This window comes from Castanea sativa, chromosome 6, assembly GCF_040712315.1.
Source record: "Castanea sativa cultivar Marrone di Chiusa Pesio chromosome 6, ASM4071231v1".
NCBI classification, from domain to species: Eukaryota; Viridiplantae; Streptophyta; class Magnoliopsida; order Fagales; family Fagaceae; genus Castanea; species Castanea sativa.
The window spans coordinates 7,435,878-7,507,966 of NC_134018.1; the positions used below are offsets into that span (position 1 = coordinate 7,435,878).

Below are 72,089 nucleotides of genomic sequence, written 5' to 3' on the forward strand. Positions count from 1 at the left end.
CCAACGTTACACAAAAAATCTTATTCTCACTGCCCCACATAGATAGCAATTTATAGACTTTTTCAAACAAAGACACACTATTATGTGGCGGTGGCATAAAGCAAAAGTTCAACACTCTTTTCTATAAGACCCAATTAGCATCAATAAAATGAGTTGTAACACACATATAACCATCAGTTGCTATAGAAGTCCACAAATCAAATGTCAAACAAACTCTACCAGGAATAGATGCCAACACAGATTTCATCCTTTCTTTTTCCCTCTTATACATCCTAACCATATCATTCTTAGCAGTATTTCTAGAGATATTAGGGACATCAACACACAAGTAAGAAAATACTGCCCGTATACCAACATACTCAACAAACTTGAAAGGCAATTCATGCATTGTAATTGCAGCACATAACAACTCCCTAAATTTTGCAGGATCAAATTTAGGTGAACTTACAGACATTGCATTTTGGCCAAGTATAAGCTGCCCAACATCCGTTGTGTCTTTTCTTGGGCATACCTTCAAATGCCTCTTCAAATTTCCAGTACCATATGCTCCGGCAGCAATATATTCCTTTCCACACTTCTTGCATTTGCATGTAGGCTTTTCTTCATCTTTTGTGGGAAGCATCTGAAAGAAACGCCAAACGGTTGAAGTCCTCCTCCTTTTCTTGTCTTCGTTGTTTGTCTTATTCTTAGACTTAGTCTTAGCCTTCTTTGGTGGAGGAAGTTCAGCCACTTCATCAAGTTCATCTTCCAAGTCAAGGTCTTCTCTTTCATACTCAATGTCAATAGGAATCAGCTCATCACTTTCCATCTAGACCAATTTAAAGAAAAATTATTGATCAGAAATTTAGTAATTCTAAGATGACAGAAACAAATAAACTTGAAAAGAAATCATAAAGAACAACAAATAAATTTAACATCAACAAAACAAACAAACAAATCTACTATAACATTACAGTGATTAACACAAAAAACAAATGGATCTTCAATTATTTTATTTTAAGATGATAGAAACAGAAAACACTTGAAATTAAATCATAGAGCAAGACAAATTATTTTAAATCAACAAAAAAATAAACATATCTACTTTTTCTTTTATATCAGTAAAAAAAAATCTCCTATTATGCACTAAAAATCAACAATATAGTAATTACTAGTATACTAAACAGTGAACAAGAGTGACAAATATTTTTCTGTACAGTGGTGTTTTCTGCACAGTGGTGTTTTCTGCACATTATTATTTTTCTACGGTGTAGTTTTTCTGTACATTGGTGTTTTTCTGCACAATGTTATTTTTCTGCAGTGTTTTTCTGCACACTGCACAGTATTATTTTTCTGCTGTGTTTGTTTTCTGCTGTATTTATTTTTCTGCAAAATAAATCTGGTTTTCCCCTATTTTTATGTTACATGTACTGTTTATCATATAGTATCTAATAAAATTTCTATCTTTTATCTAAAAAAAATAACAAAACAATCAACATGATAGTGATTAACAAAATAAATGAGAGGATCTACAATTATTTTATTTTAAGATGATAGATACAAAGAAACTCGAAAAGAAATCATAGAGCAAGACCTAGTTATTTTAAAATCAACAAAAAGAATACAAACAAGTCTACTATTGGTACTAAACAATCAACGTATTAAAATCCCTAAATCTAGGAAAAAGAAAAGCTTTTACTTTCATTCAAAAATACACCATTCAATTGTATTAAAACTTAATCTTTTTATGCTTCAAATTTGTTTGAATACCCTAAACAACAAAACTTTCATACAATTTATGCAGCCAATTCATCTGAATATAATTCCAACCATTTAATCATTCAAACACAAACCCAATCAACCCCAAAAACCCAATAATAACTAATCAAATTTAGCAATACCCAATCACTAACCACAAACACTGATAAATTTCATTACTGTTTCATAACCCAATATTCAAAATCCCTAAAAAGCTTGTAATCAATTAAAGCATATGCAAATCGAAGCCAAAAAAAACCCAAAATCAAAACCCTAACAAACACAATACACCTCCAATGAAAACGAAATCAAAGTGCCACAACAAACACAAAAACGAAATGATTTTCAATCAAAATTGACTTACTTTAATCCAAAGATGTATACTTCAAAATCGATTTGATCTCAGATCGCTGAACCGATTGGATTCGATTTGTGAAAATTTTCTCCTTTTCCCTAATCGGATTTTGGGAATGGAGTTAATTTTTTAGATTAACACAATAAACAACAAAATCTACAACTGAAAATTTCATAAGTAAGAAAACAAAACAAAGAAAAAATATATAAGATATATACCTTCCTAGGGATTTGGTGGTTGAAAGCTGAAGCAAAAGAACTAGTGAAGCTGTGAAGTCATGAAGGAGAATAGAGAGCAGAGAGGGCAGCCACGATTTTGAGGGGAAGAGATATTAGAGGGGTCGGCTAGGGATTTGAGGGGAAGAGAGAGTAGAGTGTTGAGAGACATGAGGCGGCTAGGGTTTTGATTTTATAGTATAGATTGTAAAATCTGTATCTGTAGGAGAGGCTGGAGTTTTGAGGAGAAGAAGGAGAGTCGCAGGAGACAATAATGAATTTTTATGAAAACGAAGAGACACAAGGTTCAGCAGAGAGGCGTGAGGTCTGGTTTTGAGGAGGAGAATAAATCATAGTTCATAGCTAAGCTTATATACCTAGGGTTTTAAGGGTAAAATTGTAAAATTACCTTTATAAGCTAATCGGGTCAAACAAGTTAAACGGGTTCAATAGGTTGAACACAAACACGACCCGTTTAATAAACGGGTTAGTCGTGTCAACCCAAATTTGACCCAAACCCGTTTAGCCTCAACCCATGACTTGTTTATAAACGGGTTAACCGTGTCGGGTTCGTAGGTCGTGTCGGATTTTGCCACCCCTACTTAAAATTGTGTTAGTTGTATTCTTTGGTTCAGCTTATTGCTTTGTTTGTTTCAGCATTAGTGTTTTCTAAAAAAAAAATTCATTTTTCAAAGAACATTTTTTAGAAAACTATTTCAATTTTTGGTGTTTGGTAATAATCTAGAAAATAAGCTTGAGAATGTTTTCTAGTGTTGGGTATGCAATTTATATATATATATATATATATATATATATATATATATATATATATATATATATTTCTTGAATAATTTGAAACATGTGTAGTAGGTAAACCAACTAATGTAATCAATATAAATAAATAAAAAACCAAGAATGAATTTGGTTTTCATACTAAAATTTTGACAATAGATACAATCAAAATTAGTTGTCAATAACTTTTAATTGTCTACTCTATTTGCTGGTACACTAATTGTTTTCTATGGTCAACCACAAGTTTTCAATATTACTCTTAATTATGTATTTGTATAATGTATATTGTATTTGCATAATATATCATTACTGCATAGTATCTACATAATATATTTGCCAATAATGCAACTAACCTAAACAATTATCATTCATTATATAACAATATTATTAATTTACTGGAAAGATTGTCTCATGTAAAAGCAATTTAGAGCAATATAGGCACTGTGTTTAAAGTTTTTGTTTTTTTACTTCTTTCATTCTTTCTTCTTCTTCTTCTTATTTCTTTTTTTTTTTTTTTTTTTTGCACTTTTATGTGCAAAAATAAGTAACTTTTGCTTGGAATCTATCAAACCAAAAATTTCTTAGAGAAAAAAAAAATCAAGCTTCAAATTCAAATAAAAAAATATATGATTAGAGAAAAAGTGAGAGAGCTTACCATGAGAGAGAAGACACCAAAAAATTATGTTTCCTACAGCTACAGAAAAAGATAATATTTATAGGAGATGCAACGTGTGAGAGAGAGAGAGATTGTTTTCCAATTTTTTTTTTTTTTTTGGAAAACAACCTGTAGAAAATAAGGCTTATTTTTATTAGGGTTTTTCGTTGACTAAAGATTATTTTTTGTTGACTTTTTTTTTTTTGGTTGTCAAACACTGAAAAATGTGGAAAACTATCTTTGCAGTAGGTTTTCTAACTTAACAAATAGAGCGAGATGTTGTTTTTGAACAAAAGACTTTGTTTGTCTAGCTAGCATTGGTTTCTAAACTTCTTTATGTGGATGAAAATATATTGCTTTGATGCTGACTACTTTCCCTTCTAATTGGTAATATTTGAGAATTTGCTATGTTTCTTAGTAGTATGCAAGTCAAGGAATTTAAGAGTTGGGACTGCAAGTGGAAATGCCCTCCCAAAGAACGAGAAATTATAAGGTCCTCATGGTGGACAAGTGACGTAGTCCATCATTCCATTAAAAGACTCTCACTTGTTTAAAATTGCTGAGTTAGAAATTTTTTAAAACAGAAACTAATTACTGATTCAGCAATTTTAAACAAGTGAGAGTCTTTTAGTGGAATGGTAGATAAGTGACATGGTCCACCATAAGGACTATATAATTTCTCCTAAAGAACCCATTCGATATTAACTAACATGTAATTTATCCACCATTTTCTAAATAAACTCTCCCAAATAAACACTCCATCTCAAATCTTTTCTGCCTTTTCAACTCTCAAGACGCTAACAAATTTGATACACACCCTTACCAAAAAAAAGGCTAACCCCTTTCTCCTACACCCACTTGGTGCACACCTATTGATTTTATAGCGAAAATTAGCACCATTCATAGGTGATTTGTATTTTAGGCAAAAAATGATAAAACATATGAACATGTTCTATTACAAAATAAATCAAAATAGTAGTAATTTATCAAAGTTTTAATGGATCCATTGCTTGAAAGTTGAATCATGCTTGCTTTGGAACTAAAAGTTCAAGATTTGATTTCTTTTATCTCAAAAAAAGTGCAACAAAATAGATATTGATAGACCAAGAATGTATTGACTCCTTGTGATGGATTAATTGATTAATTGCCCAAGTTTATTAATTAATCAAATTAACATGCAATGTACGTAACAGCATAAACAAATCACCAACTAAAATATAATGCAACAAAAAATAAAGTTGACACAGTGATTTGTTCACGAATAGGAAAAACCACCGAGGCAAAAACCCCACCGGATGATTTTAAGGTCATCACTCCCGAGAATTCACTATTATCATAACAAGCGGTTACAAGTAAAGGAATCTCAGTACCTTATACTAACCTACAGTTGAACATTTACCCCAATACACAATTGGACTTGTTTCTATAGTGACAATCTCTCCTTGTATTGCACAACTCCCAGTACGTGACTAACCAATAGATGCGCGAATCCCAGTACACAACTTTATCACCAACTTGAGAAGAATGTTGACAACAAAATTTTTCAGTTCATCACACTATGAAGATCATGAAGTTGTTTGGTCACAAAACTCTACGGTGTACAAACACAGCAGCTTCTTAAGATGAACTAGGGCAAACTAGGTTGCCAGTCACAATTTGCATGAACAACACTTTACTCTATGCTCGCGCAACCTTAGACGGCCTTAAAATAATCCTTATAAATGTTTAGGATTGTAAGAAAAGAAAGCTCAAACATACATTCACGGATTGGATGAAAATCAGAACTGAAAATTTATTTTTCATAAACCTCAACAGATACCTTATCTATCGAGCAACTGTCGAGCCTCGAGCTAAAACAGCATTTTAAGTCTTGATAGATACTAGTTGTCGGGCTAGCTGTCGGGCTAGCTGTCGAGATTTAATGAACAGCATTTCTTCACTTGATTCTTGGACAAACTTGCATGACTTTAACACTTGCATTTGAAACCTTGTTTTTTGAAGCATTAAACACATCCTAAATCTGAAAGGGATGTAGCGCAGCTTGGTAGCGTGTTTGTTTTGGGTACAAAATGTCACGGGTTCAAATCCTTTATCTTTGGAGGCTCAAGTGGAGGCTGTTTACTTATGTTTTCTCATATGAATCTATTGTCTCCATCTATTGGGAATCCAATTTCCCTACCAACCCAAGATATGCTTATTGTGCTCTATGTATTAACGAGCGAGAAATCAATCAAAAGTCGATGGACCTGAATTGAATCATGACTATATAAGTTATTCTAATATTAAGATTCGATATAGATGAAATCGTGGAAGCGGACCTTTGATTTCCTTGGTAGACATTATCGAATAGCACCTTTTGATGAGAGATATGAACAAGAGGCTTCTAGAAAACTAGTGTTTTCTGAATTATATGAAGCCAGTAAGCAAACAGCAAATCCATGGGTATTTGACCCCGAGTATTCAGGAAAAAGCAGAATATTGGATGGAAGAACGGGGGATCCTTTTGGCCCAATTACAAGTAAAGTGTATTTTGCCAAAGGATTAACCAATTACATAAAATGTTAACATATGTTCCTAACATAAATCACATATGGCCTAACAATCTCCCCCTTTGGTAATCCGTGACAAAATCATAACAACAAATGAATATATGAGACAAGTCATAAATCACTCAACTCATACTCATTTGTTAAGTACAATAAAATCTATCCTAACACAAACCCTTGAAAAACTTTACAAGAAGAGAGTTCATGGCAAGAAGACTTTGACAACCTGTATTTCTGAAATACTTAAACAAAACTCATCACGGCATCTTAGTGTGAAACAAAAATAAAAAGATTGCATACAATATATAAGAAGCATGTGCATAAAGAAAGAAAAGAAACAACACATGTAAAAATAGGTGAAAGAACTGTAATAACAACCTCAAATGTATATATAACATCAACAAGTACAAGGTTTGCTATCACAAAGTAATCACAAGATCAAAGGTTCATGAACAATGTATCTAAAAGAGAAAGAAAAGAAAAAGATACGAAAGTCCTCACTACGTCCTTTAAAAATATGGACACTCCCCCTAACAAAAATCTCCTAAGTACTAACTCTCTCCCTATGCATATGACTACTCTCATATCCAAAACTACTCCCTATTTTTGTCACGAGCGACAAAGGGTACATCAAGTAGACATCTCATCATCATTGGGCGAGCTAACACCATCATCCTCAACATCAGTAGCATAAGCATCACCATCATCGTCCTCATCCTCGAAAGCCGGTGGAAATGGAGAGGAAGCAACAAAACCACCCATGACAGCCTGTCGTCGTGCGATACGACCAACACAGGTGTTCACTTGACACAACTCATCACTGAAAGTGTGGAGGCGAGCATCCATGCACACAAGCTGTGCCATGATGTCCTCGAGAGTCACATCGCCTGTATAAGAAGAGGGAGCGGATGTGGATGGAGCTATAGAAGCTGGAGGAATCACCGTCTCGGGCCGTCTTGAACGTAGCTGCGCCTCGCTTCGTTTAACGGTAGCGACGTCTATGGCACACATAACGGAGAAGTGGTTGGAAACGGGAATGGAGACAGAAAAATGGTAAAGAATCCTTGTGATAGCCGAAGGGAAGATGAGCTTATCACAGGTCGTTGTATCCCTATAGACATCTATGAGGGATAGAATGAAATAAGAGGGGAAGTCTATAGAAAGATCCTCAATGGGGGATAACAAAAATCGAGCACGAGGCTCTATAATGGAGTTTAGTGAGACAATGGATGTAAAACAAAAGCCATCACCATATTAAAGAATCTCAAACCTTTAGTAAAGGTCCAACAAGGAGTGAACTGACGATCACCCCAATCTGAAGGACGCTCACAAAAAGTAGACATAAGCTCGTCTTTAGACACAGTCTTAAGACGATCACAGCCGAGGTAGTCAGGATGCGCTACTATTGGATCATGGAGCACCTCGAATACAATATTCGATGTGTCCACAATGCGCGTACCTTGAACGCGAGTAACAAAGAAAGGTACTGAATAATCAAATCCGTGCATGTTAGAGTAAAACTCTTGTATGATCACGGATGAACAAGTGACTGGGATGCCACACAGTGACTCCTAACCCCTACTATGAATAATAGTGGGTAGGTCAGTATCAGAGAAGTTCGACAAAATGACTTGGTGTTCCGAATGAATGCCTCGTTTAGAAAAGTTCGTCGAAAAGTCCTGTCGGGCTTTATCATCACAGAATCGAGTATGGGAAGGGATAGGATTAGAAGAGGAAGCCCTGGAACGAAGAGGATTCCAAGACGGAGTAGATTTTTGTTTAGGTGTCATAGAGCAACTAACCGAAAGAAAGAGAGGGAGAAAGAGAGACACGCAGAAAAGCACCAACACAATCAATATCAATATAAAGATTTGAAAGTACGTATGCATGAAAATGCATGAATATGTGACATGCAAGTTTAAAAACATCATGGGCTTAACCCAATCCAAACCTACCAACATACAAGTTTGCAACAAAGTAAACACACATCTAAAATCCATGAAACATTGTTATTATTGCAAATGTGATGCAATGCATGATAATTTAAAGCCATTTTCCAAAGCCCATCCCAAAATTTTCACAAAAACTTCATCAATTTTTAAAAACCCCAAAAAAATTTCAAAAAACCAAAACCTAGATATAAATGCGTGAAATGCATGAAGAATGAGAGATAAAGATATCATACCAAGTGATTTGAGACAAGAAATTTCCAAAAAACATGTGGGTTAAAGGTTTTGAGTGAGAATAGTGTGTTTAGAGGGAGAAAAGACTAAAAAAATCAAGAGAGATCGAGAGAAGTGAACCTAGTATGGCGAGGAGCCTATTTATAGAATCTCTTAAATCTCAACAGATCGAGAGGTGTCAAGGTTTAAACTTCGACAAATGCAGTTATCGAGCAGCTATCTAGAGGTGTCCACAACAAAAGGGGCTCAATGGATCGAGGAGCTATCAAGCATCTATCGAGGAGACAGAAACTTTCTCGATAGATCGAGGAGCTATCGAGAAGTTATCAAGATTGAGATAAAAAGAAGTTGAAGAGCCCGATAGATAGCCTAACTGTCAAGAGATGTCGAGAAGCTGTCGAGATTGCTTTAAAAACAGTTTTTCAATAAGATAAAAACACAGACATGAATGCAATCAAACATGCAACTCAACCAAGATTCCAACTAACATTTTAATCTCTCAAAACATCTCTCAAACAAGAAAAATGTAAGCACATAGATCCAAAAACACATACACACACACTAAACAAGTCTAACCGATTTTATATTTCAAAAATAAGTCAAGGCAGTTTAGTAGGCATACACTAGCACAAGTATACCTCGTGATGGGCAAATCACATTGTACTTGCACATGTATCAAAAGTAGCAAAGAATATTACGTGTTATGTGTGAAAAACATCACAAGATTGCATAAGTATCTACATGTTAACTTACACACGATCATAATTACTTGATATGGACTATCACCTTCGAGGTACATCTTATAAATCCCACATCTCCTAGAATACATGCTTGCAATCATGTTTTAAAGCATTTTGTTTCTTTTGTTTTAATTTTTCATTGCATATTTTTCTTTTAGCATATCATGCATGGGCAATGCGAGGGAGAAAAGAAATACCCAATGATGTTAAATTTTTGACATTGCACTTTTGCTATGCCAAAGCATACAGATCTCATTTCATAATTAGCGAGCAATAGTGGTGAGATGGTTATTTATGCCTTTCTCTTTGGATTTTTTAGTCATTCTGTCAAAAAGTGTGATACGAGTGTTAAGTACAAGAGACAACTTAATCTTACTCATCACAAACATGAGCCACAAAGCTCACTTGCTTAGTTATGCATAGAAATGCTCATCTAAGTTACAAGAGATACAAAATTTAGAAAAATTTGTTTCATTGGCAATTCAAGGTACACAAGTATCAATGTGCACAAACACACACTGTTTTTGTATTTTTCTTATTTTTCAATTTTTTATTTTTATGGACAAAAACAAAATTAAACAAAAACTGAAAAATAAACAAACAAAAACATGTCAAACAAAGCAATGCATAAAAACTAGATTAACTCAAAATAAGAAAGCAAAACACACAAGTAATGCAAACACAAAAACAAGAAGGGGGGAGAGAGAAAAGTGATTGAATCACTTAGAATCATTTTCCTTCCACACCTTGGAAATACTTTTCCTTTTAGAGAATCGTTGAATCGGTGGTAAGGGGGAAGAATTGCAACCGTTCAAATTCGAAAGAAATATGAGGGCCTTGAGAAGATCTCCTAAAGGAGCAAAAGAGGATGGAAACTAACTCAAGTTTCTAGATGAGACCATGATGTTACTCAATTGAGTGGCTTGCCACTTATAACAATTAGGTCGAGTGTGTCTGGCTGCTCCACAGTGATGACATACTGCTTCTTCTTTTTAGACTTTTGAGCATTACTCTTCTTAGCCCTAGAGTTTTTAATTTCTTTCTTAGCAAGCTTAAAGAGTGCTCCTAAGTAGATTTACTCTTGCCTATGTTCTCACTAGCTATCATAGTTTTAGCATCATAATTCTCAAAGTCAATATTATTAGCAAAAGAAACAAAAATAGTAGTGCTAGAGGAAGCAATATTAGGAAAAGAGAAATCATACCCTAAACTGGTTTGATCAGAGGCTGATTTCTGCATACTGAACATCTCATCAAGCTTTGCACTTGAAGTCCTTTCCAACTGAGCTCTAACTTAGAACAGTTCTGCCTCATGCTTCTTGGTCTTCTCAACCAAGAAATTGTTTTCACACCTTAGTACTCCAATGATCTGATTGGCTTCATCAAACTTTGTGGAGAGTTGTTCTCGTTCAAGCTCCATATCACTGAGTTTCTTGGTGGCCAACCTATACATGTTTTTCTAAGACCTTGTATAACTTTACATAGGCTGTGTAGATGTCATCTTCTCAAACTTTGATTCTACCAAGTCCTATTCTTCATCCACATCTTCTACAATCCCTTCAGTAGGATTGATAGTGGCGATGAAGGCATTTAGAATTCCATTATCTTTATTTTCAAAATTATCCTCAAGTTCGGTGTCGTTCAATGTAGCAGCAAGTGCCTTGCTCTTCCCAATGGATTTGAGATAAGTAGGGCACTCTTGTTTCATGTGACCAAATCTTTGACATCTGAAACACTTAGGTCCTAAGGGAACAGTGTATTAACCGTCATCCCTAGCATCCTTCTTCCCTTTGTCTTCGCTCTTAGATTGAGAAGAACTTGATTGCCCACGATCCTTATTGAAGTCCTTTGCATTGGTATTCTTCATGAATTTCTTAAATTGCTTAGTGATGTAGGACTTCATTTTAGAATCTTCATCGTCTAAAGACTCATTCATGTCACTGCTCTTGGGCTTCAGTGTCATGCTCTTACCCTTACTTGACTTACCAATGTTCTTCAAACCTAACTCATAAGTCTGCAGATTACCAACTAGCTTTGTCAAATGAATCTTGTTAATATCCTTTGATTCCTCTATGGCGGTGATCTTGGCATAAAATCTCTCGGGCAGAGATCTAAGCACTTTTCTCACAATCTTCGAGAATGGTTTCCCCAAGATTAAAGGCTGAGTTTACTATGTCCTTGAGTCTGGCATAGAACTCATCAAATGACTCATCCTCATTCATCTTAATTTCTTTGAAGTTAGTAGAAAGCCTCTGAAGTTTTGAATCATTGATAGCCTTGGTTCCTTCATAGGTTGTTTGAAGAATGGTTCATGCTTCCTTCGCAGTTTAACTGGAGGATATCTTCTTGAACTTCTCATTTGCGACCACACTGAATAAAGCATTCAATGCCCTGTTGTTGAAATTTTCCACCTTGATCTTTGCATCATCCCAATTGGCCAGTGCTTTCTTCAGCTTGGTCCAGCCTATCTCCACAAATTGCCACACTTTCTTATTTAAAGACTGTAAGAAAGCTCTCATGCATACTTTCTAGTATGCATAGTTAGTGCCATCAAATAAAGGAGGTACAATGAGTGGTTGTCCTCTATCCATGACAAACAAGGGGCAATGGATCACACAGTAAAGATTAAACCCTAATCAGAGTGTGTCCGCTCTGATACCACTTGATAGGCCAAGAATGTATTGACTCATTGTGATGAATTAATTGATTAATTACCCAATTTCATTAATTAATCAAATTAACATGCAATGTACATGGCAGCACAAATAAATCACCAACTAAAATATAATGTAGTGGAAAATAAAGTTGACACGGTGATTTGTTTACGAATGGGGAAAACTTCCCAGACAAAAACCCTACCAGGTGATTTTAAGGTCACTACTCCCGATAATTCACTATTATCACAACAAGCGGTTACAAGTAAAGGAATCCTAGTACCTTATACCAATCTACAATTGAACCCTTACCCCAATACACAATTGGACTTGTTCTGTAGTAACAATCTCTCCCTGTATTGCACGGCTTCCAGTACGTGACTAACTAATAAATGTGTGGATCCCAGTATGCGACTTTATTACCAACTTAAGAAGAATGTTGGTTGCAAAGTTCTTCAGTTCATTACACTATGAAGATCATGAAGTTGCTTGGTCACAAAACCCTATAGTATACAAACATAGTAGCTTCTTCAAGATGAACTAGGGTAAACTAGTTTTCTAGTCACAATTTGCATGAACACTTTGCTCTATGTTCACGCAACCCTAGACGGCTCTTAAAATAATCCTTATATATGTTTAGGGTTGTAAGAAAAGAAAGTCCAAACATACATTCATAGATTGGATGAAAATCAAAACTAAAAATCTGTTTTTCATAAACCTCGACAGATACCCTATCTATCGAGAAGCTATCGAGGGCTAAATAGCTCTTTAAGTCTCGATAGATACTAGTTGTCGAGCTAGCTGTCGAGATTTAATGAACAACATTTCTTCACTTGATTCTTAGACAGACTTGCATGGCTTTAACACTTGAACTTGAAACCTTGTTTCTTGAAGCATTAAACACATCCTAAGTCTACCCAATTATAAGTAAATTGCGTTTTGTCAATAAATTAGCCAATTACATAAAATGTTGAAATATGTTTCTAACATGAATTACATATGTCCTAACAGATATTAAGTAAGGAACGTTATGAATTACTAAATGATTGCAATTGGTTTAGAATCTTTAGATGGATTTTTCAAGATACAGATCCATGCATAAGCTCCCACTTTGATAGTCTAGCAAAATATTTACCATATATAGTGTGATGTTCTACAAGCAAAGATAACCCCTTCTATGCTTGGTGGAATATTCATAAGAGGACTTAATGATCTCAGTTATAAGGTGACCAATGAACTTGCACAATAATCAATATACCAAAAGAAGTGAGGAGACAAGGAACTGGTTAGGGGTACGTACCTCTTAAGTCATGCTCTACTTGATTAAGTTGATGTTCATTACTTATCTTTTTAGAAGAAGAAATAGACTAATTCATTGAAAAAAATAGAGTAAAGGTTTGTTTGAATGCCGCTTATTTTATTGAAATTGAAAAATTATTGCTGAAAGTACTGTAAATAAAGGTAAAAGTTAGTTGAAATAGTATTGGGTTTATGCGACGTTTATAAAACATCACTATAGACACAAATGGTCTACATCGACATTTTTTTTTTGCAACGTTCAAAAATATGGCAATATCGTGGTCGCTATAGGTCTATTACGACGTTTCTAAAAACGTTGCCATATGTGACTTTTTAACGGTGTTCAAAAACTTTTAGTGATGTTTTAGAAAGCATCACTAAATAATATTATATTTTCATATATAATGTTGGAAAATACATTTAGTGACACTTTTAAGATGCCGCAAATAGTCAATCCTATAGTGACATATCAAAAACATTGCTAAAAAGGATTTCCTTTTACTTTTTAGCGACATTTTGAAAACATCGCTAAAAGCTCTTTTTTTTTTAATATTAAAAATGCTATATAAACCTACTCAAACTTCAACAATAACTAACATTAACTTGTAATATATCAAATATACCTATTGATCATCAATATTCCACAATAAAAAATGCCTAAACTAACACATTAACCATAGATTCAAATATATATATATAATACCAATACATGTATCATCTTGAATTGAACAAAACACTTGTCTACCTACACAAAAAAGAACAACCACCTAAACTATAACAATATTATAAACAAAGTACAATACTTCCAAAATAAATGTAGTTGTAACAAAACACTTGTCTACCTACACCCAAAAAAAAAAAACCTCCCAAACTATGACAATATTATAGGCAAAGTACAATACTTCCAAAATAAATGTAGTTGTTCAAAACAACTATGTAATAGCCCATGGAATCCTTAAAATATTGTATTTATCGTTATATGCTAGTTTCTTGATGGGATGAAGTTTACGATCTATGAGGAGTTGGAGATTGACGATCTAAACCAAAACCGCCCTGAATATAAATTAAGAATATCTAATAAGTTCGTAAAGAAATCATTTTGAGTAACAAAATAATAGTTGTTATACTTAAAAAATTTAAACACCATAGAGATAGAATTATGCATACACTTAAATATAGTGCACAACATATTCAAAACTATATAGTTTCATAAACATGCAAATAGGATTATACGTAATCTCAAATATATTAAACAAACCATATCAGGTCTATCAATATCTTCATTCACACAAATGGACTAATTCTTAAAACTCTACTAATTTAAGCAAAACCATAGAAGTAGAAAACAAACCTATGCTTCTAAGAAAACAAAGCAAAATTTCCAAATTTGAGAAAATGACTTGCAAGTCACACCAAGGTCTTAAGTGTAAGCATGAAAAGTCTAAATTCATTAGTAATTTATTAATACATTTAGTAACTAATCAATATCTGTTGATAATTGTCATTTAGTTTGCATGTTTGACATGCAAAAGAAATGAAATAATCAAACAATAATCCACCACAAAACAATTATCAATGCAAGTCACCCACTTGCTCCAACTAAACAATCCACTACAAAACAATTATCATAGAATGCTTACAAGTATTGAAGTACAAAAAGTAATCAACAAACATAACTCAACAACATCCAAATTGTCAAAAAATAATAAACACTTACAATATAAATGTAAACCGCCTTATAGCACTATGCAAGCCACCCGCTTGCTCCAACTCAACAATCCACCCCAACACAATTATTAACATCTCAAGTACAAAGTTTTAAGCAAAAATTACTTACATACTCAAGCCAAGCACGCACCTTTCAAAAAAAAAAAAAAAATCCAAACTTATCACAATAAATGAGTGGTTAACTTGCAAAATAAAAGAGGACACTTAAATGATGTGGAAGGCAAATAAGGGTGCCATTGCAAAAAAAATTAATGAGTCAAGACTTGGTACAATTAGGTAGAAAAATTAAGGACCACTTTGCCCATAAAATCCCATATACACTTATAGAGTAAAAGTTCCAACCTTGAACTGACATAGGGCAAGCAAAATGCATAACAATTAACAAGATCCTGTTTTGGCTTTGCTAAAGCACCTGTGACATATTTACTTATTGTCTTTTAGCATAAAAACAAAAATTAAAGAGTTTGCATTAAAAGTTAAAACCTACTACTCAAAGAGTCTTTATTTTAGTTTACTATTTAGGCAGTATGCTAAGTGAAAGAGCTGCATTGTTGTTTTTTATAATTTATTAAAAATAACGTATTTCAACTAACTCAAATCTGTCCTTGATAGACTTGGCATCCCAAAACAAAATTGCTATATTTTTAATACTAGCCCAAATTCTTTGATACTTGATTAACATTAAAGCCACATGTTAAAAAAACATATTAAAACAAGGAATGAAACTCACAATCTCATATAGCAATTATCAAACTACAAGTCAAGCAATCCAATTCCATAACTCTTAGAGACAATTTATCAAACACTTGGCATGCAACAAGTATAAAGTTCACTCTCACATATATCAAAACCATCCTAATGCAAAGAAAACACACTTTCAAAATCAGGTTACCTCAACACATGCAACAACAAAACTCATATGGTTGTTTTAGAAACCAACCCTCAAATACCCATTAGTAAAATAGAGAACCAAAACACCCCATCAAAGCAAACACTTCCAAAAAGATTGTAATTTTCGGATTTAATAAATCATTTGCTACCCAAATCCTTATAATCCTCTAATCTTCCAATATTCACCAAACCCATCAAGTATATACCATAAACATTATAGAATAACAAAACCCAATGTATTTCATAGAAGAAATTGAGAGAAGACTCATATTTTTACCTTGGGTTTGATCCACTTTGAAATCTCACAAAGTTTGGCTACTAGGAGGATTAATGGAGAGAAATCCTCACTTCGTTGGAGGTCTTAGCTTGTGAAAGGAAAAATGAGGAAGGAGACTAATATTTAGTGTGCAAAGCACTAGAAATGTTTGAGCTAGGGTTTGGTCATGGCAGGGGAAGTAATTGAGAGAGTAGAGAAGTGAGTAAAGAGGGGATGGGCTGCTGTAAAAGATGAGTGGGGGCAAACGAACGTGTAGTGGAAATAGGGTTGGTGTTGGTATGGACAAAAATATGATAATACCCCCACTTAAAATCATATTGCCAAAACAAAGTGGAGGAAAAAAAAAAAAAAAAGTGGGAGCGTGGGAAATGGGCAAAAGCTCGTGCAGCAAAAAATGGTGGGAACTTATAGCGACGTTTCCAAAACGTCACTATAGACCTTATCCCCTTTTTGCTAGGGTCTAGAACACGAAGTGAAAAAAAAAAAAAAAAAAAAGTTGAAAAAAGTGTGGGAAATGGGCAAATGTTTGTGTGGGAAAAGTCAAAAAGTGAGAGTCTTCTTTAATATACAACGATGTTTTCTAAAAATGTCACTATAAACCAAAAAAACGTTGCTAAAACTATATCTATTGCGGCATTTTTAGAAACGTTGCTATTGTTTTGAATTACAACAACGTTTTTTAGAAAACGTCGCTAAAGGCTCACTATTTAGCGGCATTTTTCAAAATTGTTACAGTATACCACTTATATCAGCGAATTTAAAAACGTCGCTAAGGAACGCCGCTTAAACCCAAATTTCTTGTAGTGATAGTGCCAAAAAGTGTAGTAGAACCCAAGAATAATAGCAAAAATAAGTTAAATAGTGAAATAATTTTTATTTTTCATTCTTACCCAAACGCATACTAACTCATTTTCAAGTTATTGAAAATCAATGGTGTAGAAACATTTATTTTTAATCCTCAAAACACTATAAATGTATCAAATTAGTCATTTCACGTTAATAAGATTTGCTTACATTGCAAATTCCAACAAAGTGACGTGATATTTCATCATAGAGCAAAGTTTAAACTAAAAAAATAAAAGAAAAATTAAGAAAAAGCTAAACTTTTTTTGAGAAACAAGAAAAAGCTAAACTTGTTATAACAATCTTTTGAAGTTACTTATAATAAAAAAATCCCTGTTGGAGAGAGAGAGAGAGAGAGAGAGAGAGATATAGCTCAATATCACTTGTTTAAAGTAAATTCCACAATAAATTCCTATAATCAAGCATTTAAATTAAAATATTACCTAAAGAAAGTATAGCTAAATTGATTATAGGTGATAAAAGTCCAACCAATAATTACATTAGAGTAAATCATTTTTCAGGTATTAAAACCTATCCATTCATTATTTATTATTAAATTAAATGAGTATTTCAAATTTTACTATATTATTTATAACTTGAAATATATGCTAAATAATATATTAGTCAATAATATTTATTTAAATATCAATGATGTACAAAAATTTAAATCATCCAAGAACGGATAGATTTAAAGCGTTATAAACAAAGGTTAAGTCCAATGCACTAATGTATTAAATCTTTACAACGAAATCATTTCACAAAGTCTAGTTTATTTGAAAAAAACAAAAACAAAAAAAGTTAAACTATGTGTCTACTGTTTAGTCTCTAAAATTTGATTTGGATAGTTTTTCGTTTTTAAAATTTGAAAATTCCATTTTACTTCTCAAAAAAATTTAATCAATGTATCAAATTAGAAAATTCTCAACATTTCTAAAATTTGCTTACATAACAAAATTTCAACAAAGTCACAGATATTCAATTATAAAACAAAAAATAAATCTAAAAAATAAAATAAAAGTGACCTAAATTATAGGAATTAAATATTTATTATTTTTTTTAAAAATAAAATAAAAAACTCCTCTGATGACAACCGTACATACGACCTACAGAATCAGGTGCGTGCTAGTCCACCTTTGCCCACGAACCCACCGAACCGAAAACAAAGCAACAAAAATAGCAGATAGAGGTGCTACGTCCACAATATTTTTACAACAAATCATAGGTGGTTAGTTATTATTGGTTCAAATTTGAATTTAACACTAAGATTATTTTTTTGCCCCAACAATAACAACTAGTAACAACCTAACACTTAAGATTTGTTGTAAAAATGGTGTGAACATCTCATTTCCCTATAAATCTTTCTCACCCAAAAAAAAAATCGAAGCTGTATTTCACAAAAATTTGGAACCCAAACCATTGCGAATTTGCAATCGCTTCGTCTTCACCAAAAAACTCAAACTAAGCGTTTTCGCGGTCTGTGACTGTGGCTCTGATCAATAGGTAAACCATTATCGCTATGCAAAGTTATTACTTCTTGTAGTTTCTGAAAGGTCTTATTTATTTATTTATTTATTTTTATTTTCATTTTTTTTTTTAAATTTTTTTTAGTTTTGGTTGTTTGCGAACCCTAGGGCTGTTGTTTGGTTACCGAGAAAACGATGGAAATTGAAGTTTAGGTTTCTGGAATGCCGAACTGGCCTTTTAGGCTCAATTGAGAGGCTATTGTTTTATTTTGTCTTTTTTCATATTGTGTTTCGAATTTGCTTTTGATTTCTATATTTATTTTCTCGGAAACCAAACTGGGATTTTGCTTTGCCTTGTAAATTCTTTGTGAGTGACATTAATCATATACATGTGAATAGAGAGTGGAGTGTGATTATACATATACATATACATACACAGAGAGAGAGAGAGAGAGAGAGAGAGAGAGAGAAGTAATGTAGTATCTTGAAGCTTTAAAATTCAGTACTTTGATTTTACTTTTTTTAAAGAATCAGAATTTTGAACCGGTATGGGAGCAGGGGGTTAGGGATAAGGAACTTGAGAAGATTTAATCAAGCCTTGTTAGGGAAGTGGTTGTGGAGATAGAGGTGAAGTATGGGAATGAATGGGGGGAGGGGGATGGTGCGCTAAAAGTGTGACCATGGTGTGAGTCTTTGGAAATCTATAAGATGGGGAATGGGTTGACCTTTTCCTGGTTTCTTTAGTTTGATGTGGGTGATGATACTGGAGTGAAATTTTGGCTTGATGTTTGGTGTCGTGATTTCCCACTTAAGATGGTTTTTTCAGAGCTATTTAGTATCAGTTGTGTTAAAGATTTCTCAATTTAGTGTTCTCAATTTTTTATTTTTTTTGGGTTATGATTTTAAATTTACACTATTTCTTCTTTGAATGTCTTTTTTAGGTGTAAGGCAAGGGTGTGACTGAGAGAAAATTATGGCATCATCTGATGATGAGACTGAGAGCCTGCCTGATTGTGTTGAAAATTACTATTTTTGGGATGAAAAAAACGAACCGATTTCTTTTATTGGTTTGCCAATTCAATGGAGAGAGGGTGAGATTCTGGATGGCAAAAAACAACAAATATTCCTACTTGGAGATGCTGACAAAGGGCTTCAAAAATTGCATAAGCAAGTTATAGCATGGAGGTTTGATCTTTCCAATTTGAAACCCGAGATATCAGTTCTACTGAAGGGAAATCATTGGACCAAGATTGAGAGGCCAAGGAAAAGCTATGAGGATATGATTAGGACAGTCCTGGTAACAGTGCAATACCTTCATTTCTTGAGGAAAAACCCTGAAGCATCAGGAAAATCTTGTTGGGATCACTTGTCTAAAGTCTTCAGGTAAACCTATAAACTTATAATGAAAAAAAAAAAATCCTTACCTTTGTATTCCTAGTGCAATTTTTTGACAGCTTATTCTAACTGTAATTGCAGCTTGTATGATGTCAGACCTTCTCAAAATGATCTGGTGGACCACCTGCCTTTAATTAGTGAAGCTGTTAATAGGGATGATACCTTAGCAAACTCCAAGGTTTGTCTATCCTTCTTTGGATTATTAATTGTGATGTGCAATGCAATGTGCGTGTTACCATTGTCTTTTGAATTCCATAAATCATCAATTCTTCTTAAGAAGTTGAGAAGAATCAGAATGTTTTGATGATTGTTATGAATGAGCCAATGAGCTCTAGTCAAATGGCACTTTCTCCTCTTCAAGAGCAAGGTAGAGGATGAGGTCGTAGGTTCAAGACTCACCAGGTGTGTGTGTGTGTGTGTGTTTGTGCACGTGTGTAATTTATCAATAAAAAAAGGATGGTTCTTATTCATTAAACATGCGAGTTTGGTCTTTGAGGAATCTTGTTGGAGGATTCATTCTTTTTCTTCTGGAGTATGGACTTTCCGGCTATGTTAAGTGAACAAGGTGGATATAAAAGTGCACTTGGATTGATTTTGTGAGAGTTTGTTTTTACATGTTGCTAAATTATTTTTTAGCTATCACTAACATGTTTAATTCTCGCTAGCTTTACTTGTTTCTTTGAGGATCATATATCTAATCCACTACTTTCTTGTATTGGAGGGATGCTGCATGATCCTTCTTGAGTCAGTTTTGCTTAAACCATAAGTGTTTCTTGTTTAAAAGTATACCCACAGTTTGCTGTTTGTTAGGAGGACATCATTTTATTTATGTATTACAATGAACATTTGTGATTTGCACAGCTCTTACGCACATTTCTCGAGGAGAAGCCTGGGAAGAGGAAACCGCCTGATGAGGTTATACTCCTGCAGTCCTACTTGTCTGGGCTTTTTTTTTTCCTGTCCCATTCCTCTGTAACTTCTAATTTTTAAAATTGTTTTTTAAGCCAGTGAACTTATCTGTATTTCAGGTTGTTCAAACTACAGACATGTCTGGATTTATTGTTGATGATGTAGATGATGATATTTTGGATGAAGAAGAAGATGAAGAAGAGGATGTGTTTGATTCTGTTTGTGCATTTTGTGATAATGGTGGTGATCTTTTGTGGTATGTACTTTTTAATTGGTTATCTGGTAATTAAATCTTTATTTTCTGGAAAAAAAATTCTGGTACTTAATATCTTAAGACTTATATTGTCCATTATAATAGGTTAGACTGTAATCTGAGATTCACTTTACTGTACATGTCATCTTTTTTATTATTTTACCTGCTTGTATTGTTTTTATCATTGTCATCATCATCACTGCACAAAAATATTGTTTTTTTTTTTATAATTCCAAAAAAAAAATGTTATATCAGAAATTTAGTATTAAGAGACTAGAGCCTACAGCCTAGAGTGGAGCAAAGAGCTTAGGAAGCCACCAGCCCCCACACCGAACTTCCTTGAAAGCAACATTTGGAGGTCCATATAGGTAGTAGGGGTGGTAGTCAGTAGGTTACTGGCATTTTTAGTGACTGAACTCATAGCATTATGGGAGGCACATGAAGATTTAGCATTGAAAGCAAATCCGTAGGGATGGTGAGGACATAATTTGCTGGGTTCTTACCAAGAGTAAGCTGTTTGAAATCAAATCTTATTATGGGGTTCTACAGAGCGGGGAATGCATTATCTTTTCCTTGGAAGTCTATTTGGAAATTCAAAGTTCTGCCAAAGTAGCTCTCTTTACTGGGACAACTGCTTTATGGAAGATATTAACGATTGATAATCTACGAAGAAGAATAATTATCAATGTGGATTGGTGTTGTACGCGTAAGCAAGCAGGGGAATCAACGGATAACATGTTGTTCCATTGTCCATTGCCAAGAGATCTATGGTCCTTTTTTTTTGGGGGGGTACAATGGGTATGCCAAAGAGGATCATGGTGCTGCTGGCTTGTTGGATGTGGCCCTGTGGTAGACAATATAATGGAGATTTGGAAGGCTATTCCTCTATGTCTTATGTGGGTTATTTGGAAGGAAATGGATAGTCGAACGTGTAAAGGCTTGGAATGGAAAGAACGTGTAAAGGCTTGGAATGGAAAGTTCAAGGCTCGCTGTGAAATCTCTTTTTCTACACCTTTTGTATGATTGGATGTCTTCTCTAAGAAGTCATTATTTCTTTAGTTTGTTGAATTTTATTGATTGCTGTACTTTTTGATACTTGTTAGATTTATGATTAAATTCACAATTTCTTATAAAAAAAAATGATTAAATTCACAATTTCCTAAGAGCATTTATTTAACAACACACCTAACTTCCCAACTTTTATTTTACCATACTACACATTAAAATAATATAAAGTAAAATAAAAATAATATAAAAATATCTCTCACTTCTCTCTCTAATCTCTGTTTCTCTTACTCTCTCAACCACCCACCACCACCATCACCACCATCCAGCTTCCCAGTCATAGCACCCACCTCCGCTGAGTAACATAGTCACACCACCCTCCACCAAGAATCAGTTTAAATCAAACCAACACAATGAGCAAAGAAGAACATAATAATAACCGACCCACAGTGACCCACGACAACCAAACACCACCCACCATAGTCACCACCATGCCACCACCACACTACCACAACGCCAACCCAAACCAACCAATCCCAATCCAAAATCCAAAGTCCAACCAATCGAAATCCAAAATCCAACCAATCCCAATCCACCCCATCAGAAATCCATAGCAAAATATCAAAACCCACCTAAAATCTATAGCAAAACTCCATAGCAAAAAATCAAAATCAAAACCCCATCAGAATCAGAATCCACCCAAACCCCATTAGAACCCACCCAAAATCAAAACCCACTCACCTCTGCCATGACCCACCCGATCTCGCCATGTCGTGACCACGCCCATCTCCACCACACACGACCTCGTCATGACCCACGCTGATCTCCACCGCTGCACAACCCACTCGATCAAAACCCACACCAATCTCGACCCACTCGATCAACGCCTTTGCCCAACCCAACTCTGGTGTCAAGCTTTGAACAAGAGAGAGAGAGAGAGAGAGAGATGTGAGAGAGGGAGTGAAGATTGAGGACCGAAGGAGAGAGAAAATATTATATGGAGAGAGACAAAGAATGTGGGAGATGAAGATGAGTGGGAGACGGAGAGAGAATATTAATTTTGTATTATACCATTTGCTATTGTACTGTCATAGAAGTAGGACATGAAGATGAGTGGGAGACGGAGAGAGAATATTAATTTTGTATTATACCATTTGCTACAGTACTATCATAGAAGTAGGACAACACTGTAGCAGGATTGTAATTTTTTTTTGGGTTTACAAGTCCGGGTAATGGAGGTTTTTGGTTTTTGGGGCTTTGATGCTAAAATATACCAACATATGGCATTTGCAAGACCCAGTTCAAATGCTCTCTAATAGCTTAAACTTTTGGGACAATTGGATATTTAACTTGGTATTAGAGTAGGAGATCTTGAGTTCGATCTTACTTTACTTTCCATTTGAAATGTTGAAAATCCCACGGGTTGGACCCCACTTATTAAGGAGGAGTTTAGGCCAACACATGAGGGGAAGTGTTAGAATTATGGTTAAATGATTAAATTCACAATTATGGTTAGAATTTGGAACAATTGGTTATGTAACTCTTGTAATACATCACCAGTACATATCCCATGTGCTGGTGATGTCTTTTATATAATAAATGAATTCTTACTTATCTATAAAGAATATATATATATTGTTATTGTTATCGTTATTAACGCATAATAGTGTACATACGTTAATAATGACAACCAAGCACTATAAATGGAAGTCATAGAAAGAAAGTTTATCTCATTTGCTTATTTATAGCTGTTTAATACCTCATTTTTTCTAGGTAAAATTGCACTTTTACCAGCTTTCAACAAATATGTAAATAAGCTTTTCAACAAAAAGCTAATCCAAATGCGCCTGATAATCTGCTGAGATTATATTCTCAATATAGATAGTCTGAGTTTAATTTTGTCTATAATTAATGCAGCATGGCTACTTACACCACTTCTTTTGATATAAATCTATTTTTTGGGGACCTCCAGATGGTCCTTAACTCCTTATTCATGGTCTGTTGTTTGGTGGACTATGCATTCTTTTGATTAACTTCATGCATTGGTTGATGGTGTGCTGTTATTTGTTTTCTAATGCAGTTGTGAGGGAAGATGCATGAGGTCCTTTCATGCAACTGTAGAAGCTGGTGACGAATCTATGTGTGACTCTCTTGGGTATTCACAGGAAGAAGTGGATGTATGTTACTGCTTAGTATACCTTGAAATTCTTATTCTCCTTTATATCTTTTTAGCATCACCATTGATTTTTTTTTGTTTATTACTTGCAGGAGATGCAGAACTTTTTCTGTAAAAGTTGTGAACTGAAACAGCATCAATGCTTTGTTTGTGGGAAGCTGGGATCGTCTGACAAGTTTTCAGCTGCTGAGGTATAATTTTAACTAATTTTTTTGTTTGCTTGTTTGCTTGTTTTTTTTTCTTTTTTTTTCTCTTTTCTTCTTCAGTATGTTTTTATTTTGTTTATTTTCTGCCATAGCTTTTATGAACTTTCACTAATTTTTGTTAGTGAGTCTTTAATTGTACAATGTGAAGAGATCAATTTGAAAACCAAGGGATTTTTAGCTCATACGTTTCTTCTGTTTCAAAGTAGGAAGATAATGTTATCAGCTCGCTCTCCACCTCCTGCCCACCCTTTTTCTGCATTTCTTTTTAAATTAGGCCCTCCTCGTGTTTACTTGTAGCTGACAAGTTTGATGCTACAATCGTGATTAAGTGAGCTTGCTTTTCTTCTTCTTTTTCTTTTGGTATGACTGGTATGATGTGCTCTAGGACCTGATTGGTAGGAGGATTTTTGTTTTTGTTTTCAAAACAATATAAAAACAATTTTTGAAAAATTGAACTTGAAACCAGTTTTAAAATAATAATTTTTATATTTTACATGGTTGGCTTCTACTTTTAAGAACAATTTTCAAAACACTAAAAGCAAAATAATTATTTAGGAGACCATTTATATTTTTGAGATGTAAAAAAAAAATATTTACAAAAAGTAACGTGTAGAATCTGTAGGTTGTTGTTGTTGTTATTATTATTATTATTTTTTATGGATAATGATAAGAAAATAGTGCTCATCATGTACTTTTTCTTTTCCTTAACGGTGTGTTTGTTTGAAGGTGAAATAAGGTGGATGGAAAACTGTGGAAAGAATGGGAAGGAAAATTTTTTTGGAGTGTGTTTGGTTGGGTGGGGAGGAAGGAAAATAAATGGTGGGACCCAGGTGTTTTCTTCTCGGGCTTTTCTCTCCAAAATGGAGAGAAAACTGAAGGGAGAAATTAGACATCATTTTTGGACGAAAATGCCGATGTGCAATTGCACATGGGCTTCATTCATGTTGCTTTTCTTCACACTTTTTTTCTTTTTCTTTTTTTCCTCCTGGACGTTGGCTGCCCTTCTTTCTTTTTTTTCTTTTTTTTTTTTCTTCTTGATTTACTGGGCAGGCGTTGCCTGCCTTTTCTTGGCAGGCTTGTCCAGTATTCTTTTTTTTTCTTTTTGCTTTCTTGCGGTTTTTTTTTGGTTTAGATGTGATTTTTTTTATGGGCATGATTTTTATTTTTTAATAAATTTAGGTGATTATTTTTATTTTTATTTTTATTTTTTTGTTTCACTTTTTTGGTTTTAATTGGGCATCATTTTTTAACAGAGGTATATGCGTAAATTTATACAAACTCACTTTTTCCATTCCTCCATTTTTCCACTCTCAACTAAACAAAAAGGAAAGAAATTAAAATCTTTTCTATCCTCCCACTTTTCCATCCTCTCACAATTTTCTATCCTTCCATTTTTCCACCCCTCCAACCAAATGGACCCTAAATGATAAGTTTCATATTTGAAGAGTTTAAATTCTTTTTGTGATAAAGATAAGCTCCTTATTTTAAGAGATAAAAGAGTTACGTAGGATCCACTGTTTTTGTTTTCAATTTATTTACAACTATATCATTAAAAACATTTTCTGTATCTTGAAAACACCCTCTTAACTATTTATAAAATCCTATTCTAAACCAAGAAAATATGATACAGTTTTTTGAAAACTTTATTTAGAAAATATTAGTCAAATAATAAATTCAAGTGTGGGACCCACGATTTTATGGATTGCAAAACAAAAAAATATATTTAAATACTCTTACCAAATAGGCCCTTAGCTTTCTGTATCTAATTTTTGAAGTACATACCCCATTTTACCAAGAATATACATGCATCTGTTATCTTCTTAAAGTTGTGTAATTTATTACTAGGAGTAAGTAATAAATGTGGGATAGGCAACCCACCAGCATTAGAATTCCCCCCCCCCCCCCCCCTTCAAATCCTTTAATTAGTCCTGGCCCCTCCATCTTCTACAGCATTTGACTGAGAACTTCCATGAAAAAGACGAAGAGCAAAGGAGTTAATGGGCCCCCCTGCAGTAATCCCATAGTAAGAGCCAAAAAAACCACAAGGAGACCTTAACCAAAACAGAAAATTGTTCTGTGAGCTGATACATGTATGAATTCATCCTCTCCACTTTTCACCAAACCCCATCCTCTTTAATCAATAGAAAAGAAACTCCCAATTTACATGGTCAAAAGCCTTTTCTATATCCAGCTTACAGATAATGCCAGGAATGACACTATTTATCCTACTATCTTCACTCATTGGCAACGAGCACCAAATCCAAAATCTGTTTTTCACCTGCGCATGCATTTTGTGATGCAGAAATAAGTTTATCCAGCACTTCTTTCAATCTATTGGCAAACACCTTTGCCACAATTTTATAGATGCTACCGATCAGACTGATGGGTCTAAAATCCCTTATATTGATAGCATCATGTTTCTTGGGGATTAATAATGCTATAAATGAGGCATTAAGGGATTTTTCTAATTTAAAGTAGTTATGAAATTCCTTAAAAACAACAAACACATCAGCTGCAACTACCCTCTAACAGTGCTGGAAAAAAGCCATTGCTGTCAATTTTGGCCAGCTTTACTCTACTACTCTCCTCTACTCCCCCTCCATCCAAACTGACCATAATAGAAGATAATCACAAAGGAAATCTTAATTCTCTTGCCCCAGATGATAAGTTGTTTTGAATGTCACACCTAACTCTCTTGTTTTACTATCCTCTTCAGTCTGTAAACAGCTGTTGATGATTCACTATTCATTTTTTTCGTAACTTTTCTTTTTTATTATAATGTCATACAATTTATATTAAAACAATGAATGCAGTTCCCAATGTCTTAATGCAACATAAAGGTAACACTGGATGGCGAGGAGAACATATCTCTGGGCTTTTTTTTTTCATGATTTATTAGGCCCAAGATTTCAGTAAACGTTGAACATTCTTTCTGGATTTCTCTATGGCTACTTATTTGGATATGCAATTTAATGGCTCTAACCAACTGCATTTTAGGTCTTTCCTTGCGTTAATGCAACCTGTGGCTATTTCTATCATCCACGTTGTGTGTCAAAATTGCTTCATCGGGAGGATGAAACTGCTGCTGAGGAGCTTGAGAAAAAGATTGCTGCAGGGGGGTCTTTTACATGTCCAATCCATAAATGCAGTGTTTGTAAACAAGGAGAGAATAAGAAAGATCCTCAGTTGCAGTTTGCTGTGTGTCGGCGTTGTCCTAAGTCATACCACAGGAAATGCTTGCCAAGGTACTTATTAATTGTTACTTACAAAAAAAAAAATGTTATTTCTATTCTCGTTTTTTCAATACCAGCTATGAGAATATGCTCCTTTATAAGTAATATGTAGATGCTTGATGCTTGAGTTGCTTCTATCAGGAAGATTGCTTTTGAAGATATAGAGGATGAAGGGATTGTAGCAAGGGCTTGGGAAGGTCTATTACCCAACCGTATACTAATATACTGCTTGTAAGTTGTTAAAATGGGCTGCACTTTTTCCCCTTTACTATTTGGCTGTACTTATTGAATGTTTTTGTCCAATTGACCAGAAAACATGAAATTGATGAAGAACTTGGGACTCCAATAAGAGACCACGTAAAGTTCCCTGGTGTTAAGACTACTTTTGAAAAAAAGAAGGTAACAGTGGAAGAAAATAAAAAACAAGCATCAGACTCCCTCAGAAATAAAGAAAAAGATCTGTTTAAGAAGAAAAATCTTGCCTTAGATGACTCCTTCCGAGGAAGAACTGTTGTGAAAGTAGCTAGACAGAATCAGAAGTCATTCTCAGCTGTGAAGGTGGGAAATACCAAAAATAGTGATAAAGTAATATCTGGATCAGATATCTCAAGGAAAGTGAAAGTAAATAATGCATCAAGAAAGCTTTTGAATGAAAATGCAAAGTCTATCTCGATGGAGGTAGATAAGCCCTCTACTGCTGATGAAAACAAACATTCTCTAGGCTATAGGTTATTTGACCTCATGAAGTCCAATGGGAAAGTTAAGCCCAGGAAGCAGGATATGCTTAAAGGTGAAGAAAATAAGACTATGACAGTTAGGCCTGCCACCAAGAAGCTGAGCAGTTCACTACCATCATTAGATGCTGATTCTGAAAGGAGGTAAATCTTCTATTTTTACTTTTGAATACTTAAATCTTTTGTTTTAATGTAAATAATTAATATTAGGCAACCAACTATTTTAGCCTTTGAAACTTACACAAATATTTGATTTAGTTCTGTAATCTAGACTTCAAATAATTTAAAAAGTTGCAGCTAGGTCATTCCTTTAGTCAAATGTGATGGAAGATATTACAAAGCTATTTGACTGATATGGCATAGACATGGCTAGAGAAAAAAAATTCTTAAATCTTAAATGACTCTAAGGAGCTGAAAAGGTTGTTGGGGATTTAGTCAGTGCTATTTTGGTTGGCAGTTTTTAGGTGGAAAAGGTTGTTGGGTTTAAAAAGGGAAGAGAAACGTAGAGAGAACGAAAAAGTTCCTTTCTTTGGGGATGGGGTGGGGTGGGTCACATCAATTGTCACATAAGAATTAACATGACTAGTCATCTGTTAGACTGACAGAAGAACTTAATTGCAACTTTTTGTATTTCTTAGGGGTTTGATACAACTTTTAAATTTTACGAAATTAGGTTTTTCTTTATTTTCTGTATATTACCAAATTAGTTTTCTCTTTATATTACAAGGAAAATGTCATGGTCACATGCCATCTATTTTGAAGTTTAACTATGTATACTTAATGGTGTCTTATTTGAAGATATATTTCTTGCAATGTAGATTGTTGGCTTTGTTGAAAGATGCAAATAAAGCAGTAACTTTAGAGGATGTTATAGAAAAGCACAAAGTTCCCTCTACTCATGCTTACTCATCAAAATATATTGTGGACAAGACCATTACTTTGGGGAAGTTGGAGGGTTCAGTGGAGGTATATGTGCCATCTTAAGTGTTCTTACTGCTGCAAATGGATGTCATCTGTAGTTATTAATGTTGTTGTTTTTGTTATTTGTATTTTTTAAATGAAGGCGGTTCGAGACGCTTTAGGGAAGCTGGAGGATGGCCGCAGTCGTGAGGATGCAGAAGCTGTGTGCGGACCTGAGGTTCTGCAACAGATATTCAAGTGGAAGGTGGTTGCCTATCCTAGAATCTTTCAGTTCTATGAGGTTCTATTTTTTTTGGTTATCCCAAGCTAGTAATGAAGAAAGTTCCATTTTTTTTGAAATTCTGTTCAGCGCTGCACCTAACATATCCTGTTTAGACTTGCATAGTTGTGATTTCTAGTACTAAGGTTGTGCAGTATCAAAGATGTACATGGCACTTGTGCCTAATATGTTCATTTTACTTTTTTAATTAGATAAAAACAGACATATTTTGATGTTGGGGCATTTTGTGGATTTAAACCAGTGTTGATAGGTATGACTGAATCTTTTGTATATTTTTGGGCTGTGTATAAGCTTTTTATTCAAATCAAATTATTGTTACTTCTCTTCAGGGGTGGGGTTTGTTGCCCAAAGGTTTTACTAGCTAGAGGCAAGTCCAAGGGCTCTTCTTTAAAAGGTTCCCTACGTTATTCTAAAAAATATATATATATATATATATATATATATTTAAGATATAAAATTATTTTTTCTTTTTCATTTTGAGATTTCAACTCTTTTTTTCTTTTTCTTTTTTTAATGTTTTTACATTTTGATTGGTAGATTATGTATGCAGTCAAACCCACGACCTCACCCTCAACCTAGCTCTACAAGGGGAGGAGGTCCTTGTGAGCTAGAGTCACTGGCTGATTTTTATTTTTGAATGTTATGGGTTTATATCGAGTCTGCCTACAGACAACTATTTTGACATGCTAATCCAAATTATGCTCGAGTGTCAACTTGTGGTTGGATATCACATGGGAACACCATTGGTTCTTGTGAAAAAGTGGATTGGTGCACCAAATCACAAGTTGACACTTAAGCATGTTGTGGATTTGTGTCTGGAAATAATTGTGTCTTTACAGTTTCCCGGTGTATATCGTATCACTTTGGAAGCTGCAGATTAGTCTCATGCAAATATTCTAGGGGTGATAGTGGTGTATGTTGGTGATACTTCAAATGTTACTGCATAGTGCAAACTTTTATTTATTTATTATATATATATATATATATTAGTAGGACATATGTTACTGAAAATTTGAAAGAGGCATATCCTTTATTTCATGAATTTCAAAAAAAGGAGGTTGATTATCCTTTTCTTGCATTGTTGACTTTGGCGCCTTTGATATAGATTATAGAAAGTATCACTTTGCCTCTTGTCTGCACCATAAATTTATTTTTCCAAACAAACAAAATAGATGAGTTAAAAGCATGTCCATTGGGTTTGAGACCAAACTTTTTGGACTCTTTTTTGTTCATTTTTATGCTGGGATTGGTTATTGTAGGAAACACTATGAAATCTGTGGCCTCTGATGTTGTGTAGGTGGCTTTTTTTCAATAATTTGTGTACAGTTGTCACTATTGAAGATTTGATAGTTAAATTGATTTTTTTTTTTTTGGATAAATATTATTTTATTAAATGGAGATTACTACATGTACAAATGACACAATTAAAGAATTACAAAAAATGTTGTGTACAAAAGTATAGAGACGCTAAAAACAGTGGAATGGAGTTTGCTATGTGTAAAAGCCTCTGAACAAGATCAATCAAATAAAAACCTGCAAAGGTGGCTAGAAGCTGATCTCTCAAAGAAATCAAGTCACTTTGCTCACTTGTTCCCTTAGTTTATGGAACTTTTATGCATTCTCAAGAAAGAGAAATAGTTTCAGAGTTCTGCTAAAATTCTTATATGATTTTCTTTTTCTTTTTCTTTTTCTTTTTCTTTTTCTTTTTCTTTTTCTTTTTCTTTTTGTGTGGCAAAGTTGGTTCGATAGGTTAAGATTTTATGTTTCTGGCCCCACTTTCATTTGCTTCTGGCATATGCTCTGCAGGCTTGCCTTGCCCACATGCTCATTATTTATTTTGGCAGGAAGGTCTATGTAACATTTCTGATATTTGTTGGATTAATTGTATTGTCATTGATATTAGAAGTGAGGTTTTCTCTTATTCTTATTGGATTCATTGATTTGTATTCTACAGAGCAAGCTTAGAGTATATCTTTCCCCTTTTCTTCATGGTAATCGCTACACATCCTTTGGTCGCCATTTTACAAAAGTGGAGAAACTTGAAGGGGTATAATATCTTTTTCTTTTTTTCTTTTTTTCCTTAAGGCTATTCTAATATTGTATCATTCTTTAATATTTTATTCCATTCTTGTATGTTATGTAATTATTTTTGGGTATTGATACATACTACACGGTTGGTTAGATCTAATACTGTCTATTGCGCAGTCATTTGATGGCTTAAAAAATGGGGAAGAAAAGAATAATGAGCTAAATGTCTTTTGACTCTTGCAATTTTGGTTTGAGCTGGGTTAGAGGGGGGTTTGGGAAAGCAAAAAAAATGGAGGATAATCTGTTTGAGACAGTGGGGTGCATATGTGTAACTGTGTACATAATTGTGTGCAACTGGACACAGTTATGAAGTTCACGTCAAAGTTAATGTCACATCACTTCGTCACTTCATGTCACATGTCTTCCTTGATTTTAAATTAATGTCATGAGATATACTTTTGCCATTAATCATAGCATGTTTGTTTTACCTCTGCTGTATATATGTTGCCCTTGTAGATTTACTTCCATCAAGCCTTGGAATAGCTAAAAGCATGATTTTGAATTTGCAGATTGTTGATAAGCTTCATTGGTATGCACAAAATGGCGACATGGTAAGAATCTTTGTCCTTTGTTTATTCCAACTTCTATAGATTCTTCATGACATATGTTTATATGTTATTTTTCATGATGGTTTAAATAGTCCTGATTATAGTGATGTAATTCTCAATTATAAAAAAATATCATCATAATCTACCACTTCCATCCTATGGGTCAACTTAGCTAAAGAATATGCTACTTTGTAGGTTTTCATGAGAACATACTTAAAAGTATGTATTGTTATGAAGATGTTAAGTCTAACAATTCTTTTACATAAAGCTTCACCTATGTATATGTGTTCTCTTGAAATATGTGATCAATCAAGTGATGACAGGTGTAGCCCTTTGGCTTTTGGTGTTGTGAACGTGGGTCTTACTGACCAAATCATGTTAATTTCTTATGTGATCAATTATGCACTTCAATCGGACCTTGCTTGAATATCTTCACTGACATAATTTTCCTCTTGTTGGTGACTTTTAATATAATCACCTTGTCAATCATCTTTTATTTTTGGTTTTGAGAATTACATCACTATAATCTGGAATTTTTCCATCATGAAAAATAAAAAATAAACATTATTTATATTCCAATTTCTTCATGCATATTGGTAATTTTACCTATGCTTTTTTTTTTTTTTGATAAGTAACGAAAAAAATATATTAGAGAAGAACACAGCCCCGTACATAGGAAATGTACTAAAGAGGCAAAAACATCAAGAAACCAAATTACAATGATCAAGCAAAACAGGAAGGGAAAGACAAGAAAAAGATGGTAAAACTAAACACCATTCCAGAAGAGTAAAAAAGAAAAAAGACTTAAACTCAAGAATGGACCGATCGCGACCCTCAAAGCTTCTAGAATTCCGTTCCCGCCAGATACACCACATCAAACAGTGCGGCACCATCCTCAAAATCACTATATTGTGATGACGCCTGAAATTGCAAGCCCAACAATCCAATAGATCCACTACCCTTTGCGGCACCTATGCAATTCACACTCCTAGTACTTTGCATCATTTTAAAGGATTTTGTCACATCAAGTCGTGATTTGAGCTTAGGAATCAGCCTTCAAAAAAGTTGGGGTTAGGTTGCCTACTAATCACCTCCTTAAACCTATAAAAATGGAAGGTTTGTCCATCGGGTACAACCAGGTACAACCTTTAATATTGTGGTGACATCTTCATAGGGGGGTTTCATGAGGATTTCTTATAAGGGAGAGTTGTCATTTATTTTTATGTGCAATTGAATCACTAAAATTGGTTCATACCAAGTTTCTCCCTTATTGGCTAATTGTATTATTAAATATTATTACACAACTTGAGGGGAGTGTTGGAAAGTATTACACTTCCCACCAATTTAAAATGAAATCCAGGGATTGGAGCAATCAATTCTATTGATATACATATAATGAACTGATAGTTGACCTATTTTCTGATTCTGTAAATTCCATTCTAAATATGGATTCCCCTGTAATGTGTAATCAACCAAGTGAATGAAAGATATAGCCCTTTGGCTTTTGGTTTTGTGGACAGAGGTCTTATTGACCAAACCACGTTAATCTCTTTTGTACTTCCTTTCTCATGTTTTCTTTATCCCATAATAAGTCAATTTTTGAAAATTTTGATTAAGCATTCTCCAATTAAAAACTAGGATTTCCCACAAAAAAATTCTTTGTCTGGAAAAGTTTATGCAGATACTGTTTGGAATTTTGGGCAACATATACTGCCGATGGTGTGGTAATTTGCAATGTAATGGGCTGGCAGGAAGATTAAAAAAATTGTTAAGTGATTGCATACGTTTGGGTAGAATTTTGCCATGTAATCATATGATGTTTGAAATAGTTGATTATTGAGAATTTTTGTAATTAATAATTAATGGAATGAAAAACAACAAAATAATAAAAAGAAAGGAATTTGGAGAGCTCAAAATTGTTTAGATAATTTAGCTGATGAACCTTGTTCAGGAAAGTCTTCAGTCTAATCAATAATTTTATCCAATTATGGTTTTTTGTTTAATAGTAAAATTTCATTTAAAAAGCTGAAAAGGCTCCACCCATGGACACAGGAAGTGTGCAACAGATGAACCAAAATTAAAAGTTAAAATTACATCATCAATCAAGCAAATCAGGCAAAGCAGCACAAGAAAACACCCCCAAAGCACTTATCCACTCAAACAAAGTCATGAGGAATAAAAGCTACAAGTAATGAATTGATCTTTCATAGCCCTCAAAAGTCCTAGAATTCCTCTCCTGCCATAGACCCCACATGACGCAATGAGGGATAATATGGTTATTTTATTGATGCATTTATCTTGGGTAAACCGAGTGAAAATGTTGGTTGGTGGGGTTAAATTCGGAGGCACATTAATCAATCACATTTTGAGACTAAGGAGTAAGGAGACTGGTAAAACAATTAAGGTCAATTTTTATTTGTGCTAATTGTTTCTTCTTTACAGTTCTGTACAGTTGTATTGTTTTGCAACCCTTAGTCCATATCTGTAATGTGTTTTGGTTTCTTGGTAGTACCATGTTAGTAACATCATTTATTTCAGACAGTAGAACTTGTATCTGTGCTCTATATATGGGATAATAGATTAATAGTTAGAGATTTACTAGCAGAGTTTCATTGAGATGAATTGTCTGGTATCGTTGCTAACAATTATTATTGTAATTTTTATTGTCATTGTCCTGATTACGAATTGCTCCCTTGTACAGATAGTGGACTTCTGTTGTGGTGCCAATGATTTTAGTGTCCTGATGAACAAAAAGCTGGAAGAGAAAGGCAAGAAGTGTTCATACAAAAACTTTGATATTTTTCAAGCAAAGGTATCTATACCTTTCTAAGTTCTCATACTACCGGTCTTCTGAACTAGATACATTTTTTTCTATGACTTGTAAGCATGGCTGTGCTAGAGATAAACCCAAGTCAACAAAGACTTACTTTTTAAAGGGGTCCAGAAACATGGCAACGGGGGATGTTGTGTTTTTAGATGTTAATGCCCTCTTATTATTATTAGGCAAAATTATTTCAAATGGAAAGTGGCTTCCAGCTATGCTTGCTAAAGAATATGGCCTTTAGATAGATATCCTAAGCCCCATAATGTTTTAAGCTCAATTACTTTTCTGAATGTGTCTATATTTAGAATTCTGATTTTTTTTTTTTTTTTTATGAATGAGACGACTGAATAATTTAAAGGGAGACTTTCTAGGCTCTCAAATATTTGGTGCTTCATATGTACTACTGAAAAATGATGTTTGGTATGATGAATGAATAACATACAAAGTTTTTATTTAATTTTCAATTGGTTTGAGATCGTATCGGGTTTGAAAATTAATTTGGAAGAATCTAAGTTAGTCCCTGTGGGAGTGGTTCCAAATTTTGAGCTATTAGTAGATGCTTTGGGTTGCAAGCAGGGTTTTCTTCCTACAAAATATTTAGGTCTTCCATTGGGTGCAAAATCAAATGAGAAGACAATCTAGAATCCCATCATTGAGAAGGTGGAAATGAGTTTAGCGGGATGGAAATGGTTGTATCTTTCCAAAGGGGCATAGTTACCTTGTTAAAAAGTACCCTATCCAATTTACCTACTTATCTTCTTTCTTTTTCCCCAATTTGGGTGGATGTAATGAGTCATATTGAACAACTTCAAAGGAATTTTCTTTGGAGTGGTTTGGGAGATGACTCAAAACTTCATTTGTTGAATTGGTCCAAGTTAAGTTCTCCTATTCAGTTTGAGGGTCTAGCAATTTTTTTTTTGTTTTGATAAATAACGGAATTGTATTAATCAAAAGTCCAGGTACACCGGGGGTTTACATGGATAACAATACATCAAACACATAAATTACAAAGATCAAGCATTTCTAAAATATTAGACCAAGGAAAAAGATTAAAGGAAGAACTCCACTCCAACAAGCAAGGTGTGAAGAAGAAGAGATTTAAATTCTGAAATAGACCGTTCCCTTCGAAACATCTTGAGTTCCGTTCTCACCAAATACACCATAGGACACAATGTGGGACAGCCCTCCATAAATCGATGTTTCAATGCCCACCGAAGGAACCTTGCCAACTCGAAAATAAATCAAATGGTGGCATAACCCATAGAAGACCAAATAAAGTCCACACCATGGACCATAATTCATAAGCAATAGGACAATGAATAAGAAGATGATTCACCAATTCCCCACTCTTTTTACACTTATAGCACCAATCTACAACTGCAACACCCTTGTACCATAAATTCTCAATAGTCAAAATCTTACCTAATGCGGCAGTCCAAGAAAAGAAAGCAACCCTAGGAGGGACCTTTGAACACCACACAGGTTTCCAAGGGAAAGAAATGTCAGGAGTAGAGGAAAGGGAGAGATAGTACTCACTCACTTTAAAATTCTTATTCCCTGCCGGTTTCCAACATAATTTGTCTTGACCTTCACCATTAAGGGGCATAGCATTGATAAGATCTAGAAAATTGTAAAAATTTTCCGTTTCCCAATCTTGGGGAGCTCTAGAAAAAAGATCCCAATGAAGCCTCTGGTTAGGAAAGTGCATAACATCTGCAATAAAAGACTCCTTATTACAACTAATGTTATAGAGTTCTGGAAAAGCCTCCCGAAGAGTACAGCTCCCACACCACACATGATGCCAAAATTTTTATTCTATCACCAACACCAACCTTGAAGTGAATGGATTTCAAAAAGGCTGGCCAGCCTTGTCTTATGGTTCTCCAAAGACTAGCACCATAAGGATTAGAGACTTCTTTTGTACACCAACCTCCCCAATCATTCCCATATTTAGTGTCAATAACCCACCTCTAGAGATGGGTTGTCTCTCTTCCATATCTCCACAACCATATCCCCAACAAAGCTTGATTGAATGTTCTCAAATTTCTAATGCCTAAACCACTAGATTGCAAGGGAGAACAAACCTAGGCCCATTTTACTAGATGGAACTCTGAATACGAATAGCAATATCCATTGGAATAGGGAAGAGAGATATGAAATAAGTTGGCAAACTTGAGAGAATGCTTTTGATTAAGGTAATTTTACCACCTTTTGATGAATATAATCGCTTCCAACTTGTTAATCTTCGCCCCATTCTTTCTAGAATAGAGTTCCAAATCGCTCTATCCTTGAATTTAGCACCCAAAGGCAATCCCAAGTAAGTCATTGGCAAAGATGACTGTCTACAACCCAGCAATGCTACAAGCTCCCCCATATTAGACACCTCTCCAACTGGGACTAATTCTAACTTAGCCAGGTTAATGTGCAACCCTGGCACCGCCTCAAAAGAGGATAAAATCTCCCGCAAATATTCAATCTGACTTGTTGAAGCATCATAGAAATTTAAAGTATCATCTGCAAAGAGTAGATGGGTCCATGAGGGGGGTATTGACCTAGTACCAACAGTGAAACCCTAGATGTGTAGAGCCAGAACCACACCATCCAACAAGCGACTTATGCCTCCATAACAATAGCAAAAAAGAGGGGCGAGAGAGGATATCCTTGGCACAGCCCCTTAGAGCTCCCAAAGAAATCCTTAGGGGAGCCATTTATCAGAATTGAAAATCTCACTATGGAGATACAAAACAAAATCCACTTTCTCCATTTCTCAGTAATCCACAGCGCTGCAACATGTACATAAGAAAATTTCAACTAACATGATCAAAAGCTTTCTCCACATCTAACTTACATAAAACCCTAGGTATCCCTGCCTTGAGCCTACTATCCAAACACTCATTAGCAAGTAAGGTAGAATCTAGGATTTGTCTATCCAGAACAAAGCAAGCATTTTGAGACTCAGAGATAATCCTAGTAATCACCGTTCTTAGCCTTTTAGCCAACATCTTGGAAATGACTTAATAAATACTGCCCACTAGACTAATGGGTCTAAAGTCTTTCAATTAGAAATTTGAGATGCTTTAATGAAGCGTTGTTGGGAAAATGGTTGTGGAGATTTGGGTTTGAGATAGATGCGCTATGGAGAAGGATGATAAGGGTTAAATATGGAAGTGAGGAGGCAACTTGGTGCACCAACTCTATTCTAGGCCCTCATGGGGTGAGTTTATGGAAGACTATTAGTAGTGGCTGGTCTACTTTTTCTCACTATATTAAGTTTGAGATTGGAGATGGAACTAGAGTGAAATTTTGGCATGATATCCGGTGTGGGGATAATCCTTTTAGTCTGTGTTTTCCAGAGTCGTTCAAAATTTGTAGTGCTAAGGAGACTTATGTGGCTAATCTCATGAAGTTCCCCAATGGGGTTCATATGGAGTTCTCGTGTGCTATTCAGGATTAGGAATTGGAATTTTTGTCTAATTTTATGGATGTTATGTACGGAGTCTCCTGGTGAGGATAAGATATGCCAGATATTTCGTAAGAGAAGGGGCTTTGAGGTGAGTAGCTATTATCGGACGTTATTGGGTGTATGCAACTAGTCTTTCCCTTGGAGTTGTGTTTGGAAGCCAAAGGTTCCTTCCAAAGTTGCATTCTTTGTTTGGACTACAGCTTTGGGGACTATTTTGACTATTGATAATTTACATTTGAGGAAAGTGTGGATTCTAGATTGGTGTTATATGTGCAAAAAGAATGAAAAATTGATAGATCGTCTTTTGTTACATTGTCCTATTATTTTAGAGTTGTGCTCTATGGAGTTCACCTTTGGTATCTACTGGGTAATGCCAAAGACTTTGGTTGAGCTCCTTGCATGTCGGCAAGGTAAACTTGGTCTGCATCGTAATGGAGTTATTTGGATGGCTGTCCCTCATTGTTTGATGTGGTGCATTTGGTTGGAGAGAAATAACTGGAGTTTTGAAGATTCTGAAAGGACATTGGCATATTTAAAACTATTCTTCTTTAAAACACTACTGGATTGGATGTCTATCATAGGAAGTCTTTCTATTTTTTTGGTTTATGATCTGATGGATGCTTCTAATTTGAGTTTTTGATTATTTTGGTCCCCAGCTATATACTTCTTATATACTTGGGTGACTCCTTTTTATGAAATGAATAATATTTACATTACTTATCAAAAAATTTCAATTGGAAATAATATAGTCTAATACCTAATTATATCGGTTACCATCCTGAGAATGAACGTTAATAAATATAAGAACCGTTGGGAATTTACTTTCAGTTCTTCATTTTGATCATTTCATAGTTTTTCTCTTTTTGGTATTGCTATATTATGTCATTTTGTTGGGTGCTAGACTCTCACTCTCTTCCCAAGTGTGTGTGTGTGTGTCTGTGTCCATGTGCTTATATTGTTATTGGGTTGTGTTTTAAACCTTTGCCAGAATGACTTTAATTTTGAGAAGAGGGATTGGTTTACTGTCAAACCAAATGAGCTACCCACAGGATCGAAATTGGTAAGAAATGATATCTTGTTTCCATTTAAAAACGTAAATGAATTTTGCAGGAAAATGATTCACTATTTGTTTCTTTCTACTTGAGCAGATCATGGGGCTAAATCCTCCTTTTGGAGTCAAAGCAGCTTTGGCAAACAAGTTCATTGATAAAGCTCTTGAGTTTAACCCCAAACTCATTATTCTCATTGTTCCATCAGACACATACAGGTACTACTTTGCAGTCCGTCTCTCTCTCTCTCTCTCTCACACACACACACACACATGTACCTCTACAGTTCTTGCTTTTAGCCAGGATAGTTGAAAGGAAGTTACATTATGAATTGATTTTTCACATTTGTTGCTTTTCACCAGGTTAGATAAAAAGAAAAAATCTTATGATCTTATTTGGGAGGATGGAAAATCTTTATCAGGAAAGGTAAAGTAATGTTCTTTTTGGTTTCTCTGTGGTGGCCAATCTAAATTATTCTTTCTAGAATGGCATGGTTAATGCTGGCTTTTCTTTGTATTTCCCTTTTTAGTCATTTTATCTGCCTGGATCGGTTGATGAGAATGACAGACAAATGGATCAGTGGAATTTACATGCACCTCCACTGTCCCTTTGGAGTCGTCGTGATTGGACTGATAAACACAAAGCCATAGCTGAAGAACATGGTCACCTCCTCAAGCAACAAGAAGAATCAGACATGGAAAAGAATCATCCTGAGAATATAATCCATGATCATCCAGTGGACAATCAAAATCATTATGGTAATGCTTCCATGCAGACTGATGATCCCACAAAAAGAGATAGACTGGAAATATTCAGAGGTGGGTCGATTGTCATGCAAGGTAATAAAGAAAGCCCCACTTGCATCAGTGGTGATAGAGTAAACCTTGAGAGTGAGGGCCGTGGGAAGAACCAGCCCAGTGAGACATCTGTAAGAAAGAGGAAACGTGATAAAGAACATGGAAAAGGAATGGGTGAGAAATCACCGGAGAACAAATTGGATGGTGGCAGGACTCGCCGTTCTCCATCCAATGCAGTTGATGGAAGACCTTCACTGGAACATCTGCATTCCAAATCCCCTGAGATGCCCTCACATGCTGAGCTTGGTGAGAAGGGCCAGGAACGCAGCAGGCCTCGCCGTTCTCCACCCAATGTGGTTGATGGCAGATCCTCACTGGAACGTCTACATTCCAAGTCTCTTGAGATGCCTTCACATGTTGAGCTTGGTGAGAATGTTCAGCATTTTGAGCCCAGCATTTCTGGTTCTCATAAGCAGTTTGCAGCAGCTTATGGTGGGAGCCCGGCTAACAAACCCAATGAGATGGGCTGCACATATAATCGGAATGGTGATGACCCTTACTTAACTGGGACTATCCATAGAATGTCAACTGGTGTTAGTCCTGGTTCTGATTATAGGGCTAGAAGCGTGGAGGAACAGCTTCCGGGGTACACAAGGGACAGCTCAGATGGTCTTGGTTACAGATATAATATTACTCAGGTGGAAGAGAACTTCCAGAGGGACAGAGAAATAAGGACACGGCTTCGCTATTATGGACAGCTTGAGCCTGATCTGCCAAGATATAATTTTCTAGCAGGTCATGATTCTGGATATGGCCACATTGGATCAGTGTCATCTACTTATGTTCATCCAGCTCCACCAGCTGATTTGTCTTACAGGATGAATACATCAGCAATGCAGCGATATGCACCCCGATTGGACGAGTTGAACCACACAAGGATGAATACTTTAGGATCTGAGCCGCATCTGATGAATAGAAACAGCTTTTATGATCCTCGAGCACCCCCACCTGGGTATCAAGGCAGCCCGATGGGTTTTGCTCCTGGTCCTCACAGTTCCTATTCACACCAGAATTCAGCAGGTTGGCTGAATGAGTAGTTATGTCACCACATACCTTTTAGGCTTTATCCCTAGCTGTTGACTGGCTAGGCTCTTAGGCTCTTATAGTTGAAGTTGTTTTGTACATCACTTTACAAGTTCAAAGTTGCTTCTAGTCCTTCAAGTGGAAGCTTCTGCTCTTTTTGATGTAATTTGTTCATTAGATAGTTTTTTTTTCTTAATACATCATTGTATTTTTTTTTTCTCCTTGCTGTTTAATTGATCTCCATGGGAATGATGAAGTATACAAAATTACGACGCAAAGTAGTAAGCTCATTATGAACCATCAACGCGGTTTGTCAAACATACCTTATGAGCTGATTTAAAATTGTAGTTCTGCAAAGAAACAGTAAAGCTTGCGGTTGCCCTCAAATCTAGAAACTTTACACCGCTCACTGATTTAGCGCAATGTCTGTATGGTCTACATATTTAAAAATTCTGGGTACCCACTAAAGCAAACCCAAGCACTGTATATTTTTTTATTTAGAAAATAAGTTAAACTGAGGCTTAAATTAATTGTAGGACTGCAATCTGAGTCATTACCTGACTGGTCCGTCATGCTAAAACTACTAAATTTCTAATGCTGTAGCCCTAAAGTGATCCCATATTAAATGTCATTTTTAAATTAAGTAGATCCAGAGCCAAAGACCTGCAGCCGCCACCTCAAATCAAGAACTTCATCAAGGTATAGATCATGGTCATCGCTACTCGGTCGCTGCTAGAAAGAGAGGCAAAAAAGAAATGGATTCTGAAATCAAGAACCTCATAAAGGTATGGTTCACAGTCGTCGCATCTCTTTGTTATTGTTACTACATAGTTGCAAGGATCCCAAGAGGAATGATAAGGCTCCTCTTCCTCCTCCCTATCCTTTACCTCTTCACCATGCTCCCTTGTAACATCAACTCTATCAATCTTGGTGGCCCCACTGCATTCTTCCTCGGTTGGCTTGGCAACTTCAAGCTCCTTCTCTTTGCCTTTGACCAAGGCCCTTTATCACCACCCCCACAAAAACTTCTTCATTTCATATCCATAGCTTGCCTTCCCATTAAACTCAAACAAGACCCACCTCTCAACACCAAAAACAATAAAAACCCATCTCACAAAAACACCCCTAAATCCCAAAATCCTACAAAAGTGCCTAGATCTATCTTGTTGGTTATGAAAGCCTTGTTTCTTGCCATGATAATACGTGCCTATGACAATAGACCAAATTTACATCCATATGTTATTTGAACTCTCTACTGTTTCCACATCTACCTTGCTGTAGAAATTGTCCTAGCCTTGGCTACTGCCCCAGTTCAAGCCATTTTTGGGTTTGAGATCGAGCCACAATTCAATGAGCCCTAACTTGCCACCTCACAACAAGACTTCTGGGGCTATAGGTGGAACCTTATTGTTACTAATATTTTACGACCTACCGTTTACATTCCTGTCTGTCGTTTTTTTGCTCATTTAATTGGGCCACGTTGGGCTAGTCTACCAGCCATTATTTCAGCATTTTTAGTGTCAGGCCTATCTCATGAAGTAATATATTTTTACTTCACACGTGTGCATCCCACGTGGGAGGTAACATGGTTCTTTGTCTTACATGACATATGCACGGTTATTGAGGTTGTTGTGAAGAAGGCGGTGACCGACAAGTGGCAGTTGCACCGGGCAATTTCAAGGCCATTGACGGTCGGGTTCGTAGCAGTGACTAGTGGTTGGCAGTTCTTTCCACAATTAATAAAGAATGGTGTGGATATAAAGGTCATTGAGGAGTACTCCATTTTGATTGATTTTGTCAAAGTCAACCTATCATTGCAATTGCCCTTGGACAAAAGTTAGTATCCCATTTTTCAAAGGTGCATACCACACTTGTATGTTGTATCTTCATTTGTCCGCAGTCCCTACAATTACAAAGTCACATCTATTTGTTCGTGTAGTCAATAGCTTAGAAATATATTCTTCACAATGGATGAAACTTTGTACAATGAAACAAAATAAAGAAAAAAAATTCTTTTAAAAATGCTCTTGAATGGTTCACACTTGTGTTTATAACTTCATTACTTGATCTTATATATATTTTATGATGCTCTTTTGCTTTATTATTATTATTATTATTATTTATTTTTTTTGCTTGGTTCATTGCTTTATTATTATTTTATGATGTTCTGTAATGGGCTTCTAATGCACTTGATGATGGTATGGTTGAGTGGTCAGATGTCAGAGTAATTAAAAAAAATAAGAGTGGTCACAATGTGTTAGACAATTATATTTTGCTTAACCTTTTATTTAATTTAATTGTTTGACGAGTAATCGTTAGTACTTCTATGCATGGCCTTCCTATCACATTTATGGGGAATTAAACTATGAATTTAATTAGTGGAATCTATTATAAATATAAATGTGAGAAAAATAAACACCATATCACTATACTCATAAAGCACCAAATTATTATTTGTGTGTAACTATTATGTTTTGAGTGCAAAAAAATTGAGCTGAAATTAGCAATTTTCTTATAGATGGAGGGTTTGGTATTGTATGTTACAACTCTGGAATAAAATTCAGCATCCATGTGTTGTCAGGCTTTATAAAACTTCTTTCATTACTTTAAATAATAATAGGTTGCAACATTTTTGCTTCTTTTACTATGATTTTGCATCCCGGCTATGCTTCTTGATCAATTTGTGATAAGTGCACCAGGTTCTTGAATATGCTTTTGCCTAGTTTCACAGCTCTAATTTGTTCGAGTGCCAATTTATCTTTTAAGTTTCACACTTCTAAGTCCCAAGCCCCCTTGATTTTGTACAATTAGAATATTATTTAATGGATAAAAGTAAAACCTAGGTACAAATAGTTAGGCATTGTATATTAGGTTCTCTAATTAGATTTAACTTGTATTGACCAATTCAATTATTCGATTATAAATTTAAAAGTCATAAGAAAAGATAATATTGTTCTTGTTGCATTCATAAAAATATGTCAATGAATTCCTTTTCTTTTTTTGAGTAAAAAAAAAAAAAGTAATGGCTAAATTTATTTAATGGTTGCTTTTCATTGGTGGCTGAAGCTTCAGCTATAAGATTGGGAATGCAAGTTGCTAGCAAAAAGAATTGGAGTAGAGTTGTATTAAAGAGCGACTCTAGAAGGAATGCATCCTCCATTTATCTCATCCAATGGAGACATCAGCATGGCCTATTGAAAGGTTTATGCAAGACATATGTTCTTTATCAATTTCTTCCTCTTTTTGTTTTCTTTGGATCAGAAGAGGGGCTAATGTTACCCCTCATGCTCTTGCCAAATGGGCGCTCTCTTGTAATTTTGCAAGCGCTGTTTCTTTTGCTATTTGCCCCCATTCTGTCTTCAATGTTTTGAAAGGGGACTGTGTTGTGTAGCTTTTATGTTGTTTCAATAAATCTTTCTTTGAAGAAAAAAAATCATTTAATAACTTTTTATACATTTCAAAAAAAGTAAAAACTATGTGCAAATATTAAGAAAAGCATACAAATTACAACAACAACAACAACAACAACAACAACAACAACAACAAAAAAAAAAGGTTCTTACTAACAAATATACTATTAATAAATAATTTACACAAAACAACTTAAAGAACCTGGGTTGCTTGCCCAAATACAGGGCAATAAGCAAACATTAGCAATTATTACATCACAATTTTGTACAAAACTATAATGAAACACAAATTCCAACTAACCAGGCAACACTAATTTGATACAACTTATCTAGAATTAGCACTGATAGGGAACATTTTCACCAAAGCAAAGTAAGTCTAACACATGAGGGTCGCCCTGTCTCCTAGGGATCGTCACGTATAAGAGGATTGTCAAGTACCCATGTCTAGTACCCTGCTATGCAATCCATCCCACACTTATTCATCCTAAACACCATAGAGACAGATGAATGTGTCCTGATGGACAATCCTTCACACTTAGTCCTCCAAGCCATTTGTGTATCCTCCACTTCATTATCTTTATATGAAAAGAACTTGCACACCACGCCTAATGATCCTTTTTATATATTTGTATCCTCCAAGTATAGGAAGTCGGACCCAAAGAACTTAGGTAACTAACTCCACTATGCTCTCTATAAGGGAAAAGCCTAAATTCACGGGAAATTGGTCAACCTTATACCACTATATAAGTATCAAGCCTATGTGTAATTTCCTAATTCTTATACTTTTGGAGTTATTAGGAATCATTAAGTTACTAACTTAGCCTTTGGATGGTCTTTGATCTGCACCACGCATTCTTCAAGTACCCTAGCAACTACGCGTTTAGACGATTGACTCACTAACAATTCATTACATCATTAAGCACATTTTAAACCCTAGCAATTGCACCAGCAACAGAGACTCAACTTGTAAACCAATCCTGCTTAACTTGGAGATACTAACTAACCTAGCAACTTTGATTGAGCTTAATTTTAGCCAACACAAAAAGCTACCTAAGCATCTTTGGCTGCATCAAGCTATTATGGGCCACAATGCTAGTTTTATTCACGACATTCGTAGTATTGGGCCTAATGGATAACATGCTAATCAAGAAGACTCTTTTTTTTTTTATTAATACTAAGTTTTAATACACACACGGGGAGAGGGAGAAAGTTGTTTTTAAAGAAACTTACAGTGGTGTATATCCAAAAGAGTCTAATCAAGAAGACTATTGAATACAAATCATCTGAACTATTTTTTGTGTTACACTTTATTTTTTACCAATCACAACTTATTATGTATTTGTTTAATTTTTCTTATAAAATAGCCAAAGTTTAAAATGAAAAAAAAAAAATCACATGACAAATTGTGATTTGTGGAATATAAAATATAACACAAAATATGATGCATAAAATTTGTATTCCTCAAAATAGCACAAAAAAGAAAAGATTCCTTCAAATGAAAAAAAAAAAAATTATTAATTTAATCAGAGCTTTATAGCTGGTTACCACAAAACTACTCTGTCCTCCACTATCGATTTAAGAAATACTAATAATAATAATAATAATAAAAGTACTAGCAAGTGGGGGAATCAATGACTTGTGTTGTGCCACGCTAAATACTAAAAAAGTAACGGATAAAGGCGCTTGAGAGTTGAGAGTAGCCCAGAAAGAAAATTTCAACTGGGTTTCGAGCATTCCAATCACTACTACTGCCACTGTAAGTTGTCATTTTTCACACATATTATTCATCCCTTTTATTTCTTTCCTTTAATTTTTTCCTTGAAATGGAAAAATCCATATCAAATTGTTTTCTTCTTCCTTATTTTACTTTCCTTTTTTTTTTTCTTTTTTTTTTTTGCTATCTATATTATAATTCAAGATTTTTACTACTGTATTTCCAACGGTTTCCATGAGCACTCAAGGAACCTCATTGACATCATCTTCTTCCTCAACATCTCAGGGGAGTTTTAGAATTTTTTTTATTTATTTTTAGAACTTGTATTTGTTGTTTGGCGATGGATGGGCGTTTGGCTTTTTAGTTTTTAGGAATAATGAAGAACTTGAGAGAGCGGAATCTATTTTTCTCTAGAGCTCATAAAAGAGAAGGGGAGATTACACTTTACCCCTAAACTATACCCTTTTTACACTTATTTTTAAACTATTACTCGAATAACACTTGTTAGGCTTTGTGGAGCTAGTTGTGTTTTATCTGAATTATGATCCAACCCAATATAAAAAGTGCTACGGTCTTTAATGGGATTTTTTCTGAGGCTTAGTCCATGGAGCTGAAGCTTAGTCAAATCTTTGGCCCGTTTTTAGCCCATTGGTGAATCTTGTGCGTAGGGATAGAAACTGTGGTTTGGTGATTAGGGTTGTGGTGTGTTGTTTTGAGATAGAAAAATGTACTGCCGCATCTTGTATTTTTCCTTGCGAATGGTGAAATCCCTGCAATTCCGTGGATGTTGGCAAATTTGCCGCATATTTTTTTATTATCTATTTTGCATCTCATAGATCACGGAATTTCATGATATTCCCTGCAACACTTGCCCCTAAACTATTACCCGTGCAACACTTTGCACCCCATCCCAGGGTTCATAGTTCAAGGAAGTAAGTTTTCTTTCTCATAGTTTAGGGTCTAGGGGGTAATCCTAAAAGATGTCATAATTTATGTGGATAAAGTGTGCATTCTCATAGTTTATGGGCTAAGTGTAAAAATGGGTAAGTTTAGGGGGGTAAAATGTACATTCTCATAGTTTAGAAAGGTAGGTGTAAAAATGGTCATAGTTTAGGGGCTCAAGTGTAATATTCCCAAAGAAAAAAGAAAAATCAAGATTTGCTATCATCACCTTAAAAAAACAAAACAAACAAACAAACAAATAAACACTACATCTTCAACATGAATTTTTTTTTCTCTTCAATTTAAAAGTTATTAAAAATAGTTTAATATTTCTAGTATATTTCAACTGTTTCCATGAGCCATGAGCTGCCAGGGAGCCTCAATGGAAATATGAGGTGTTTCTTAGTTTAAGAGGCATGGACACCTATAGAGGTTTTACTAACCATCTATATGTTACTTTGCAACAATAGGGCATTTTGACCTTTAGGGATGATGAAGAACTTGAGAGAGAAATTCCTATTTCACCAGAGCTCTTGAAAGCAATAGAAGAATCGAGGTTTGTTATTGTTATTTTCTGAAGAAACTACGCTTCTTTGACATGGTGCTTAGATGAACTTGTCCATGTTGTTAGATGCAAGGAAGAGATAAAATCAACGATTTTTCCCATTTTTTATGATGTGAATCCATGTCATGTACGGAAACGTATGGGAACTTTTGGACAAGCCTTTGATGAACATGAAAAATGTTTTAAAGAGAACTTAAAGAAGGTGAAAATGTGGAGATCTGCTTTGAGAGAAGTGACCAATCTATCTGGTTGGCATTTACAAGATCAGTAAATTTCCATAACAAATATATTTCTTTTGATTGTTAAATAGCTAATGTTTTCTCAAAAATCATGATGTGTGTGTGTGTATATATACAGTTATTAGAATACAACATAATATGCACGGATTGAAATATTACAACATATATTAGTTAAGATTTTTTTTCGTATTATTAGAAATAGCTTGTGACCTCTCTTTTATGACATAGGAAACATTGTTGCAATAATTAAAAATGGAACTACTTGATTTAAGGACATAACTTTCTATGAATTATAAATCTATTAAGATTTTCTTTTATCTTCATTATTATTTTTTTTGGGGTAAATTATAATTTATGCTTTGTGGTTTTGCTATTTTACAATTTATTTCACAAAATTTTAATTTTGGTGGAAGTTACTTGCCATTGCGCCAAGTTTTGACCTCTTGACGGACTATATGTTATGATGACTATAAAAATTAATTTTATGATGAAGAATCAATTATTGAGTCACGTAATGCTTTAATCTTATGGACAAACATTCAAAAAATTTCTAGCTTATGACTAAGGGAGTTAATTTGGCACCATAGGTCATTTTAGTTTGGTCAAGGAAACGAAATATTTCCGTACTGGTATACCATTTCAAGATTACCACTATTTATATACTGACATTCTTATATATATGTTTGTATTTATTTATGTATGTATGTATGCATTTGTTTATATTTCTGTTTATCAACATATAATTTAAAATTCACATGTTTTATAAATCCTACTATTGGCCTAAGTACATTAACTCAATGTATTAGCTTAAATAATATATTTTTTTTATAATATTAATATTTTTATAATATTTTTTATTATGCTAGCCGAAATATCAATACCAGCCCAAAAATTTCCTGGTACTACTAGTATAAGCCAGTATTTTATTCTGTACATATCGATACTAATTTTACAGCCGGTATGATATATACCGCCAGTATGAGTACAATATTGACTTCCTTGTTTATAACACTTTTTAGAAGTCAATGTGATGCTTTAACAACCAAAAATTATCTTTTGTCAAAGTATAGATTGGATTAAGTTTTTACATTGGGCATGTAAGTCCTTTTTATAGGATTTAGTTTTGGCCCAATCATTGTTATGGGTTAAATAAAATCCTTAAAGTGCGTTTTAACAATTTTATTCACAAAGAAATTGTTTACATAATTTTAAAGAAGTAGAGCTTCTAATAGTTTATAATGATATTAGTGCCTAAATAGAAATTCAAAGAACACCTTCTCTTAAGGGGGAAAAAAAAAATCATAATTTGGGCCTTGACTGGAGAGGTAAAAACTTCCATATTTGCTGGCACTAAAACTTAATGTTTATTATTTGTACTCAAGCAACCTAAAAATTTGATGGATCTATTTCAACTAAGTAGAATGAAAAATATAGCTCTGAAATATATAACTAACGTAATATACAATTCTTATATGAGTAGTACTACTTCTATCCATGTTGCTTGAGCTAATGAATTCACATGTGTTTGAGCAAGAAGTATTCTTGCCTAATATTTTTCTTCCTCCCCTGTGGTTTTTTAATCGTGTTTAGACCATCATATAATTATTTTATATCTTGTTCTCTAGCATGAGTCAGAATTTATCCTAAACATTTTGAAAAATGATGATTTTATAATTGGTTACGATCTTCACATAAATATTTCCTATCTTCTTCGCAGGCAGCAGTCAGAATTTATCCAACACGTTGTGAAAGAGATGATGGATAAATTGAGTTCAAAATCCTCAAGCATTACCAAAAACTTTATAGGAATACAATCTACTGTGGCAAAATTGATCCCTTCATATTTAGGTTTTGAGAATAATGTTTACATGATTGGGATTTATGGTATGGGAGGATTGGGAAAGACAACTCTCGCTAGAGTTATTTATGATAAAGTTTTATAGTCATTTTGAAAATTCTAGCTTTATTGCTAATGTTAGGAAAATTTTAAAAAAACACGGGCTTCCTAAATTACAATAGCAGCTTCTTGCAAACATTTTGGAGGACATAAAAATAGATATAAGGAATGTTTATGAAGGAGTTGAAATGATTAAGAAAATGCTGTCATAAAAAAGTTCTACTTATTATAGATGATGTTAACCAATTGGACCAATTAGAAAAATTGGCTAGAGAGTTTGGATTGGGGAGTTGGATCATCATAACAACTAGAGATGAACATGTGTTGGTCCAACATGGAATACTTAAAAGATATAAGCCTAACATATCGAATAATGATGATGCTTCAAAACTTTTTTGTTTGAAAGCTTTCGAAATGGAGCAACCCAAAGAAGATTATATGCAGCTCTCCTGGAAAGTTGTAGAATATGCTAGTGGCCTTCCATTAGCTCTTGTTACTTTGGGTTCCTTTTTGGTTGGAAGAACAATAGATGAATGGCAAAGTGCATTGGACAGTTTCAAACGAAAGGAGAAATATTTTATATACTTCAAATAAGTTACGATGGACTATAAGAAATGTGGAAGAAAGTATTTTTAGATATTGCATGTTTCTTTAGAGAGAAGAAGAAACATATAGTAATACAGATGTTAGAGAATTGTGGTTTTGATGCAATAATTGGTATTAGTGTTCTTGTGGAAAAAACTTTCCTAACCATGGATGACAACGAAATTTTGGGGATGCATGATCTACTAAAAGAAATGGGTGAAAAAAGTTATTTCTAGAATCAGGTGGAAAGCTTGGAAAGCAGACTAGGTTATGGCTTTTTGAGGACTTGCTTCTTGTATTGGAGAAAGATATGGTAAGAACAATAACAGCTATAATTTTATTTCAGCAAATAAGATTTAGTAGGTATAGTGACATAACTGTGTTCAATAAATTAGTTCCTTTTATAAAATATATTCCAATAGGTAAGTGGTTACCTAAGTATATAGGTAGCAAAATAAAGAATAAAACATTCATTTACCATGCTAAGATATTGTCAATGACGATTTATTATATTTGAAAAAATAATATCTCTTCGTAATTGTTCATAAAATTGAATTCATCTTTCTTGACATAATCAACCAATCTTTCATTTCTTGGTTACTATCTAGAACAAAAGGCTATCTTAACATTTTTTAATATAAGTCTGTAGGCTTTATTTTCTTTTTCCATCACTGTAAAAGTAATGTTGTAATCTCCTATTTATTCCCCTCATAGTCTTGAATTTCCAAAAGGTAGAAGTGTACCTTTCTAGTTTTAATGTACGAGTTTTAAATAGATTAATAAGAACAAAAAAACTTTAAATAAGTTGTACTACAATCTATTGGTTACTAATAGGACCTAATATGTAGTAGATTTTACTATTAACATGTGATGTTGTACTACGATCTATTAGTTGCTAATGGGACTCTAAATATCCGTTTGGATTACTTTTTTGAAAATTTTAGAAGTTGTGTTTGGAAAGTGTTTTTTTTTTTAAATGAACTTAAGTGTTTGGTGAAATATGTTAATCGTATTGATGATATGAAAATTTTCAATATAAAAATGCAATTTTTGGGCGATTTCCAATAATTAAATTGTAATACGAGAGGAGGAATAAAAAAGTCAAATTATTTTTAGATGGACCATCATTAAGAGGACTTTATGCGAAAAACTCAAGGAGTAGATATTTTTATCTTCTTTGTGGCTTTAACAGTGTTTAACTTGAGTAGTTCTAGACTTCTAGTACTCTTATCATTTGCTTGTGTAAATCACTGAGCTTTTGCTTTTGAAATCATATGCAGCAGAAGAGATTCAGGCCACAACTACATACAGGAAAGAGGATTTCAACTTTGAAGAATTTCCTGAAGTTTTTTCAAGGATGTCTAAACTTAGATTGCTGATTATTGATGGGCAGCACATCCCAAATACTCTCAATCATGTTCCTAATGACCTAAGATATCTTCCGTGGAGCTTCTGTTCTTTAAATGTTCGCCATCCAGTTTCCAACCAAAGAAGCTTGTTCAACTTGACTTGCAGTGTAGCAAATTTGAATATCTTTGGGAAGAAGTAATGGTAAATTTTGTTCTTTTAACTGCCTTTCTATTATTTATTTTTTCTCTTTTCTTTCAGTATAGCTCAAAGTGTATTTGATCTTATTTGTTAAATTAATTTCTATCTTTAATGAAAGCTCTTTTTTTTTTCTCTTTTGGTAACAGCATTCGGTCAAGCTAAAGTTCATTGATCTTAGTTGTTCCAAAAACCTTATTAGGACACCTGACTTTTCAGGTGTGCCAAGACTTGAGGGACTAAAACTTTCTTGGTGTGACAGTTTGGTTGAGATCCACCCATCTATTGGACAACTCAGCAGGCTTAGGTACTTATATCTGCAAGGCTGCGAATCTCTTACTGATCTTCCCAGCATGTCTGCTGAAATGCAATCCCTTAAAATCTCAAATTTCTTCCAAGCAACATGGATGATTTGAAGTCTTTTTAAAAACTCATTCTTTGTGGATGCTCAAAACTAAAATGGTTGAAAAAGTTCCCATCAACTGTAAGATATATAAATGCTCGATTTTGTTTTTCCCTAAAACCATCTCCAGCATTGGTCAAACTGAGTAGCTCGTCAAAACCTCTCTCCCAGTCATGTCTGTATGATGAGAGCAACAGTGAACTGGCATTTACAATATTGTACCGTTACCTACAAGTAATCTCTCCTCTCTCTCTCTCTCTCTCTCTCTCATTGTTAAATAACAGTTACCTACAGGCTACAACAATAGTTGTGTTTTTGGTACAGGGGCTCCTTAGTTGTAAAACCAATTATGAAACTTGTACCAAAAGAAAAGAGGATGTACCTATAACTGAATTTCAGATAATTGTTCACGGGATTCCTTCATGGTTAACTCATCAAAGTGTGGGGAATTCAATAAGCATGGAGCTACCTTTTTGTGTAGCCGTAAATGGATGGGATTCGCTATATGTGCATTAGCATCAGCATCAGCGGGATTTGGTGTTATAGTTCATGTGATAGCCCTTGGTGATATCCCTCTGAACTTTTCACTACATAGATGCTTTGTGAGGAAAGTATATGGCTATTTTATTTGTCTCGTGATGATTGGTTTGCTACTGTTGGGAATGGAGAAAGCAGTAAGATTAAGGTTATAATTGAGACCTATGAATTCATGTACGTGAATGTGGGGTCAATTTGGTATACGAGCAAGACGTTGAAGAGTTCAACCAAAAAAATACACAATGTTTGATTGAGAGCTTTGGTAATGACCATCTCAAACATCCTTCCCATTAATATTCAATCCAACTTTATCTTATTTTCTTTCTACCTATACATCTGGGTTTGTCACTCATAAGTAAGTCTTGTCATTTTTCTTTTTCTTCTTTTGGCTCACCACATGCAAGCAATCCCAATCACCCTATAGTTTTTGAGTTCCTGGAAATTAACCGTAGATTTCTACATCATCATCACTTACAAGAAGCATAATAATTAGTAAAACATTGGGCAAGTAATTAAGAATATGATCTAGATGGGAAATACATTCTCAAGCTTAACCCGCTACATTTCTCTAAGGATTTTGCTAATTTAGATCGTTCAATCCTAATTTGGCATCCTATTTGTAACTATCAGACTATTATGCTATTTTGCATATTCATTTTATGCTGGCAAATAAAATACAACTTTTTCTGATTTGAAATGTGAAAATTAGAGACTGTATAGTATTTCCTTCCCTGCCATGTATATTCTTTATAATCAGTGTTGTCATGCCTTCTTAAACAGGTAAGAAGCAACTCCAACTACACTCATCAATAATGAGTGAATTATTATTGTAGTATCATACTTACTCAAGTTTTCACATATATGCTGATGATGATGATGATGATGATGGCGGTGATGATAATGATGATTGAAATGACTGCAGAAGATGGTGCTCATTTTTGTTTTGTTTTTTTTTTTCATAGGATGAATTTCAATTGAGGCTTTGGCAAGTAGATGTGCACATGCATTTCAATCAGCCTAACCATGTTTTAATGAAGTTGTATTTGGTTCAGTTACAATGATTTGGAAACTTGTTCAATTGGCACATCTGTGCATCTTATTTTAAAATGGAAATAGAGTTGAAGATCTACTTATACAGGGGATCTAGGTCTAGACAGATAATGAGTATGGTTTTACTAATAATATTTCTTGTTGGATGAATTTCAAGTGAGTTGTGCTATTGGATTGCATACAAACCAGGTAACTTTGTCACATTTCTCTGTTCTATATGGATTTGAGTTAATGACTATGAGACAGTGATTTGTGAATTTTGAAGCAGAACTTTAAGGCTATAAGTTTTTAACAATTTTAGTATTCAGCCTTGAATATTTTCCTTGCAGTTCAAAAATCGCAAGTTTCAAACAAGTTCACTTCCATGAAACTGTGTTTTTTTCTACTATGCATCAAGGGTTGTTATAGGGCGTGTCTGGCAACATTTAGGAGCCTAGTTTGCAGTCTAGTATGTATATTTTTGGCATTCGTTGTACACTTGAGAGGGAAAGGCCTTTGGATCAGATTCTTGACAGGATCTATTGAACAAGTTTCTTCTTGCTCTTGGAACAAATTTAACTACTAGGCAAAAACAGATTAATGGGCAATCTTTGGAGTTGTTCCTTTCTTTATAGTTGCTTCCCTAACCTATCATTTCCCTCTTATTGTGCAAGTTATGTTCAACTTACTTAATGGCGCTCAAAATACTAGTGTGCTCTACATTCCAGACTTTCTTGTAGAATACATAATTTAGATCACCTGTGTAACCCCAATGCAGCATTCTGTCCAGAGTGCCTATTCTATCACTCTTTACTAGCCAACAACGGAATGCACGTCTTGTAATAGCTTGAAACAGATGATTTTCCCTAGCTGATTTTTATTTTTATTTTTATTTCCTTTTACTTTCTTTAGTTTATTTTCAATGAAATTTCTTATTCATAAAAGATTTTTCTTTTCTTTTTAAATGAAGAGAGAGAGTGGAAGGGACTCTCACCAAAGTTACTCCACCTTTAGGTTCTTTACAATTAGACCAACCACATCTTGATTATGGCTTGCCACTTATTGGACTTGATTGTTCAGACCAACCATTTGTGCTGTCAAATGGTGGCTTCAGCTTTCTTTACATTCCAATTGCTTCTGAATTTGTGCCAATGCCCTGCTTTCATCAGCATAGCCTAGAAGGCACACCTTTAGATTTACCAATCGCTAATGAAATATATGTATCCATAGTAAAGCTGCAAAATTGCTCAGCTCAATCCAGTATTGGGCTATCGAAACTTTGGTCATGTTGAAACTAGACTACCTTTGTCCTTGACTGAACCTCAGCTAGTCTGTTTAGTCTATGTTTTATGTTGGTTTGAGCTCATTCTTGTTCACAAGCCTAAGTGAACTTTATTAACTAGCCTAAAATCAACAACATAAAAAATCTGTTAATTTACTAATACAAATTTAGCAATCCGAAAGCATAAGTCTTTGTCACTGATGTTTTTTTTTTTACACGCCATTGATGTATATCATCATCACATCATAATTTTAATTTTACGATAGATGTTTTCTGGTTTGAGAATCTGATTTGTCAGACTAAGATATAATTCAGGCATCATGATAAGTGAATTTTTGTGGCTGCAAAGCAGTGTGTGGGATGGCTGGTGCATTAAGGGCTTTATACAGACAAGCCAATGGGGCAGAGCTATTCCTTCTGCATATGGGAGTTCTTTCACTTTTCTGTTCCTTCTGCTGGAATGGTTTTGTAATTCTTTTTTGTTCTTTCTGTCAAGAAAATCGTAGTCTTCATTTTTTGGCTACATGTATTAAGTCTCTTCACATTTTGTTGCATGCCGATCATTATGGTAGGCTTCAAATTTCTCACTGTATGCAGCTTGGCAATTACTTAAACGTGTTTCCTTACTCCTGAACTTGTTTATGCATGGTATACAATTGTTTTAAAAAAGAATGCATCAAACACTCTTTACCACTCAGGCTTCAAATGAGTTGGGAGGTGGGAACCCACAAGCAGCTAAAATGACTGTCAAGATCATAAGGGTTCTTGTAATTGCAGAGATGGTTATCGTAGTCATGATTCTTGTCATTTGCCACTATGTTTTGGGCCATGCCTTCAGCAATGAGAAGGAAGCTGTGGATCTGTTGCGAATATGGTCCCTTTTATTTGTCTCTCAATAATCATGGATGGCTTACTTGCAGTACTCTCCTGAACTTGTTTATGCATGGTATACAATTGTTTTGAAAAAGAATGCATCAAACACTCTTTACCACTCAGGCTTCAAAAGAGTTGGGAGGTGGGAACCCACAAGCAGCTAAAATGACTGTCAAGATCATAAGGGTTCTTGTAATTGCAGAGATGGTTATCGTAGTCATGATTCTTGTCATTTGCCACTATGTTTTGGGCCATGCCTTCAGCAATGAGAAGGAAGCTGTGGATCTGTTGCGAATATGGTCCCTTTTATTTGTCTCTCAATAATCATGGATGGCTTACTTGCAGTACTTTCAGGTAACTCTCACATTTCTCTCATGTAAATGGGCAATTATTTGGAGCAGAACTTTTGAAGTCATAACTTATTTAATTCATGGTATACCATCAGCTAAACATTCGTTCATTATTCAGTTTAGAATATTTTCTTTACAGTTTAGAAGTTAACTAATTGTAAAATAATAATAATAATAAATAAATAAAGGTATCAAACAAGTATACTCTTGAATAATCTTCTGTTTTTGGGTTATAATAGTTGTGGCCTAATGATCCAGTATCTTTCTTCAAAACAGACCAGCATATCAAAACAATGTAGAAGTTGTGAATCTTTCTTGATGCAATGCCGTTAACCCTACAAAGTTATTTTTTGCTTTGCATCAGGGGTTGCTAGAGGAAGTGGCTGGTAGCATACAGGAGCCTGTGACTATTTTGGGGCTGTTATCTGGTTGGGGTTCCATTAGTTGTTTTTTTGGCCTTCGTTGTACACTGAAGAGTGAAGAGGGAATGGCATGTAGATTGGACTATTGACGTGGTCTACTGTACAAGCATTTCTACTTGCTCTTAAAACAAATTTCACAAACTGGCAAAAACAAGTTATTATTGCCAAAAAAAAAAAAAAAAATCCTTTCTTTATAATTGGTTTTTCTCACACCAAAAACTACAATTCGTGTTCAACTTGATCATACAATATGAAAATTTAGAGTCGTATAATTAATTTTTACTAGAATAACTCGTCTATTTTATAGGTTCTTAATTTGGTGGTAAGTGAAAAATTTTAGGCTTATCAGACTAAACCAATTTTGAATTCTTATTTGGATTTATATTGATGGTTCAAGCATCAAAAAGCAAGAGAGGAGGATATTTGATGGTGATATTTAGTCTAGTCTCCAGAGTGGATTAAGTTTAATGGACAAAATATATTATTTGTTGGCTAATCCTTGTTCCTACCCAATCATGTAGAAATGGACATTTGTTACATTATGAAGGAATTCGTCAAAAAAATAAACATAATAATATCATTATGTTGCCATCTAGCACAGTTTGATGGTCACTGCATAAATACTAATTCTTGCAGAGTGGGGGCCGGGGGAGCATGGCTTAGAGTTCAAGTCTCTAGAAAATGAACTTTACACATATAAATGTTTAAATTAAGTTAGAATAGAATTTTATCTCAAAGCAAAAACAATAAAAACAAAACAAAAAGTTCTCTTTGTGAAAGATTTTGGGCTTTTGAGGAATTAGAATGGGAGTTTTTTAGTAAGATATTAATACAATTTGTCAATAAGTTATATATGTGGGTAGGTGGCCATTAAGAAACAACTTTACGCCAAATCATTTTGTTTTATGTTAGATTTTTAACCAACTTTATAGAGTGTAGAGCCAATAAAGTTAATTTTTTGAGTTTCACTTGTTAACAATATTTTCAGTCATCTCATCAATTTATACTAATATTTTTATTAAGTGGGCTCATCTTATCAATTTATACTAATTTTTTTGTGAAGTGGACCCTATAATAAATCATCTTTAACTGGCACTTGCCCGTTAACATTTCCCTATATATATAAGCTCTTTAAAAAGTTCAATAAAATTATATCATTAAGTCCACTTGCCTATAGGCAAATTTCAGTTGATTCTAGGATATATGAGGGAGAATCTTGTAGCAGATAAAATAATACAGAGAGAAATTTATGTTTATTTATTTTTACATTTTTAAATGATCCTATAATTCCTTGGTCTATCTTTATATTAAGATAATGCCAAAATGTAATGATATTGTTATGGTGCAATGTAAATGATTATTAAAAGATATTGTGAGCATTGGTCCCTTTCTCAGTGACTTGTAAGTTGTAATGAAGCCTGTATTATAGGTGCTGAGCAATCAGGATTCGGCGATTGAATGATATGTACACTAGTAACTATAGATGTCTAAAACTATTGTGAACTGCACAAGTTCATGTACATCACAAAAGCTCCCTCCAAAAATGGGCTACGTTTTGGGGAACGAGTTGAGGCTATGTGCTTTGGTTAGGATTCATTTTGCAGTCCATCTCTCTCTCAAGAAAGGGACATATATGGCACATGTTGTCACACAAGTGTGTGTGTGTGTGTGTATATATTAAAACAACTGAGATTAGATCAGATTGAAGTTAGCAAGGATAACTCTATCTAAAATTCTTCTCATCTGTATCTAAACTGTAACTACTGAGTCTAAATAAATGAAAGTAGACCACATGTTTATTGGTGTGGAGCACAACATTATTCAATTTATACTTGTTCTATTAAAATCTAATTCAAGCCAGAACTATCTCAACAATAATTTAAAATTTTAAAAATAAACAATAGATTGAATTACCATTTAAATTATATACATATATATATATATATAGAGAGAGAGAGAGAGAGAGAGAGAGAGAGGAAAATCTATAAATAAAAAACAAAGATTTAATTACAATTTAAATTATATATATATACATATATATATATATATATAGAGAGAGAGAGAGAGAGAGAGAGAGAGAGAGAGAGGAAAATCTATTGGAGGCATGTAAATGGAAGCTTAACTCAAAATCAAATCTAAGTCAAATAACAAAATCTAAACGAATCCAACCAAGAAATCTAAACCTAAATAATAATCAATCCTCATATTGTAAAACAAAAGAAAGGGAAATCTATTGGAGGCATGTTAATGGAAGCCTAACTCAAAATCAAATCTAACTCAAATAACAAAATCTAAACTAATCCAACCAAGAAATCCAAACCTAAATAATAATCAATCCCCATATTGCAAAACAAAGGAAAGGGAAACAAAAAAAAAAAAACAAAAAAAAACCAAAAAAAAAAACAAAAACCAAAACAGAGACTTTACTAGTTACGGGAATACTCCATGTCTCTCTATGCCTTATGGAATATAGACTCTATCTCCGCATGTCTGTGATTCCAACAAAAAACATAAAATAAGATTAAGAAGGAAAAAGAAAAAATCAGTGTAACGTTCAACCCTATACTTATTTGATCCCAATGATTTCAAATTAGAAACAAAAGAACTAAAATTCAAATTAACATTTTAGTGATTTTTGTAATCTATAAAAAAATAACAAAAGCAAATATCAAAATTTGAGGGGAAAAAAAACATTTTGATAGAGAAACCCAAAACAAAAACGAATCAAAATCAAAACCAAAATTAAAAATAAACTTATCCAACCAAAAAACTCAACAACAAAAAAAAAGCCACATTTCATACTAAAATCTAAAAAATGGGGAGAATATATTGGCACCAGTTCCAATGATCCAATGGTATTCATTCATTTTGTGTTTTAATTTAGTTAAATGGTAATTTACTAATTTGAAACAACTTAAATCAAACTGTTGATTAACTTAGCATCCCTAAAACTTTTTTTTTTTTTTTGCCTTTTAATTTTATAACTCTTATTTGCACGTCTAACGTAGGGATGGCAATGAGTCAGGGTAGGGTCAAAGGTGAGGTCTTTGCCCTCGTCCTGCATGATTTTGCATGTCTTACCCCATCCCCATCTTGCCTCGCATTACAAGGAAAATTTTATTGCCCCATCCCCACCCTTTAGGGCCCCACAAAGCCCCATCCCACCCCATAAAACTTTGTTTTTTGTTAATTTGCCTCATAATTATTACAATTTTTTTTAATGAAACTTATTTTATTAATAAAAATGTATTTGAAATTACAACTAAATTTATCCCATCAAATCAAACTAATCTTTAGCAAAAATTGAATAATATTATCCACGTGTTTAACAAGATAATATTACCAAAAAAAAAAATCTCATAATATAACACATAATAAAATAGAGGTAGAGAGCCATGTTGAGTAGATGTTTGTCTAAATAAATGAGTTTTAGGGTATGAAAATTTACAATTATAACATTTATCAACATAGGGTTGGTCTATAAAGTCTAAACCCATCTCCGCCCCATGCGGGGTGGGGAAAACCCATGCGGGATGAAGTGGGAAGGGGCGGGACAAAATTGACATCTTGTCTAACGAGAGTGGATGTAATATAGAATTCTCTTATGCAAGTATGTAATAGAAATGTCAATTTTTTTTTTTAAATGAAGTAGATGTGCGTTTGTTTGGCACAAAATCTTTAGCTTTTTGCTTGTCTTAATTTTTTTTTAATGAGAAAACAAAATTAGTTTTTGAGGGAAAAAATCTAGTTTTTAGTTTTTAATTTTTATCACATATTTAACATAAAAGCTAAGAAAAAAAATATTTTTTACTAAATACTATACAAATAAGCTACCGAAAATTGCGAGATATCAAACAAATACAAATCAAAACCATAGTTTTAAAAACCAAACAAAGAATTTTTTTTTTTTTTTTTTAAAATAGAGTGATCTTCTATTCTCTGGCGGATATCCGATCATCATAAATAAATAAATATTTGAAAAAATTAAAATTATATTTTTATAGGGGTCCGATTAATGTATACCGTTAGTGTATACATTACTTATCTATTTTGAGAAAGTTTTTATGGAGAATTGAAAAACTGTTAAAACAGTTAATCAATTTTTCAGTTTTCTATAAAAAATTTCCTAAAACAGTTTATGAATGTATGCCATTAGAGCATATGATAGTAAAACCATTTTCTATATTGTTGCTAATTTTCTATTTTATTTTGGAATTGAGTCATCTGCCCCATTTTATTGTTAAAAAAATTATTGGTGTATAAATTTAAAGATATTTAAAAATAAATAAAAACATTTAAGCATCTTGCGTATAGGTTGTGGACAATGGACGCGATCTTCAAACCATTTTTTTTTTTTAAGAAAGATCTTCAAACCAGTTAATTTAAGCATTTTTTTTTTTTATGATAATCAGTTAATTTAAGCATTTAGTAGACAGTGGACACGATCTTCAAACCGTTTAATTTCATTTTCTTTTCTTTTTTCCTTCATTTTTATAAAAGAAAATATAAAAAGGCAATTTTTAAAACTATAAATTTAATTATGTAAATTAAAATATAGAAAAACTCAAAAAGTTAAATAGACCAGGCTAGGATTCTTGTTCATTCGTTATTGCGCTTACCAGAACCATCGATTCATTCAAAACGATAAACCATACAACTGATGTAAACAGCTCAATACATCAAAAATAGTTGTGACCTTTTTTATTTTCTCAATCATCTTCTGTAGCAGAGGACAATAGTCAGTCACGGTTTGCGTTCGTCCGGTCCAATTTAAATCAATGAAGTCGCCATGTTGACCAAACTTATCAAGAGCTTCATCAAGATATAGATCATAGTCATCACAACTCAGTCATTGCTAGAAAGAGAGGAACAAAGAGAAATGGATGCTGAAATCAAGAACTTCATAAAGGTATGGATCACAGCCATCACATCTCTTTGTTATTGTTACTACATAGTTGCAAAGATCCCAAGAGGAACGATAAGGCTCCTCTTCCTCCTCCCCATCTTTTACCTCTTCACCATGCTCCCTTGTAACCTCAACTCTTTCCATCTTGGTGCGCCCACTGCCTTCTTCCTTGGTTGGCTTGGCAACTTCAAGCTCCTCCTCTTTGCCTTTGACCAAGGCCCTTTATCACCACCGCTACCAAAACTCCTTCATTTCATATCCATTGCTTGCCTTCCCATTAAACTCAAACAAGATCCATCTCCAAACACCAAAAACAATAAAAACCCATCTCACAAAAGCACCCCAAAATCTCATAATCCTACAAAAGTGACTAGATCTATGTTGTTGGCTATAAAAGCCTTGTTGCTTGCCATGATAATACGTGCATATGAACGTAGGTCAAATTTACATCCATATGTTATTTTAGCTCTTTATTGTTGCCACACCTATCTTGCTGTGGAAATTGTTCTAGTCTTGGCTGCTGCCCCAGTTCAAGCCATTTTTGGGTTTGAGATCGAGCCACAATTCAATGAGCCCTACTTTGCCACCTCACTACAAGACTTTTGGGGCCATAGGTGGAACCTTATGGTTACTAGTATTCTACGACCTACCATTTATATTCCTATCCGTAGTATTTCTGCTAATGTAATTGGGTCACGTTGGGCTACTCTACCAGCCATTATATCGACCTTCATAGTGTCTGGCCTAGCTCATGAAGTAATATATTTTTATTTCACACGTGTGCATCCCACATGGGAGGTAACATGGTTCTTTATCTTACATGGTGTGTGCACGGCTATTGAGGTTGTGGTGAAGAAGGCGGTGACCAATAGATGGTGGTTACACCGAGCAATTTCAGGGCCATTGACGATTATGTTTGTGGCGGTGACCGGTGGTTGGTTGTTTTTTCCACAATTAATAAGAAATGGTGTGGATATAAAGGTCATAGAGGAGTACTCAATTTTAGCTGATTTTGTCAAAGTCAACATACCATTTCACTTGCCTCTGGGCAAAAGTTAGTGTCCCATCTTACAAAGATGCATACCACACTTTTATGTTGTAACTTCATTTGTTCCTGGTCCCAACAAAAGTCACATTTATTTGTTGGTTTAAAGATGACAATCTTTTAAAAAAAATGCTCTTAAATGGTTTACACCTGTGTTTATAACTTCATTACTGGATCTTATATATGTATTTTATTATGTTCTTTTTTTTTATTATTCTTTTTGCTTGGTTAAGTCACATATTATAATATTAGTATCGCACTTAATGCAAGTAACTTTTAATCTTAATTTATTAAATAATCAAAGTTAAAGAGAAATAAAAATATATATAAACATGAAAATATTTTGTGAGATATAAGAGCATCAACGGCAGTGGAGTTAAAAATTTAGCTATTTGGTACCATAAAAAGTTACTTTATCTATTTTACCTACTCACTTTACAAAACATTCAACAGCAGTGGATCTATTTTAGCTTTCAACACAATAAAATAATATAAACATCACAATAAAATAATATATTTACTGCAATAAAATAATATATCCACTATAATAAACAACAATCACAGCCACCGCAACTGCTACCGCTACCACTACCACTACCACTACTGCCGCCGCCGCCGCCACCACTACTACTACCGCTGCCGCCACCGACTCTTCCACCACCGCCCCCACCACTACAATGATAATTTTTTACCACTTCAATTTTTTTTTTTTTGAGAACATTTACCAGTTCAATTAAATATCCCTTCTTCTTTTTTTCTTTGTTATTTATTTTTCTCTCTTTCTCTTTCTTCCTCTCTATCTCTTTCACTTTCTCTGAACCAAGATGAACCAACAAAGTGATCAAACTTTCACTCTTTCTTCTCAACTCAGCAAACCCATTGCCACCTAAACCCCCATATCACAACCCAGCCATAGCCACCTCCAAATACCCGCTACCCAGTGACCATGATCACTGCTAGATACCCACTGGCCAGACACCATGATCACAACCCATCATCGCAAGATCGACTCACTGAGACCCACCAAACTCATAGCCCAACCACCTTGATCACAACCCAAACCCCCACCATTGTTAACAAACCCATCAAGAAAAAACCCAACAACCCAAAATTGCAAACCAATCAGCAACCGACCACCACAACTCGGTCAACAAACCACCAGAGGCTCTTGCCTTCCTCGTCGACGCGGGTTTGTGGGTTATGTCATGGGTTTGTGATTTTTCTCTCTACTCTAACCAATCTGCCATGGGTTTGTGATTTGTGATGTGGGTTTGTGTTTTGTGGTGGTTGTATGGAATTTGGACTAGAGTTGCTTCGATCTTTCTCTCTACTCTATCTCTGTGGGTTTGTGTTTTGTGTTTTGTGGTGTTTTGTGATGTGGGTTTGGTGAATCGGCTTTGCTTCGGTGACAGTGGTCCGATCCGGTGTTTTTCAGGGGGCTGGGTGTCTGATTCGGTGGGTTTTAAATGGATTTTATGAGCACCACCGCTGGCGACCTGGCCGGCGAAGCAGAGAGAAGATGAGGGATGCTGAAGAGAGAGAAAGAAAGAAAAAGAGAAAAAATTATTTTGATGAGAGAAGAGAGCGAAGTTTAATAAATAAAAAAATTTAGCTTCTTGCTACAGTGCATAGCCATAAATAGCTGTGCACTGTAGCAAGAAGCTAAAAATTTTTAGCTATGGCTCCACTATTGTAACATGCATTTTTGTGTTTTGGTGAAACTAAAATAGCTATATAGCTATTTAGCTTCACTACTACTAATGCTCTAAAAGACTAAAAAGGTATTGCATCAGATACTTCACATATTATCCATCTTAACATATACCATTTTTTTCCTTCAAAAAAACATATATCATTTTCCATCATTTATAGCAAGTAGGAGGAAGTTTTGTAATGTGCTTTTAATGCACTTAATGATGCTGTGGTGAGTGGTTAGATGTCAGAGTAATTAAAAAAAAATAGAGAAAAGAGTGGCCACAAGACTCACAACGTGTTAGAGCATTCGCATCACTCCGTCTAAAATTTTATGTTTATTTTACACTAAGAACCTATTTTTTCTATTTTACACAAGCAATTTGCAAAAACACCCCATCAAATCATCTATTATACACTATGTTTTATTTAAATAATCATTTAATATTATTATTTAATTATTTAACTTACCCACCTAACTACTACCCACAATATCCACCACACACAGTCTCCTCTTAGCTTCCTCAAGCCCCTCTTCCTCCTCAAACACCACAACAACAGCCTCTCGTGACTCCACAGGTAGCTCTAATGACTCTCACTCTTCCTTCAACAACGACCTCTTATTGCTGGCCAAGTGTGACTCATCAAGACCTAGCTCAGTCACTGAAGACGACAAGCTCAAATGCATTCACAACCCTAACACCCAGATCAACATTGCCGCAAACAGTGGTCCAAATCTTCACTCTATCATGGCAGTAGCAAACACTCCACCCAAGCTTCCATGGTAGTAGTGACAACAACTTCGACGTGGGTTTTGGTTTGATTTTTTTTATTGATTTTAGGTTCCATTTTCTATTGATTTTTTGTTTGATTTTCCATTGATTTTTTTGGTTGGATTATTATGTGTTGTAATGGTGGTGGTGGGGTGGTACTAGATTGTGGTGGTGGGTGGATGGTTGATGCTCTTTAGATGAAGAGAGAGAGAGAGAGAGAGAGAGAGAGAGAGAGAGAGAGAGAGAAATGAGAAATAAGAGAGATCTGACTAGAGAGAGGGAAAATAAAATAAAATATTGATTTGCAAAGCCATGATAACCGTGTAAATATATACGGTTACTGTAGCAGATGTGTAAATATACACACTTATACACCCACTAATGTGGGCTATTTTTGAAAAAAAAAATGTGTAAATTTGAGCACTTTTTCTAATATACACACTTATGCATCTACTGATGCAATTGCTCTTAGAAAATAAAGTGGCAATCTTTTTGGCTTCCCCCAACGTTCTATTTAATTGGGTAAATAAGTAACTATCAGTGCTTCCAAGAAAAATGCTATGAAATTTCAACCTCTCATATTAATATTGAATCACATAATGAATTTAATTTGTGAAAAATTCACCAAAAATATGAGAATAAGAAACACCATGTTATCGTGTTTAAAAAACATTAAACAATTCTGAATTGTCTATCTTCATTGCTTGACTTTATGATTTTTTCTCTTTATTATATTTTTTTCTTGATTAAATTATGTATTATTTACCCTTTTTCTTGAATAATCCCCTACATATTAAAAAAAAACACTATGTAAAGATATTAATAAAAACATACAGAATCACAATAAATTTCAGCTTTATTCACAAATAAATTATTGATAAATATATTTACACAATGAAATGAAAAGTCAAACCATATTTGTTCCTGGAGAAAGCAACATATTATGTTGAAGGCAAAAATTCAAAACTGACCCTCTAATTTTCAACTTTTTTCATTTCAGTTCTTTAACTTTCAATTTTGTTATTTCAGTGCTCTAACTTTCAATTTTTGTCAATGTAGGATTCCGTTAGAGCTCAGTTAGGGGCTGCCGTTAACATTGCTAAAATGACGCCATTTTGCCTTTTTTTTAATTTCAAAATTACAATAAAATAAGAAAAATCTGGGGAAAAAAAAAAAACATTGAAGGGGAACTACGTCCCCTGAAATCAAAACAAAGAACACGACACCCAAATCCTAACTGAGAAAATCTGCAAGGAAATCTGCACCCACAACTGGTGGAGTGAAGAAGCCCCAACGTTATCGTCCCGGAACTATTGCTCTTCGGTAATTATTTTTTGGAAAAATTCTAACTTTTGTAATTTGGTCGTTTATTTTCTTCCAAAACCATAATTTTCTTCTGGATTTTGAACAGTGAAATTCGCAAGTACCAGAAGAGTACCAAGCTTTTGATCCACAAGTTGCCCTTCCAGCGTCTTGTTCGTGAAATCGCACAAGACTTGAAGGTTTGTTTATATCCCTCCCCTCTGTTTGGCTGCCGTGAAAATTGATCTTATATATTTCTCTTGTTCTTTTTGTGCGAATTGTTTTTCTTAGATAAAATTCTCTTTGTTTTTAGACGGATTTGAGGTTCTAGAGCCGTGCTATTCTTGCTCTTCAAGAGGCCGCGGAAGGGTGTCATGTTGTGTTCTTTGTTTTGATTTCAGGGGTGTCATGTCGTGTCGTGTCTTGTCATTTTTTTTTTTTTTACAGATTTTTATTATTTTTTTAATTATTAAATAAAATTAATAAAAAAAAAAAAAAAGCAAAACGGCGTCGTTTCAGCAGTGTTAACGACGACCCCTAATTGAGCTCTAACGAAATCTTGTATTGACAAAAATTAAAAATTAGAGGACTGAAATAACAAAACTAAAAGTTAGAGGATTGAAATGAAAAAAGCTAAAAATTAAAGGGTCAATTTTGGATTTTTTCCTATATTGAACGTGTTCCTGACTTCGAAAAGGCAGCATTTATGTTTAACGTGGCACCCATGTGCAATATATCGTGCATCAATGCCAACTGTCATTTTGCCTATAATAATGAAATGATCAACCTATGCTCTCTTCTGCATGAAAATATATCTAGTGTATTTTTTCTTCCTTTCACATAGAAGCAAACCTCATATATGTCGAGTCCACCTCCATGTAAAATGAGGAATATATGCACCGAATATATAGTATACCTCCTCTTCTTCTGCACATTTTATATAATGTATAACCTCACATCTTTGTGGTGCAATGTTATCAAAGAATATTGTCTATAATTAAAAAATAATAATAATAGTGAAAAATTTTAGGTTATGTTTGATAACAATTCTCGTTTTCTATTTTCAAAAACTTGTTTTTGGGAATATAATTAACAAAAAACAATTTTCTTGTATTTTTGAAATAATAAACATGCTTGGTTAGTTGAAGTTTAAAAAATAGTTTTTTGAAGAAAAAATATAAAATAATAAAATATATTGTTACTAGGACTTGAACTCTAGTGCTAACTCATTAAATGAGACAGATTTATTAAATTAAATACATATTTTCATTAACTTTTAAAAATTAGAAATTGAAAACAGTCTTTCACATGTTTTCAGTTTCCTTCACAAATTGAGTTTTGAGAACAGTTTTTGTTTTCTGTCCATTTTAGGTTGCCAAACAAATTTTTTAATCTCAAAATTAAAAAATAGTTTTTTTAAAACAAAAAATAAGAGGAAAAAAAAGTTATCAAACACACCCTTATTGTTCGAATTGAATATTTTAGAATGAAACATGTGGTTTGATTTACAAATATTTTTGTTTAGCACTTGCTCCATATAACATGTTGTTGTACCCAAAAATGGCAACAAAGCAAATCAAATAACCTCAACTCTTTCCATCTTGGTGCCGCCACTGCCTTCTTCATTGGTTGGCTTGGCAACTTCAAGCTCTTCCTCTTTGCCTATTGACCAAGGCCCTTTATCACCACCGCTACCAAAACTTCTTCATTTCATATCCATTGCTTGCCTTCCCATTAAACTCAAACAAGACCCACCTCCAAACACCAAAAACAACAAAAACCTATCTCATAAAAGCACCCCAAAATCCCATAATCCTACAAAAGTAACTAGATCTATGTTGTTGGTTATAAAAGCCTTGTTTCTTGCCATGATAATACATGCATATGATCATAGGTCAAACTTATATCCATATGTTATTTTAGTTCTCTATTGTTGCCACACCTACCTTGCTGTTGAAACTGTCCTAGCCTTGGCTGCTGCCCCGGCTCAAGCCATTTTTGGGTTTGAGATCGAGCAGCAATTCAATGAGCCCTACTTTGCCACCTCACTACGAGACTTTTGGGGCCATAGGTGGAACCTTATGGTTACAAGTATTTTATGACTTAACGTTAACATTTCTATCTGTTGTAATTCTGCTAATCTAATTGGGTCACGTTGGGCTACTCTACCAGCCATTATTTCGACCTTCATAGTGTCTGGTCTAGCTTATGAAATAATATATTTTTACTTCACATGTGTGCATCCCACGTGGGAGGTAACATGATTCTTTGTCTTATATGGCGTGTGCATGGCTATTAAGGCTGTGGTGAAGAAGGCAGTGACCAATAGATGGCAGTTACATCGAGCAATTTCAGGGCCATTGACGATTGTGTTTGTGGCAGTGACTGGTGGTTGGTGGTTGGTTGTTTTTTTCACAATTAATAAGAAATTAATAGCTAGGATATAAAGGTCATAGAGGAGTACTCAACTTTAGTTGATTTTGTCAAAGTCAGCCTACCACTGCACTTGCCTTTGGGCAAAAGTTAGTGTCCCATTTTACAAAGATGCATACCACACTTTTATGTTGTGACTTCATTTGTCCCTAGACCCTATTAGTTGGTTTAGGGAATAGCTTAAGATGATAAGTATTTTTCACAATGGATGAAACTTTGTATATGTAGACACCCCATTTTACAACTAACGATCATAATGGTATGTCATGGGTTTTGATCGGACCACCTGATTAAAAGTTATTATACAAACAATTTTCAAATGATCATGGATCACCTACATGATGGGCCCGATCACGTCCTATCTTAAACACTTAATTTCGATTGGTTCCAACAAGAATTAATTTAAAATTAATTAAGTGTGAATTTTGATTGGATTTCATTTTATTTATTATTTTTTTAATAAAATTTTTTTTCCTTTATGGCATCTTATCTGCTCTTTTGAAAAACAATTTGGAGAGAGAAAGATATGATCCATGAAAATAAAATAAAATTTTAAAAATGCTAAAAAAAAACGTTATTATTTTCAGCAGAAACTTGAATCGCATTTTTGGCCTAGAAAACGTTGAAATTTGATTTTCTCTATTTCTGGAAAAGTTGTAGAGAATTGAATTTCCTTTTAAAAAAAAAAGCTATTCCCGAATCAATTGAAATTTTGAGCAGAAATTTATGGCCAAAATACAAAACAGGTGCTGAAGATAACACAAATTCAGCATCATCTTCAATTTTCTTTCAAAAATTTCAAATGAGGATCAACACCCAATCTGATCAAGCTTATTCCCTCCCTTAACTTCAAAAGAAATTTTTTGAAATACAAGTTGGATAGGAAAACAGATACATTCTTTGAAAATTTTCAAAAAAATAGAAAAATGCTCAAAAAACGTTACTATTTTCAGCGGCAGCTTAAATCGAATTTTTAGCCTGGAAAACGTTGAAACTTGGTTTTCTCTATTTCTGGAAAAATTGTAGATAATTGAATTCCCTTTCAGAAAACACTAATTTTAAATCAATTGGAATTTTGAGCAGAAAGTTAGAGTCAATATACGAAACAGATGCAGAAGATAACACAAGTTCAGCATCATCTTCAACTTCCTTTCAAAATTCAAATGAGGATCAACATCAAATCCATTCCAGCTCATTTAGATAGGTTTATCTCCTCCCTTAGCTTCAGAAGAAAGCTAATAACTTAGCTTTAAAGCTAAGCCATCCGTTCCCCTATAAATAGAAAAGACCTCTTCCATTTTCTGGACCTCGAATTCCTTCTGAAGAGCTAGTGAGAAAGCAAAAAAGAAAGGTTGTTGTGCAACCATTATTCTTACTTTGGTTGTAGTTGAGTACTTCCTTGCTTTCTCCCTAACCCTTTAAGTGATCACTTCCCCCTTTTAATTTATGCTCTATGGTGGTAAGTAGTTAATTATGTTCTTAACTTTCTACACGTGCTTGAATAAATGTTTAACAAGTCATTATTTATTTCTTTCATGATATGCTTGAATGAACATGCCTATATGTCTCATTGATATTCATTTTACATGCTTAGATGAACACTTCTAGGCTAGTACACAAATTTTCTCTTAAATGCTTAGATGAACACTTCTAGGTTAAAACACAACTTTCTCTTGAATACTTAGATGAATATGTCTAGGTAATTATTTTACTTTGTTAAATGCTTGAACAAACATGTCTAAGTATTTTGATTTTCTCTTGATGAAAATGTCTAAGGGATTTTCTTTTACTTCTTTTCATAATTGCTTGGATAATCAAATATGCTTAAATGTTTTATTTTATTTTTTTCTCTCTGCAATTATGTTGATGACAAATAACATGACAATTTTGTTTTGTTTTTTTTTTCTTCACACACTTAGATGAACATATCTAGGCTAGGAATTCTTTATTTGCATTGATTTCTTGGATGACCATGCCACTACCTTCATGCTTTCTTTACATTAAAATTGCTATCTAACAAATTTCATTTTTTTTCTCTTTATGTCAGATTCCCCTAACATATATTTGCTTACAATTCTTGCAAATTAACATGTTTGTATGACATATTGTTTGTATTTGTTTGACATGACATGATGTTGGCCACCTTAACCTAGAATACCGGTTTTACCTGGCGAGATGGGTGTTTAATCCCTTCCCATCTCATAAATTAGCTTCCGAACTAAGATCAAGGGTTCTAGACTATGCTATTGTATATGCAATTTCACATTTTTTAGAATATAACTAGGAAATAAAGCAATATAATTTATTTTTCTTAGATTGTATCTAGGACAAAAAGCATTGTAAATTTTTGTTACAAAATTGATGTAAATTGTCATATATTAATACAACAGAAGCATTTTTTTATATTGAAGGTTTTCTTATTTTTTTCATTTAAATTAAATAAGTGATGACTCCATATAAAACCCTCGATCTAGGGGGAGTACATTTTACAGTGAATTTGTTCATTTTAAGCATCACAATCCCACTCATTCGTGCGGGTTAGGCCCAGTTTGAGAAAAAATTGGCTGACCGGGGTCGCGGTCGCTCACAGTATAATGAAATAAAATAAAGATGACAATCTTTAAAAAAAAAAAATGCTCTTAAATGGTTTGTACCTGTGTTTATAACTTCATTACTTGATCTTATGTATTTTATTATGTTCTTTTTCTTCATTATTATTATTTTTGCTTGGTTAAATCACGTATTATAACATAAGTATTGCATATGATGCAAGAAATTTTCAATCTTAACCCTTAAATAACAAA

General features: G+C 34.1%; 3 protein-coding genes and 3 pseudogenes across 3 annotated transcripts in view; 5 read left to right on the forward strand and 1 right to left on the reverse strand.

Moving 5' to 3' along the window:
• Positions 1–808, reverse strand: part of LOC142639372 (zinc finger BED domain-containing protein RICESLEEPER 2-like) — a 1,836-nt gene extending 1,028 nt beyond the window's left edge. Inside the window, exons 1-2 of the mRNA XM_075813567.1 lie at positions 215–808; positions 1–121 (exon numbers count right to left, since the gene is read on the reverse strand). The exon at positions 1–121 is cut by the window's left edge and continues 722 nt beyond it. Of these exons, the coding sequence (XP_075669682.1) occupies positions 1–121; positions 215–808 (715 nt within the window). The remainder of the gene's footprint in view (positions 122–214) is intronic.
• A 17,457-nt stretch (positions 809–18,265) lies between these two features.
• LOC142639219 (protein ENHANCED DOWNY MILDEW 2) lies at positions 18,266–41,614 on the forward strand. The gene is made up of 19 exons (XM_075813353.1): positions 18,266–18,414; positions 19,319–19,760; positions 19,854–19,950; positions 20,634–20,687; positions 20,801–20,937; positions 24,020–24,116; positions 24,208–24,306; positions 27,319–27,566; positions 27,696–27,785; positions 27,866–28,432; positions 29,107–29,254; positions 29,352–29,453; positions 31,444–31,536; positions 32,087–32,128; positions 34,827–34,937; positions 39,401–39,472; positions 39,561–39,679; positions 39,824–39,887; positions 39,991–41,614. The coding sequence occupies exons 2-19, from the start codon at positions 19,351–19,353 to the stop codon at positions 41,353–41,355; spliced, it is 3,915 nt and encodes a 1,304-aa protein (XP_075669468.1). The 5' UTR covers positions 18,266–18,414; positions 19,319–19,350; the 3' UTR covers positions 41,356–41,614.
• A 341-nt stretch (positions 41,615–41,955) lies between these two features.
• LOC142639220 (long-chain-alcohol O-fatty-acyltransferase-like) lies at positions 41,956–44,519 on the forward strand (annotated as a pseudogene).
• LOC142639373 (disease resistance protein Roq1-like) lies at positions 44,428–57,418 on the forward strand (annotated as a pseudogene).
• Positions 57,419–61,867: 4,449 nt separating this feature from the next.
• On the forward strand, positions 61,868–63,178 carry LOC142641326 (long-chain-alcohol O-fatty-acyltransferase-like). The gene has a single exon (XM_075815736.1). It carries the CDS (start codon positions 62,014–62,016, stop codon positions 63,097–63,099), a length of 1,086 nt encoding a protein of 361 aa, XP_075671851.1. The 5' UTR covers positions 61,868–62,013; the 3' UTR covers positions 63,100–63,178.
• Positions 63,179–65,526: 2,348 nt separating this feature from the next.
• Positions 65,527–69,379, forward strand: LOC142639374 (long-chain-alcohol O-fatty-acyltransferase-like; annotated as a pseudogene).
• The last annotated feature ends 2,710 nt before the right edge of the window (positions 69,380–72,089 follow it).

Excerpts from the sequence above, each read along its gene's own strand:
- LOC142641326 (XM_075815736.1), top strand. The coding sequence starts at position 62,014 with ATGGATGCTGAAATCAAGAACTTCATAAAGGTATGGATCACAGCCATC.
- LOC142639219 (XM_075813353.1), top strand. The coding sequence starts at position 19,351 with ATGGCATCATCTGATGATGAGACTGAGAGCCTGCCTGATTGTGTTGAA. Across the intron at positions 24,307-27,318 it reads ACAAGTTTTCAGCTGCTGAG|GTCTTTCCTTGCGTTAATGC; the intron begins GTATAATTTTAA and ends ACTGCATTTTAG. Across the intron at positions 27,567-27,695 it reads CACAGGAAATGCTTGCCAAG|GAAGATTGCTTTTGAAGATA; the intron begins GTACTTATTAAT and ends TGCTTCTATCAG.